At 41.9% G+C, this 63,530-nt stretch overlaps 1 protein-coding gene across 3 annotated transcripts; it reads right to left on the bottom strand.

Annotated features, from left to right (window-relative positions):
• Nucleotides 1-2,788: 2,788 nt before the first annotated feature.
• Nucleotides 2,789-45,643, bottom strand: PTPN1 (protein tyrosine phosphatase non-receptor type 1). Of its 3 annotated transcripts, none has more exons than XM_054173474.1 (10): nt 45,466-45,575; nt 32,174-32,269; nt 17,997-18,087; nt 16,174-16,274; nt 13,445-13,543; nt 9,516-9,653; nt 7,646-7,855; nt 6,805-6,966; nt 5,896-6,131; nt 2,789-3,279 (listed from the first exon to the last, which is right to left on the bottom strand). In XM_054173474.1, the coding sequence occupies exons 4-10, from the start codon at nt 16,207-16,209 to the stop codon at nt 3,072-3,074; spliced, it is 1,089 nt and encodes a 362-aa protein (XP_054029449.1). In that variant the 5' UTR covers nt 16,210-16,274; nt 17,997-18,087; nt 32,174-32,269; nt 45,466-45,575; the 3' UTR covers nt 2,789-3,071. The 3 variants fall into 3 exon arrangements, with proteins under 3 accessions (XP_054029449.1, XP_054029448.1, XP_054029446.1); XM_054173473.1 differs by having other exon boundaries at nt 32,174-32,273; nt 45,466-45,562; XM_054173471.1 differs by lacking the exon at nt 32,174-32,269 and having other exon boundaries at nt 45,466-45,643.
• Nucleotides 45,644-63,530: the final 17,887 nt, after the last annotated feature.

The following is a 63,530-nucleotide window of genomic DNA, read 5'->3' as shown; positions in this document are numbered from 1 at the left end:
AGGCAGGAAGGAGATGTTCAACCTCTTAGCTGCAGAAACTTTCTCTTCTTAAAAGAGTGGACAAGTGACCTGTTCTAGATTTGAAGGAAGGACTCCCTGCTTTCCTCTCAAGCCTAAAATTTAAACTATTCCACCTTGGGAACAGCATGGAGAGGGTTTTGTTTCTTTGTTTTCAGTGGGGCACTGCTTCAGGAGCCTGTACCTGCACAGATCAAAGCACACTGCTGAGATCCTGCAAAAGAGGCTTTCTCTCCTCTCCCTCCTCCAGTGCAGCTTTGAAGGCAGCACAGCAAGCCATACCCTGAAATCATGGAGCTATTGCTTTGCCTCGAGTGATCAGAGGTGAGGTGTGAATATGGCTTACCAAACTCTCTGGAATGTCTGTACTATACTTACTCAGCTGAAATGAACCATGCTAACAATCGGGTTACACCGAGTACGCAGCAACTCGAGAGGAAGTCATGCCAAGTGTATTAGGCGAGTACATGTCATCTGCTAAACACCACAGCAGTCTACTGCTGAACGAAGATACTTCCAGCAACACCCTTTGAACCACAGCCACTTAATGATCAGTTCATGCAAATATAATCTGGGCACATCAGTAAGCAGAAATATTAAGTTCTTTCACCTTTCAAGCACATGGTGTTTCATCAGGACACCAGGAGACTTCACATGCATTTTAATACAAAGGGGCTACAACTGTTGCCTCAGAACAATATTCTACCAGCTGATGGAGAGAATAGTGGGGGGGACAAAGCAATCACATACTGTATCTTAAATACACAGATGAGCCATTATATATTACCATTTTTCTATACTCATTTGTTTCCACGTTTCCAATAATATAACTAAATAGTGACTGATTACAACATTCCTCCTTTCAAGTACTGGTCTGACCAACAGTCTCACAGGTACAGTATTGATTCCCAGTACTACCTGAGGATTTATTATTGTACTTTTGAAAAGCCCTTGATGCAAGCTTAACAAAACACAAAATAGAAATAACTCCCCTCCTGGCCCCACCCCCCCACCCAGTTCACCAAGTTTTATTCACTGAAGGAAAAGAGCTACACCTACAGACAGCTCTGCAAAAATAAATATGGAGTGGAGAGAGACTTAAGTAAGATACTCCATAGCCTTGTGTGCACTGAGAAGGGTGGTTAAGTGCTATCAATCTAGAAAGCCTTTAAATCATCATTTTCAGGAACGCTGTTTTACATCAGCTGTCATGGTTCGGTTTCAATCATTACAGCTTCCAGGAGTGAGTTCGCTCCTATCCTCCACGCCATGACAGAAGCAAAGAGAGCTTTGCTATTATTGTCTGAACTCTTTGATTTGGTACTAACAAGAGGAACAGCACTGACTAAAGCTACTTATAGTGCAACGCTGACTTCCAGTCACAGTTCTACCAATGCACCCAAACCCTTATTTACAAGCACTTGACGTTACTCAGGTCCCAGGCGAGGGGAGCAGAGTCGACAGCGTGGCACAGACAGAGACGCCCCTCGTGCTCAGCTCGGTGTGGGGTAGCAGCCACCCTGTCTGCAGAGGTGCAGGGCCTGCCTTCTCGCCCCGCTAGGTCCAACAGCCTCTGAAGGGCTTCAGGCCAAACTAAAGCCAAGATTGTTAAAACCTTTGCTTTAAAACAAAAGCAGAACACACAAACGCTTGCATCGTAAAGCCAGCTGCCGCGTCCCCCGAGCAACGCGTCCGCCGGGGAACGCTTTGCGTCTTAAGGAAGCTGCTGCAGCATTAATTGCTGTGGGTTTATTGAAATGCTCTCCCGGAGGCGCTGCAGGCAGCCAGCACGCACGGCACCGCTCGGCCCTGGCAGGAAGCACGCAGGTGTAGAGTGAAACTGCATTTTACATTCCAAATGATGAGGTTTAAGAACTGGTCCTTCTGAATGCCAACGGCACAGCTGCAAAATGCTGGTGGACAAGTTTTGGTTGAACTTCCCTTCCTGCTTCTCTCTCTCTCCCTTCCCGCTTCTCTCCCTTCCCCATCACCTCTCCTAACCCAGAATATAAAAGGAAAACCAGCTTTACCGAGGATGGTGCAATGTAAATAGGCATATGTGCAAGTAGAGTGCAACAAAAGTCAGTGAGGAGATACACTCATTAAAAATAATTAAAGGAATTAAAAAAAAATGAAGAAAAAAACCCAAAACCCCAAAGAGCTTGACATGTTGGGATACCCTGAGCAAATGCAGAAGCCTGTTTCTATACACACATGTAAAACAATAAGCTCTTTAAGAACAGTTATGCCAAGATTAAATATATCAATACCACAGGCACTGCCCACAACTCAGCCTTTAATGATGAAGCAAACTAAAAAACAACCCCATAAAACGAAGCCAAACCCAACCAAAAAAACAAAAAAAAAAAAAGGGGGAAGAAAAAAAAAGGCCAAAAGAGAAATGACCACCAAAAAAAAAAAGCCTCAACCAACCACAAACCCTTCTCTGCAACACCCTCCCCTTCCAAAAGAGTCTACATTCGTCAGGTGTGTGAGTTTCTGCCTCTGTGTTTTGGGAACTCGTCAACGTTCAGTCGTGGTGTTGGTTACAACACTTGGAGAGTACAAGCAAGTTTCACTTGTGCCTGGTGTTGTTCTGAAACCCAAACAGAAATAGAACTGGCTTTTGTTTGTTTGTTTTTAAAAAAGGCTAAAAACAACAATGTGTTGTAATTCTTCTAGATTGTAAAAAAAAAATATATATATATATTTAAAAAACAAACCAAAAAAAAAAAAAGGAAAAAAAAAAGGGGGAAAAAAATAAAACCAAAGAAGGAAAAAGAGACTATTTGGCATTTTCTCTGCTTACTCCTGAATATTTTAAGGCCCTGAGATTAGAATATTATGTTCTTGGGACCACAGGGCTAGATAAAACCCTAGTGCATCATCAATTCTCTCTATAAGCCCTTACCAAAGTTCTGGCCTTTCAACCTAAGATCTACTCCACTGAGCCGAGGCTCTTGTGCCTCCATTGGCTTTCTTTCAGAGAAGCTTATTACAAACCGATCAGATCGTTGGTGTTTTCTGCAGGGTCGATCTTGCTGGCACGTCCATCAGTGAAAACACACCCTGTAACAGAGATAGGCTCCTGCTGTGAGGAAAGTGAACATGCAAATATTCACTAGAAATGGCTTCCAAGTCGTCACCACGTTCTCATCCTCCTCTTCTGAGCTTTCTGACTTCACCGACTCCTCTTTGTGGGGCGGGAGACGTAGACTTTCCCCAACAGTTCTCCTCCGAATTTCAGTGTCCTGACTAGTGCTTAAAGAGAAAGGAAGAGATGCTCAGTACTGGGTTCTCCAGCTAGGGAAGAGGCCATGTGGACTCTCTCAAAAGCATGGCCTCACCCACTGAACACCAGAGGCAAAACTGGACATCTCTCACTAGCAGGAGCTGCAGCAGACAACAAACTACTGTCACTAGCTATTACAGTCGTGGCTACTGAAGTACAGGTTTAGAATCATAGATTGTTAGGGGTTGGAAGTAACCTCTAGAGATCACCTAGTCCAACCCCCCTGCCAAAGCAGGATCACCTAGGCCAGGTTTAGAACAGTGCTTGTCATCAGAGCCATGCTTAGAAATAACGTGTGCCCCCTACAGAATCAGCTGCCTTAGTTTTAAGCACTGCCTGCTTCCACTGCTCATCACCTGCACTGAGACAGGCCCAGTCAAACCTACAACCAGGTCAGAACATTAAGGTTCTAAAAATCAAGAACCCACCCAAAATGTCAGAAAATGATGCAAATGTGGTTCCCTGTGCAGCTGTAACTTAGAAAGAGTTACTGCAGTTGACTTCAATGATGGAACTGAAGATCTCCTCCTCTTTAATATTCTCTGAACATGGTTTTGTTTCCAGGCTCCATCCCGGTGGCAGTATACTGACACCCAAAGATAATTAACCAAGTAGCAATTTTTATATCTACAACTTCTTCCAGCTGAATTTAGGGAGCAGAGCATCTCCATGCTGTGAGAAGCAGAAGAGTGGTAACCAGAGGGAGATGCTTTGCAGGGGGATTTCCTAGACATCTGCTGACAGCTTAAATATAGAAGAACTCAGGAATCTTCCATCCCAGACACTGGAATATCTGGGCAGGAAAATAGATGTGCTTAAGACTTCTGCTGCTTCCCTCATCTCTGCCAGCACAGCATCCATTTCCTATCCCTCCATTTCCTCCAGCCTGACACCTTGTCCCACAACTTTTCATGTCAGAATCATTCTCTGCTTTCTATTCCTTCCTGCTCCTGCCCAGCAAGTTTCACTTTCTCCCCTTCTACACTCACTGTCCCAGCCCCGAGGACAAGAGTGATTGATCACAACGGAGTTCTGATCCTGCAGCAACAGTACTGGTATGGAATGAGGGAACTCCAAATCCTGGCCTTCCCTAGTCCACCTGAACCATGGCATAAGGTAGGACTTAACCTCAGCATGGTAGAAAGCTGATAGCTAGTCAGCTTCTACAATCAATGAAGACAGGCAGTTCCAGAGGATGACTCAACTCCAGCCTCAGACAAGGCACTATAATAAATAGAATTAACTGAGCCTCTGAGCTCTTTCAAGCTGGACATGTCTTATGTTCATTTAAACCACACTGTGTAAACTATTTCCAGGAAATCATTTATTTGCTGAGAAATTCAGATTTATGTGGCTAATGAGGAGACACAGGACACCAGTTTAAATCCATCAGGCATGGAAAGCATTAGCTGGCACCTCACATGCTGGGTAAATACTCTGGTAACAGAACTATACTGTCATGGAAGGAAGAAAGAGGAAGGTGATACCATTCCAACATTCCCTTCTTTGGTAGCTAAGCCTCCATTTCTGTCTGCTCCTATTTCCAAGATTTCCTTTCTACTTAGTAAAGATGTTTGGAATTGGTGTATTTCATTTCCAAAAATCTCCTTGAAAAATCCTGATCAAAGCACTGTTCCATGCTGAGCAGGGAAACACTTCTGCTTTATCTGCTTGACCTCCAGCAGAATTTGCAAGGAGTTAACAGGGTCTCAGCCCCTCTGCCATGTAAAACTAAGAAGAGGTTTATTCTACAGAAAGATTATTGGAAACACACCTCCCTACTCTCCATTTCCCAGATTAGGTCTATCAAGCCTGCCAGCTGCATCTGTAGGAGAGGCTCTGGAGTCCTCTGGACAATACTAACATTTGGTATTTTATTCCAGTATTCCTATGGGAAGCTGAAGATGGCTCATTAGGAGACCATCCAGTAGGGGAGCTTCAAGCTTCCCCTCGTGTGTCTTGGGGCTTTTTCCGGTTTGTTCTGCGTGGCATTCCTGTGGTAGATCTCGGTAAAATCGGTTCACCCGCAGGACGCCAGCAAGAGCAGGGCCTGCGGGTACCAGCCAGCCCCACGGCACAGCAGGAGTGACACCTAGTGGCCTCTGCTCCTCTGCCTCCTGCACCCAGCCTTGGTGCCGTCTTTAACGTCGTGACAGTGACAGGTAGAAAAGCTCTCTGGAATGAGCACCCTCTACTCCTTTCATCAAAAGCTGCTTTGCCTGCAATTAATTTCACATTCTAAGTGTGGCCCAGTTTTCAGCCACATGACAAAGACCACCCCCTTAGTGGAAGAGCTCCTCTGTAACAGCACATCGCAGGTAAACCAAGGCTAAGCCAAATCATTGTGCTGTCACTTCTTTTACTCTAGCAGGATCCCCTAAGAGACCCCAGCTTGTTGGGGGGGCAACATTACACGAACATGAGACCTTTCCTGAAAAGACTGAGTTGGAACTGCTATTACCCTGACTCCACCAAGGTCTGTTCAAGCACATCTGTGTGAAATGCCATTTGTGAGCTAATGTCCTACAGTCTTTCAACACCACAAGCCAAGCAGAGAGTCAAGAATAGGAAACCACATGAATTACCTGTCTGTGATCAGTGACACAGATGAACAAGCTCTGCCATCTGGAACCATCTCTTCCACAGTCCTGACGGAGCAGCTGATCTCTTCCTCTACTGCTTGATGCTTAGGGAAGAACTCTGCGTGTTCGTGCATCCTTCCATTGTGCATCTCGGAGGTTCGCTTTGGTGGTCTGGGGGGCGGTGGGGTATGTTCAGGTGGTGGGTCCAGGTCCTCATTGGAGAGTTCTTTCCACTGTTCCTTCAGAGAAGGAAAAGCCCCAGTAAGCTTTTCTCCATTTCTTTGCTGTAAGCTACTAGAACTTTAAACTTTAGTATAGCAGGGTCTTTGTACTCTACCTGTTCTTTCATTCTTAGAGTGGCTGTTCATTTGCATTGAAAAAAGGGGAAGAGAGAGACAAGAACTCCAGATCTAAGCTACATGCAGTACACAGAAGACATCTGCTATAAATGCAGCACATTTTAATCTGCTTCTGGAAAATTTCAGTAGCACAAAATAGAATCTGTGTTGCTAGAATCCTGCATACCATAAACAAAGGATTTATACAATCATAGGATTGTTTCGGTTGGAGAACATCTCTAAGATCATTAAGACCTAACACCACCATGGCCATTAACCATTACACTTCAACTTCTGGCATATTAGAACATTCTGATTATCTGAAATGGAAGACAAGGCTGATGCAGCACATTTACACTCCAATTCCAGGGCTGAAAAGTAACCCCCTCTTATACTGCAGGGACTGTTTTGAAGATTTTTGTATACAGTTTATGTTGTGAAGCACTGAATTTAAGAACCCCATAACATACACATTTATTGAAGCTAAAGTTTCTTGCTATTCCCTTCATCTAAGGTATCTGCCACAGTTAAAGCAGAGCTGCAGACATCAGGCTGTGCAGTCACCAATACTCACTTGGACTGAAGCATCTCCCATAATGAATTTTGCCCCCTCAATAACAGCCAGGTAGGAGAAGCGGAGCTGATCGGCTGTCTGTATGAGCCCCATCCTGTACTTCCTCATCTCCAGCAGAACCTGCTTCACATCCACAGAAGAAGGATCTTTCCGTTTGTCCATCTGAAGACAAAAAAATTGAAACATGCTTGATGCTCTGAAGAGATTCAAGAGACACTGACTCACTTTGTAGTAGAGCCTGCAGACTAGCCTCCGTGTTCCAGAATTAATGAACTAGCCATTTATCTCTGTGAAGGCAGAGCGGGGGAAACACCCTGGGCCTCCAAATGTTTCCTCTTTGCCCTTTTTTTGTTTTTCTTGTTTTGAAAATAGAATCAGGATTTCAAAAGGGCATTTTAACCTAGGCCTGACTTCTGTGCATGAGCTGCTCTCACACAGTCACAGAATAGAGCCAAGTGAACCCCAGTTTTGTCTTAAAGCCAGGACAATTTCTCCTACCTACAGGCAAAGCTGACTGTAAAAGGAAATGTTAGGTACATTTTGTGTTGTTTCAGGATAGTTCACCCTATTACTTAGCAGAGAGCCAGTGGTGTTTATTTTGACCCTTCAACCATAAGGGTAAAGCTTATCTTTAAAAATCACTGTAAAAACTACTGCTTTTCTTCCCCAGACTCAGTTAAGAGCGAGACCTACCTTGGAATACACTCCCAAACCAGACTATGGGAAATAGCATGAAACCACCCTGCCCAGAATACAGCACAGCCCCTCGTAAGCCTACAACAAACTGTTCCTCAGAACCCCATTGCAGCAGGCGCTTGGCACCGGAGGAGGCAGCTCTTACCAGCAGCAGACACGTATCCACCAAGCAGAATGTTCCTGATCTCCCGATGCCTGCGCTGCAGTGCACCACCACAGGCCCATGCTCAGGGTTCAGGGAGCCAGACTCCCTCACTTTGAACAGGAAATTGAGGAATGAAGCTGGTGACTCTGGGACGCCAAAGTCAGGCCACGTAGTATAATGAAAGTGCAGAATCTCTCTAGTTTCCTGTGTCTGCAAAAACAGTGTTTAGGAAGCCTTTTAGCTCGGAGTCATGACTCAGAAGTATTCAAAGCACAGTTTAGTTGCCTACGGCAATGTTCTAACCAGTGAGCAATTCCATGTCCATTTTGCTAGCACCCACTTATGTATTTAGAAGGACAGCTTTAGATACTGGACATTTGTACCTTTAAGTCTATTTCAAATTTGTGCCTTTGGAAAAATTTCAGCTACTTCCTTTGAAAATCAATCTTGTCTCCCAGAGAATGGAGGTGTGTGCCCGCTCACACCACGCTGCGTCTTCGCAACAGCTGACTTAAACCCAAATGACAAAGTCCCGGTCTGAGGGAGCTTTTACAAGAAACTAACAACAAACAATCCCCTCTTGTGAAGGTCTCCAAGCTGAGCAAAGAATATTTGGTAAGTAAATTACTTATTATAATAAACATGGTTTAGTTTTTCCTGTACAGTTCAAATGTTTCTATCACCACAAGACGGCAGGCGCTATGGCCCTCCAGGTTTTAATGACAGAGTATCACTTGGAGAATGAAGCAGCTCAAGTTATAGAAGCCCTCTGCACTTCTGCAAGCAAAACCCTTACACTATGACAGCTGCTTAGCCACAGGTTTGTTCCCAGCCTGAAAACCTTCTTCCAAGACTACCACAGCACTGGTACTCACATCCTCCTCGAATATTGAGCTGCAACCATCAAACAAGTCTATGGCAGACATCACAGCTCATACACACCACAAACTACATCAATTAAATTCTTACTCAGGCATAATTCAATCAAATTCGTATCTGCTCTCTCACATTTCCTGGCAGGATGAAGCATGCAAGATGCTAACATACAAACAAAGGAATAACTGTGTCTTCCAGTAGCCAGCAGAACAGAACTCAGCTAGCACATCACACACACACCTAGACCAGCACCAGCATGGGCCTCAGACACTATCTTGAATGACCTGCATGCAGTGCAAGTTAATGGTGTCCTTCCTTAGCCAGGCTCCCCAAGGAGCTTTAGATTAGCTCTCACTACTAATCTAAATACGGGGCAGTGGTGAAGAGGAGAGGGAAGTAGGAAATGGCATGCCTACTTTTATTTTGGTACTGTGTAAAAGGAAAAATAAAAGAGGAAACAAAAAAATAAAAAAAGAGAAGAGTTATTTCCCTTAAAGCTTAAAACTAAGCTAAAGTGGCCTGATCCTTGTACTGAGCTCCACACAGCTCACTGCAGGGCCAGGGCGAAAACAGCTCCTGGACTAAACCAAGGCAAAACCCGAAGACTTACACCAAAACCTAAAAACAGACCTTAGAAGAAGACATGGGCCAACAGGCAGCTTAAGTGACAGGAAGAGCAATCACTTCAGCTCTAAGACAAAAGCACTGGAACACCTGGAGCACCTGCTAAGCGATTTCCTGAAGGGTTCTCTGGAAGGCAGTGACAAAGCTTCTCACTCAGTTAATGCCCAAGATACGAAAACGACTGTCACTTCCCCAGATATTTCAGGGTTTCATTTCCAACAGACACAAGCCAGAGGCTGAAGAACAAGCTCAGGAACAACCACCAATTCCAGAACAAAGCCTGCTGTAATTCCTGAGCATGTTTTTTTCAAGACCTTGTTGATGAGGAGAGAGAGTGAAGAATCTGCCCAGGCCTGGTTTCTGCACTTACTGTTAGGTTTTCCAGCTCTAGCTGTCGTACTGTGTAATAGGATTTTATATCTTCAGATATCAATGTTAGCTTCAAGTTTGTGTCTTCAAAAAACATTTCTTTCTCCTCCTTCCGTGGCCAGTACTGTGCACACTTCACCTAAAAGCAAACAGGACACATATCACATGTCAATTATAGAATAGAATAGAATAAATAGAACAGACCAGGTTGGAAGAGACCTTCAAGATCTTCGCGTCCAACCTATCAACTAATCCAACACACCTAATCAATTAAACCATGGCACCAAGCACCCCATCAAGTCTCCTCCTGAACACCTCCAATGATGGTGACTCCACCACCTCCTCAGGCAGCCCATTCCAATGGGCAATCACTCTCTCTGTATAGAACTTCTTCCTCACCTCCAGCCTGAACTTCCACTGGCACAGCTTGAGACTGTGTCCTCTTGGTCTGGTGCAGGCTGCCTGGGAGAAGAGACCAACCTCTGCCTGTCTACAACCTCCCTTCAGGTAGTTGTAGACAGCAATAAGGTCACCCCTGAGTCTCCTCTTCTCCAGGCTAAGCAACCCCAGCTCCCTCAGCCTCTCCTCACAGGGCTTGTGTTCCAAACCCCTCCCCAGCTTTGTTGCCCTTCTCTGGACACGTTCAAACAAGTCAACCTCCTTCCTAAATGAGGGGCCCAGAAATGGACATAGTACTGAAGGTGTGGCCTAACCAGTGCAGTGTACAGGGGCAGAATGACCTCCCTGCTCCCGCTGGCCACACTGTTCCTGATGCAGGCCAGGATGCCATTGGCCCTCTCGGCTGCCTGGGCACACTGCAGGCTATGAAAGGCAAAGAATAAACAACCTTAAACGCAACATTTTCTAACAAGAATTTCTCCATCTGCTTTTATGGTGAGGACCAATTCTTGTGTAAAGAGTATCAGCCTTACTTGGTGGTGCAGAACCACATCACCAGTGAATCTTCTGTATGAATCAAATTATTTTGACCTGGGCTGAACTCATGAAAAGACCCAAGGCTGGAGGATAGGTTTGATCAGGTATAGCTCTCTCTCTGTTTTCTCCATGCAAGCTAGAAGCGATGACATCTAATCTAATCTAGCCGGTACTTATTTTAGCTCGTGTCAGAACAAACCAACCAAAAAAAATCCAGCAACTGTCCAAGTATAAAGCTCTCCAAACACTGCCAAACCCATGAAATTCAGCCTACTCTGCATTTTATTTTTCTCCTGTGAAAAAAAAAATAAATAGATAAATTGTACTTCAAAAGAAGAGCTGTTAACGAGAGCAGAACACACTGTGAGCAGCGTTCGGAGCTCCATGAATAAGCTACACAGAGAACTGCAACATTGCTAACTTCCAATTGTAACACCAAATGACATTTTGGGTCACTCACCACAAAATTAAAACTAGGAATGAGATCATTTTGATTTCATGTGGCAGAAGTGCCAAGCAAAAAACCCTGCATTCAGCAGACATTCCCATTACCTGCTTCTGATTGAATTTCAATTTTCTCAGGAAGCTTTCCCAGGGAGCTTAGTTTTGCAAAGACTGTTGACATGCTAGGACCTCATCTGAGTCAGCCAAATGGAAAAGCAGCACATTTTCAGTGTGCAGGGAAAAACTGGAACTCAGCAGCAGCACAAATAGGCAAGTCTGCAACTACATTTCTGGTTAGGCTGGGAGAAGGCCTGCTACTTCTACTGCAAAGCACAGCTCCTCCGGAACGGGACTGTGACCACCATTTGCCTGTGCCTGAATGTGCACTAAGAACTGGATACTGGACATGGCCAATGCCTCTTTTATTAAGCAGCAAATATGATTTCAAAGTTGAAGAACTATGAAAAAAGAACAGCATTCTTAAGACTAAGATGATTCCTGAGAGCATTCAATAAACAAGAAAACCCTTCAATATTCAATTCACAGGTAGACTGACACTAGTTTTGCTCAGACTAATCCTAGTTTTTACTCAAAGCACACCCTCTAATTTATAAGAGTGTAGAATGCACTTAGAATCCTCTGCACTTTTCTTTTGGTATTAATTTTTAAGAGACAGGAACTGGCTTTGTGTCTAATTTCTCCACCAAATGTGTCTGCAAACAGTATTTTGTCGTGCTCTGCTGTAGGTCCCCAACTGCTGTTTGCTGAGAAGTGTGAGCAGCCTGCCCTAAGGGATCCCACTAATTCACTTTGTTCTGAGCTATTGGCAATGCAGAGGATGAGCAGGAACAGCTGGAAAGCAAGAAACTACTGAAAAATATGGTTACTGCATCTCTCTTAAAGATCAGAATTCACTTGTACTACAAAAAAAAGCACCAAGCACTCAAAACTTAACACTGAAATTTATTCAAACACAAGAATTCTCCTGATTATTGGGAATTGTTTCCTGATTATGCAAAACAGTTATCAACCAGTGAATATCCAACCTACTCACTAGCCCTCCTTCAAAGCCTCTTTATATTCACAGCACTGTAACATTCAGTCTTAAAAATCACTTTTGCCTCAAATTTCCACAGTTGTCCAGTTTAAGACTGGTACCTGTGGAATTGGTCTACAGGCAGAACTCTGACCCATGGGTGAAAACCATGCCTGTGATGGTTCCTGTTGTCTCCATCATCAGAAAGGCTGAGACATTTCCTCTCAAGGCAGCAGCTACTTCACATGCCAGGGGAATCAAAATTTTCAATCTGTCTGAAGGTGAATTATTTAAAATAACCCTATTGTTGTTCCCCTTCATCTTCTGCCTGTCTTGTCTAATGTAAACTTCCTAAAAGGTCTGGACAGAGCTTAGCCCACTGCACTTATCCTAGCAAGTAAAGCATTGGCTTAGCAGCTGGCCACACCACCCAGAACATCATTGCTGAGGACACATACCAGGTGAAGCACTTCAATTGTACCTCCATTCTCCTTGGACCTCTCATGAATTTTGTGAAACAATGACACTGGTGGAGAATCAATGTTCCTTGGTGGCAAATTTAATTATTAGAGCTCTTACTGCTTGAAGGAGACCTGGAGTCAAAGTGCTTCTCTGACTACTCCAGCACCGTTTTGTAATGCTTGTGAATGAATACTTGGTGTCAATGACCTTTGAGAGCTGCAATCTGCATACACTGAGGACTACCTCCAGACACCCAGGTTAGCAGTAGAGACCAAATCCTCATTTGTATGGAGAGTCACATTGTCTTCATGTCATCTTTCAGCCAAATTCAGAAGAAATTAGGACTTAGCATTACAAACTGCACTAAGACCAGTTCACTGGGGATTCAACTGTAGGCATAATTAGAATAGAATCATAGAATCAATAAGGTTGGAAAAGACCTCAAAGATCATCCAGTCCAACCTGTCACCCAAGACTTCATGACTACTAAACCATGGCACCAAGTGCCACAACCAATCCCCTCTTGAACATCTTCAGGGCTGGTGACCCCTTCACCTCCCTGGGCAGCACATTCCAATGGCCAACAACTCTGTCTGTGAAGAACTTTCTCCTCACCTTCAGCCTAAACTTCCCCTGGCACAGCTTGAGACTGTGTCCTCTTGTTCTGGTGCTGATTGCCTGGGAGAAGAGACCAACCCCCTCCTGGCTACAACCACCCTTCAGGTAGTTGTAGAGAGCAATGAGGTCACCCCTGAGCCTCCTCTTCTCCAGGCTAAACAATCCCAGCTCCCTCAGCCTCTCCTTGTAGGGCTTGTGCTGAAGACCTCTCCCCAGCCTCGTTGCCCTTCTCTGGACACATTCAAGAATCTCAATGTCCTTCTTGCTTAGGTAAAATTACTTGTGGTTATCTCCTTCCCATTGTTGGCGGGGTTGGTTTGTTTGCTTGTTTTTGTCTGTGTTGTTATTTGTGTGGGTGTATTTTTTAGCGCCTTTGTTTTAAAGGCAAGCCCTAAACAAGCAATGACCAGAGCTAAAACTGGCTAAGTACTTACGGATCCCTTTTCCATCACTCTGTTCAACATGACAACACCACGGCATTTCTGTTCCCAAACCATCTCCCAGAAGTGACCACAAGTATTTGGCAAAGGTCCCTGCAGAGACAGAATCACCAGAAATTAGCATTATTTTCTGTTAATGCCAGTGCAATGTTCCCCAGTAAAAGTTACTGCACTAGGCAATACATTTAGACAAGTAACTTCTCATTTCAAACTGTACAAAAATGCAGTGATACAGCTGTAAGTTCCATTTCCCCACAATGAACTTACTCATGAAAGCACAGTTAATCTTCTCCACACCCCACACCCCCCCCAGAACAAGAACAGAGAAGTAGTCTCATTTGCAAGAAGAGAACTGGGAGTGAAAATGCTGAGAGAATTTTCTTAGGAAAGTTACACAAAAATAATGGAGAAATAAAACTTCATTGACTGACTAAAAGCAGAATTAATGACCATATTAAACTCCTGTGCAATGCATTTTTATTCATAATACTTGAAAATTACTAGACTGAGAGGACAAATGTTCCACAGACTGAAACAATGCCTGAGCAGTAACAAATGACGTGGTTTTCCAGAATCTTCGTGGATCTGCTTTGCACTTTGGCCACAGCAACCCCATGCAGAGCTACAGGCTGGGGTCAGAGTGGCTGGAGAGCTCCCAAACAGAGAGGGACCTGGGGGTGCTGATTGACAGCCGCCTAAACACAAGCCTGCAGCGTGCATCCTGGCCTGCATTAGGAATAGTGTGGCCAGCAGGAGCAGGGAAGTCATTGTGCCCTGTACTCTGCATTGGTTAGGCCACACCTTGAGTCCTGTGTCCAGTTCTGGGCCCCTCAGTTTAAGAAGGACATCGAGACACTTGAATGTGTCCAGAGAAGGGCAATGAGGCCTTGAGAGGCCTCAAGCACAAGCCCTGTGAGGAGAGGCTGAGGGAGCTGGGATTGTTTAGCCTGGAGAAGAGGAGGCTCAGGGGTGACCTCATTGCTCTCTACAACTACCTGAAGGGTGGTTGTAGACAGGAAGGGGTTGGTCTCTTCTCCCAGGCAACCAGCACCAGAACAAGGGGACACAGTCTCAAGCTGTACCAGGGGAAGTTTAGGCTGGAGGTGAGGAGAAAGTTCTTCACCCAGCGAGTTATTAACCATTGGAATGTGCTGCCCAGGGAGGTGGTGGAGTCACCATCCCTGGAGATGTTCAAGAGGGGACTGGACGTGGCACTTGGTGCCATGAGGTCTGTGGTGACAGGTTGGACTGGATGATCTTTGAGGTCTCTTCCAACCTTAAGTGATACTGTGAACAAAATGATGACTTCTTTTAAAGGCTATCAGTAGATTTCTGCATAATGCTCTGTCTGTGCTGTGCTCCTTTGCCTTTTTTCTGCTTTAAAACCATTGCTCTGAATTTTGGGCAACGTAAACCAGCAACGTTGTGCTTCTCGTGTTCGCTGCTCCTCACTTTGCTCAAACACAAGGGCAGGACAGGGCACCCAGAAAGCATGACTGGATTTAAATAAAGCCATCTGATCCCATGAAACTCTGTGTCAGAACCAGTAACTGGGACCAGTCAGCTGTGCATCTGCCTATTGCACATAGCAGTTGAACCCTCTGATCAATCTCCCCTGTAACACAAGAGCTGTGTGCACAGAATTGCTTTTATATTGAACACTGTACTGCACACTTCTTCCTTAGAAGATTTATCTTTATTCTCTAGAAAGAGGAAGGAAGAGCTGCTGCTTTAAAATATTAATTCCAGTCTACCTTTATCTGAAGTGAGGGAGGAAGAGGTGAAAAAAAAAAAAAGGGAGGGGGGGGGGGGGGGGGGAGAAAAAAAGTGAAGATTAGAGATCAGGACAGTTTCCAAGGAATCAAACAAGGATTCTGGAACAGCTGCTATCAGAATAAAACAGATGTGATATACAGATAGGTGTGGAATTCACAGATTCAGTGAAAAACAGCCACTTTCCTCCTGCTCCCCAAACTCCCCATCACTAAAGTCTCTGCTCCTGTCTCACATAAAAGGTAGAAGCAACAGCACTGCCCAACTTACACCCTTTGGAAGCTGTGTTATTAGGGGACACATTACTTGCACATACAGCAGCACCACTTGCAGAAGGACATTTAACACAAAGTACATGGTGGAACACATTGCTTATTTCAAACAGAAGTTCAGGTGCAAGAAATTCCCCAAGACATTTTAGTTACCTTCTGCCCTGCTCAACATAACACACAAACCCCCATTATATTTCAAAGATGTTATTTCAAATAGGTTTTGAACATCTTGAAGTTCATACAAATAGTTCTGCACCTGTGAAGCCCTCCTGTTACATGAGGTTCACCTCTGTTCAGGGAGTTCATCAGGCAACTTAAGACTAGTGGTCTAAAGCCTTTATGCTGACCTTCCATGTAAAGTGTGACTGATCTCCATCACATTTAAATGTTTCATAATATAATCTAACAAGCAAATTTCTGCAAGGACATCAGCTTCTAGCCTAGATGGGTCTGAAGTCAAATATACAAAGTGGCCGAAATATTCCACAAGAAGTCAGTCAGTGCTGACAGGAAGTTGAAAGCAATAGGTAACATGGCTGTAAAATATTTATATATGCACAGATGTTTCTATACACTTAACTAGCTTCACATAAAGAAAGCAAACAGAATAAGGCTAAAGAGAACTCAAGAAAAAGAACTCCAACCATATGATTTTTATTATGCTCTGCCAACAATTACCTGGGTAAGGATGTAGCTCCTTTGGGCCTCTTCCATTTTTATCAAACTAGCATTGATATAGTCATTGTCACCTTGGTTTAGCTTAATTCGACTGTGATCAACTGCAGCATAATTAGAAAACAGTGGTTAATGACTATGCAACACAGCAAAATGCATGAACAACCTCATCAGATGTTGGGATCAAAAAAGCTGAGCTGTCCTGAGGAACTGAAAGAGCCTAATGCCTGGTAGTGCAAAAGTGTTCCCTGGGCTTGTTAGCTCTGGAAATACAGTAAGGGTACTACTAGAGCAGCACTGCATCAAGGGCAGTGAACAGAAGCTGCACTCTGGTCTTCCAAGAATACACAGCAAGAATGGAAGTAGTTGCATCTGAAGGAATCACAACAGCAATCTGCAAACTAGATCACACTGACCTATTTGGACAGCTATTGAGTCACTGGTTTTAACTAAATCTAATTACACAGCTGTTTATCTTTTGCAGCTCAAGCCTTCAAACCCAGCTTGTTCGAGGCTGTTCAAGGTTTGCCTGAACATACACCCGATGAGCAGAACACAGACTTGCTGCTCTTCTTCAAGACATTTAGCTACTATTCCAAACCCAACCACACCTAAAGGTTCAGAAAGGAGGATCCAAATTCAAGAATGACAGTGGATGTAATTTCCTTGCTTGTCAGCCTCAGCTTGCTCCACTTGGGATTGAAAAAAACCCAAACCACTGTCAGAAAAACCACACACACGAGTTCCCACATTTTGCAAGAAAGCCCAAAAGACTGGGACTAGAATTACTTCAAGGCAAAAAAGAACCATTTGTTACTCACAACCCCAAGTATTAGAACTGCTTAGGAAAGCAAACTGCCACATTACTGCTCCTAGCTGATTGCCCCAAAGACTTCAGTAACTTTTAACCACTAAGTATAAAAGTTTTCTGATATACAATAATGTTCTTGTCTTGGAACAGAAGACAAACATCTGCCCAGTGACAGAGACTGCAGAAACTCTGCATTTAAAGCAGGCAGCAGTGCTGTAGCACCCTTCAAGAGCTAAAGAAGTCCCAGAACAGTCACTGTCATTTAGTGCACAGAAGGCAGCTTAGCCACTCAGCTGTGAGCTTTCTTCAGTGTCTGGTACATTGTTCTCTGCTGACCATTCACCTACAGTCCTCTACTTCTCTGCACTCTGCTGCTGTAGTTTCTCTTGCATCCCAAGAGCAGAGTGTGCCAGGCACAGGCAAGTCTGAATGTTACTGCCTTTTTAAGTGGGATCAGGGAAGGAAAGACAGGCTGCAACACTGGACCGACGTGTGCCTTCCATCAGAATGTGTAACAATAATAATTTCAGAGACACAGGTCTTACATCTTTGCAGATGTCCCTCTGCTTTGTTCCAGTTAGCTCAGATTTACTCCTAGTAGTTGTATGTTTTACTTTAGACTCTTCCCAATCTCCAATAGAGGCACTTACCCTCTCTTGACTAGAAGGATGCTCCAATTGAGTATGACAAGAGAAAGGCTACCTGCAATCTTATTAATGCCACTTCAGTTACCATTCTTCTGCAGTATAAGAATTCAAAGGCAAAAGCAAGTTCCTTCCTTCAGATTTCTGCCCTCAAATAGAGAACCTACTACATGCTGCTCTAGTGTAATCCTCTGGATATAATAATGTCCTGTGACATCTGTCTTAGAAATAAATATATTAACAACAGGAATTGTCTTGGGTGCAAATCTATCCAACAGGAATCTTATTCTTACAAAGACCATCCAGCTGTTAGCAGAAGTCATTAGAGGTCAAGAGTCTGTTACAAACAATAGAAAAGAAAGCATACTTACAGGGGCTGACATCTCTGTACCTATTCCTATTTTTGTTTCTGGGATGTTTGGCCACTTTACATGGAAAATCACTGGCTTCATGCCTGATGTCCTGCAACAAAACAAAACAAAACACAACTTTCAAGGCTTAGATATGAATCCATCCAATACCATCACACCATTAGCTATTTTAAGACAAATACCTTTCTGATTTCACATCTTCACACGTGACAGTTCTGGACAGAAAGCACTTTGGGCTTCAAATTATGAACTGAGTTTGAACTTATTAGAATACAACATTAACATTATTATCAAGATAATCACATTTTAACAGACAAATAAAGCAGCAGAACTTATCCTAGATGTTCTGCCTTAAGGGCCCCCATGGAACAGGGTCCTTGCCCCAAAGCACTTTCATATGAACTACTTTAAGCAATGCTTTGCACTATCAGTAAACTATCAGTTGTAATTCTGACTCAGCAGCAATTAAGAAAGTTTGTTGTGAGAGAAAAAGCACCTGTCCACCCTCCCTGACATCACACACACAGGGAGGGGCCACTTGTCTAAGATCAATTACAGCTTTATTTGGAGTTATCAGCAGTATGTCACTATCAGGGTGTCTTTCAGATGCATAGATTAGCTCAGCCATCTGGGACAATTTCAAAACAGTTCCACCAATATAAAGAATTCTGCTGTCACACAGAATTACAGAATCACCAAGCTTGGAAGAGACCTCAAAGATCGAGTCCAACCTGTCACCACAAACCTCATGACTAGAGCATGGCACCAAGTGCCACGTCCAATCCCCTCTTGAACACCTCCAGGGATGATGACTCCACCACCTCCCTGGGCAGCCCATTCCAATGGCTAAGCTGGGACATTAGTCCAAGTGTGTAGAAATAGAACTTCACACTGTAAATAAATAGTGCTAAAAATGCCATACTTCAATAAAAATTAAAGCACTGGGAGTTTCAGGGTGAAGCTGTTAGATTTAACTGAAATTAATGAAAACTGGAGGAATGGATTTACTGAGAAATTGGTATTTTGACAGCAAAATTCAGTTTAAGAAATCCTCAGATAGATCACTGTGCACATATGTGCAGTGGACAAATGGACCTGGCCCAGAGGCCACTAAAATCATAAGTAAAAATAAGTTATCAAGCTGAATTAATCTCCTTTCATTGGATTAAATTAACATTGCTAATTATAGTCAGCCAAATTAAGCAGACTGTTATTAACTATCTGTCCAGATGCAGACACATTTGAGCATTGTGCTGATCCACACCGAGTGTGACCAGAGAACAGGTTTCTGTACACACAGAATGAGTGCCTTTGGAAGCTGCTGGTGATACACAGATAACTTGCACAGACAGCCTGAGCACTCCTCTATTAACAGTTTTGAACTGAAACTCAGGCTCTGGTTCAAATTGTGCTAACTTTCCAACATCAGAACAGGAGGATTTTACACCAGCAAATCTAATCCCCAACATGCAGGCCAAACCAAGCTGGTTTTTGGTTCCTCTCAGTTTTGCATGAGGAATCACACATACAATGCTGAAGATTTTCTCTTCTTAAGGGGGCTACCTGCTGCAGCTTATTGCTTTTTTCCCTTCTCCTACCCTGTTATTCAGTTATGCATCATCTTACACCCCAGGCTCCACGTCATGGGAAGATGTCTAGTTTACATATACCTGCTCAGAATTAGTGCAGTGTTCTGAAATGGCTCCTCACTGAAATAAGCCTTACATCAGCTGCTCTCTTTTTATAACTGAACACTTGGCCGCCAGTATTTCTGCTGACGAAGAATGCAGTCTGGAGAATATGATCTTGACCGCCACAGGCTACTATCTCCAACATGAGGTGGCTAAAAGGGTGTTTTCATGAATTTGTCACTGACATGAGGTTGGTGACTTTGCAGGGCTCTGGTTTTTTTTTGTTTTTTTTCCTCTCTGCTGTCTGCAGAGGATTAACAAGAGAGAAAACCAGGCAACCAGGAAAAACGATTTTCTACGTCTCTGACCATGTTTCCCATAAGCCTTACCTAAGTTAAGTGTTAAAATACATCATGAAAATCACCAGGACCAACCCATCACTTAGGATTCATGCCAAAAAAACCACCTACAACCAACCCAACAGTAAAATGCAAACCCAAACAAGACTGTTGGGGGCATTTTTGCTCTAAATATTGGGTTAAATTTGCAGCAGCACTAACCTACTTTTCTTTTCACAGCCTAAACAAATGTGAAAAGCACTGTCTCACCTTTTAAAACAACACATGGATTAAATACTTCCTTACAGAAGTGGAATGATGCAAAGGCCTTCTAATATACAAATATTATCCTTCAGTGCACAGGTGGATGTGCCCATACACACTGCTCCCAGCCTCACAAAGTTCCACAGATTCACATACCAACATCACATATCTAAGCATCTGAACCTGGTAATTTACTGCTCAGGGAATACCAAGTTGGCTATGATTACCTTGCTACCAAATAGTAGATATTTTTAGAGATGCTACAATGCCTAAAGGAACTGAAGGAATGAGGGAGTTCTAGGAGATGCCTATAGGCATAGAGGGAATGGAAAGAAGGTACCCAGGTACCTTCCAGAAACCATTTAAAAGCATAATGTATTTCTGAAGCACATTTCAACAAGCAGAAAAAAATATAACAGGGTGGGAGCAAAATGAAGAACCTAGATATGGCAACAGGCAAGCTGCTGCCTCCTGTGAGAATCCAGCTAGCACACAGTACTTCATTCCTGAATGTAAGGAACACCAATCAAATAGAAAATCCTAGAGGACATTAATGCCTGGGCCTCAGTGGTCAAATCCAGGGCCGAAAAGATGGGGCACAGTCTTCTCAGCAACACAGGACAAAAGTGGTTTGGGGGTTCCGGCTGAGGGTTTTTGGTTTGGGAGTGGGTTTTGTGTTACAGTAGTTGCTAGAACATTGGAAGTCACAAGAAATCTACAATCTCTTCTAGGATATGAAGCTAGCTTTAGCAGAAACCAGATGGCCTTCAGAGAAAACTATTGGAGACAAACAATCTAGTGACAAGTTATGTAAAGTGGCCATGTTAGAGGCTTTCTTGTGCATTCCTCAGAAACTTCTGTTACTGGTTACTGCTGGAATCACACAACTACTGATGTGCACTGGTGTTAGGGTGCCCAACAAACAGTACTACAGGATCTCCACGTTGGAGACTGCAGATTCATTCGAAGCATGGAATTGTTTTGCTATGAGGAACTTGAAGTCAGTGATGTCACGAGAACTGACTTCAGTGGAGGAACACAGGGACTGATGAAGTTATGAAACACCTTCTTGGATCACACTCAGAGTCACACTGCAGAGATCCTGTCATTTCAAAAGGAAGCTCGACATTTCATTTAAAAGGTCGTGCAATATAAAACTTAAAAGAGGAAGGGCTAGACCTGAAGTCGGTTTTCCAAAGTCAAATGCTTCTGGTTTTGAACATGAGTCATTCCATGCCACTCATATCCTGGTTTTAAGTCCTGAACCCTGTGCAACCCCCAAAAACTCAAGAGGTGGAAAGAGGAAGTCTGCTGAAGCACTGTTCTTCAAGTGGGAAGTTCTAACTGTTAATTCACAGTAGTGACTGGAATAAGTTTTTTAGTGCTTTACAGAAGAAAGCTGCTCTCAGTTGCATGAATGGATTCCACCTGCTCTGACAGCACCACATTCCCTGCCACAAAGGACAGACAGAGAATGCAAAGGCAGATGGCTGTTTGCTCAGCCCCATAAACACAGTCTTTTACTTTCCAGAGTCCTACAGATGTTCATCAGGATGAAGTGCTCATGGTAGCTTCTAGTCCCTTTTCCCAAAGCCTCCTGCACCAAGACACTCAACTCATCCTCCCTTCCCCCTACTAGAAACCTAACATTAGTGAGTCACCCTGTAGACCACAGCCCTTTCTTTACGTTCCTCCCAGCCTTCAAAACCTTACCCTCCAGTCAGCCTCCTAACCAGCTAACCTCGCTGAAGTCATAGGGCTATCAATTCCCTCTTTACTCAGTAAGTATTTTCTGCAATCTTTCCTACTAGTCCTGGCTACTGACATTCTGCACTACGCTACAGCTGCCACACAGACTCTTTGCACAACAGCAGGATGTTAAGGGTTGGAAGGGACGTCTGGGGATCTTCCAGTCCAGCAGCACATTTGACTATACTTTTGTCATCTTGTTCAGACACTGCCAGGAGATTAAGAAGAGAAGATACACCCCAAAATCTTCAAGGAACTGAGGGATAAGATCACATAAGAGGTGTGCATGACAGCAGCCATTCAAGCAGACACACCAAAGCTTTGTTTTTCTTTGGAAGAGAAACCAAATGTCCAACCTAAAGGCCTTCAGATTTGACAGAGAGGCTCCTGAGGAACTCTGCAGCAGGCCTTGATTTCCTCACACTGTTTTATTACACCATAGCCTCTGGAGTAGCTCAGACTAAGAGATAATGATATACTGGCATTTTAACAGTTCTGTTCCTACGGGAAGCAGCAATTGCCAAGATCTTATCACAGGATAGATTACTGTGCACTTCTCTATCTACTGAGGCAGTAACACTACAGAAAGCAATTTGCAGTAAGCATGCAAAGACTTAAATTTAAAAAAAAAAGTAATTGTAGCTTAAGAGCTTAACAAAAAATAAAACCCAGATTTCCTCTTAAAGCTAGCACTGAAAAAGAAGTGGAAAATAAAAGAGAGTTACATTAATGTCCAGTGAAAGCTGCTGTTTTCTGAGCTGCCATTTCAGGCTGATTTCAGAATGGAAATACCCCTATGATTATGTGAGGTGGGTAAGACCCATGCAGAAGATGACAAGAAAAATGGTGAGCACAAAGGCATCTCCAATAAATAGCTACTTTACAGAAAAGGGAAAAGATCTTCAGATTCAGTGTGTAAGGGAGCAAACTGAGTCATTGAGCAGCAGTGAACCGACTCCTCAACAGAAGAATCTCTCCAAGATATAAAGCATACATAGATCAACTGTTCACTCAACCCACTTTGACAAGCAAGACTGGATTTCTCATCCTATGTTAAACTTTGCATCAGGGTATTTGGAGGACAAGAAATGAGGAATGTAACTTGTAGGTAACAGTAAGTTAATCTAAAGATCAGATAAACAGACAGCCAATGGGATCCCATAACATTAATTCTTAACAAGCTGCAGAGTTTTAGCCAGATAAATCAAATAAACATAGACTTCAATGCTTTTTAAAAACCTTGTCTCTCAGTTTTGCTTTCAAGTAAAAACTGGTAGTATTGACTTGCTTATTAATATCCCTCAAAAAAAAAAAGGCGGCTGGCATGCCAAGCTTCTTCCTGAGGTCAAATAGCACAGAGAGAGAAAGAACAGGATAGGCTTGTGTAAAGATCAACAACGCTCTGACGTGAGTTTAAAAATAAAGAAACAAATAGGAATCACACACTTGCAACATGGTTTTCCTAGAAAGCCCCTTGCTAATTCAGCACTGCATGGGCTATCTGGAACAGGTTGCAGCAAGGCATCATAAGCAGGACTTCTGACACCAGTCAGCTGGTTGTAGGCACGGAAAGAACTCCCCAGGAGAATGTAAACTGGGCATGACAACGTTCCTAAATCATATCAGCACGTGGCAATGTGAGACATTTCATCTGGGCCCTTATTTATTGCAGCTAGCAGATATTACAGACTGTTACTCACCACTGACTGGTTTCAATGTGCCTACCTGTAGAAATGTAGGAATTATGAAAGCCAATCTGCAGTATTTTATTGTACCCACTTAATCAGCTGCACTCTATAAATGGTCAATTAAACAGTTGCACCTGAATGGTTCTTACAGCTTGGGCATGTACTTCCAGAAGGGAGAAAGCCACATACTTGTGTCATTTCCACATTTTAACAGTACATTTATTTTGCATGCTGTCAAAAGGAAGACATTGCAGAGCTAAGCTGTTCAGATTCTTGTTTTGCTTCAAAGTTGTTATCTGCAGTAAGTAAAAACTGGTTTTGAAGGCTGCAGGAGAGCCAGAGCAATCAGAGATCTAAACTCCAGTATTAGGTTAAAGCATTACATGAGACTTCTCAAATTTCAGTAAGTTCAAAATACAGTTTGTCCTTGAAATTTATGACCCATAACAGAAGAAGTTCAGAGTAGCTGGCAGGAACATTTTACTTCTGCTGTTTCGTAGCCATGTACTCACTGCCAAACAGGAAATAACTGAATGGAGGGTCAGTACAAGAAAACAACTGAAGTTCCCTTCTTCACATCCACTTCTATTTTTCCACCCAGATACTCAATCTGCTCCAGAAATGCATCTCAGAAATTATTGAAAGGACAGAGACTTTTGAGAAGATGAAATGGTTGCTTCTTGACAGCTGTTGTGCAGACTAAGAGCTTTGCTATCTGTATCATCAAACAAATTCAGTGCCAGGAAACAAACCACAGTCTCATTAAAGCATCAAGAGGTTCTAACTTGGTTACTTTTCTCCTCTAAGAAAAATAATCACAGAGATGAGATCCAGGTCTTGATTCACTCAAACATTAGAGGTCTCCAGATAGAGTTGTGGGTTAACCTCATCTCAAATAGACTGGTGCATCTGACAGCCCAGATGTCCACGTAACTCCTAAAGGAATTTAGTCTGCAGTCTGTTGTTCAAGCTTAAAAATTAGTTAATTTCTGTCCTGCAGGGTATTCCAAGCTTCGTAAGTGGACATAAACAGCCATTCTTTCCCAGTTACCTAATGTTTTCATTCTGACATCTCAAAAGCTACCTTGTAGCTTTGACAGAGCTATGACCACAAAAAAACCCCCAACCAAACAAAAAATAAACAAACCAACCCAACAAAACCCCCAAACAAAAAACACCCAGGAGGTAAAGACCACATGGCTTTGGAGAGGGAAGGAAAAAGACATGTTATTACCAGAAGGTAAGGGATGGATGAGAGAAGCTTCCTCTCACACCTGTACACAGCAAAACCAGATCATTGTGCTGCGTAAGTAAGGTATTTCCCTAAACTTGACACAAACTGCCACTTAGAAACGAAAGGAGAAGAGATGGCCCCAGATGCACTGCAGATGATTTACAATTTCTGAAGGGGAGCTCTGACTTCATGAAATAGGAACCATGGAGTGGTTTTTTTTCCTCTTATACTCACTCAGAATCATCTACTATCTTTCAAAGCTACCACATACAGTGTTAATAACCTCAGCTCGTGTTAAGAAAGCAAGGCTGCACTATTGTCCCAAATTCCCTGCATGATCCATTATCACCACTTAAAATGAAGACAAATGAGCTCATGTGATTAATAAATTAATCAAATGTAACGCTCTCTTGCTTCTGAGTGCCCCCTTTTCAGCTGTATTACAAAGTCAAAATGAGTTACAAGCTATCTGCACCAACATCACTTCTTGCTCACAGCTTCATCATTTGTTCACTGTCATGGTCATTAGTGATCACCAATATTTGCAAGTTTTTACTGCCTTTTTTTGGTTGAGGTTTGGTTGTGTTTTTTTAAGCCATCAGGCAGCTATGTATTCCTCCCGCCCTCCAATTCCCTTGAAATTATGCAAATATTTTCAGACACATGCTAGACTTTCAAGTGTTTAAATTTGCTCACATGGGTCTCAGAAAGCAGCTCAGGTTAATATACCAATGTATTAACACCCATTAACATACAACTGACCACTGAAGTGCAGCACAAGAAGCTCAATGTATACATCCAGAAAGCCTAAATCACTTAAGTAGTTCAGTGTTCTGCATGGGAAAAACCCTACAAACTAAACCAAACCAAATCCAGCCTTTGTAAAAGGTCTGAGATACTCTTTGGTTTAAACAGTTTTGAGGATTGTGCTGTAACAAGGACAGAAGGCTTCAGAGGAAAGCCAGTTAAGCCTGGTTTGCAGAATTAATCCAGCTGGCATTCATGTTTGAATTAAAAATTAAAATACCTGCTTACAGAAAGAATTTATTTTGTAGAACTCCACCAAAAAAATGGAGATAAAAATCTTCCTAATAGCTGTCTAACAGCAGCCAGCTGAGACTGTTTCTCTCAGTAACCAGAGTCCTATTTACTAAAAGATAGTAAAAGGTAATGCCATGTTGACATAGTTCAATCTGTAACAGCTTTATCCAAAACCCCTTTGGTAGAAGTATAAGCTATTTCTTACATTCCAGGCATTTGATCAAGATATGGGAACTCACTTCATCTGTAGCTACAACAAGCAAACTAAACCCTAGATTTTGCTGTCTTTACCAGGTAATTTGATGGATGAAATCCCCAAGTCTTAACAGAAAAGAATCAGACACAGAAGGATGAAACTGAAGTATTATCCTTTAAGTTTTTCACTCTGTTTCAGGGCCTATCATGACTGTACCTGTCATGACTGACATATGGATAGCCTAGTTAGAGACTGGAAGCTTGGTGCCATGGTTTAGTTGATTAGATAGTGTTGGGTGATAGGTTGGACTCAATGATCTCGAAGGTCTTTACCAACCTGGTTAATTCTATTCTATTCTTAGAGCCCTGAAAACAGTTCTTTCCACCAGGCAGTGGCTAATTTCTCTTCACAAGATCAATACAGGTGGGAAAACAGTGAGAATTCTTGTTCTAGATAAGCTCAAACCAGCTGTAAATGCCATCACCATTACAGGAATCTTATTCAGATATCTCACCTTTAAAAAACCCCACCTAAACCCTTCAAGAGTTAAAAAAAAGGAAGGAAAAAAAAAAACGGGGGGGGGGGGGAAAGCTTAGCTGTATTATTTTCAATCAAGGAATATTCAAAAGATAAGCCAACCAACCAACCCCACAACAACACCCCCCCCAGTCACTCATGCTTTGTTAATATCACAAGTTTCACTTTGGGCAGGAATCAATAGGCAGAAAGTCAAGCCTGACTTCCTGTAAATGGATCCCAGCACACTGAAACAAGCACATTCATAAACTTGAAGCAGAAGAACACAGGCACATAGTTCCATTTAACAATTTATCCCCCTCTCCCTTCCCACAGAAGGCCTGTGTGATTTGATCTGTACAGGTATAGGCCATCAGAGTGTTTCCTCTGGGGCAGAGATGCTAGTAATTATACTCCTTTCCCATCAGCTGCATGACAACAGTATGCAAGCAATGCAAATCACAACCAGACCATGACCAAAGTTGTCTTCTACCCCATTCTCCAGTTATCCCCTCTGACAAACTGTCTCCTTAATTTTGATAACTGTCACCTGTGGGGTTTAAGATGTAGGTTTGTTTGCTGGGCTAAGTTGAGTGTTTTAAAGGGATCTCTTACATGCCTTCTTTTAACTGAATTATGATTTCAGAATTTAAACTTGGCCTGGTAACTGAACTGACAACAATGAGATATTTGGATCCAACTGGCATTCTGCAATCAGACCCACTTGCAGCACTCCCCCCTGAGTGCCCTCATCAGGCAACAGAGTCAGGCTTGTATCCCTTTAAAGCTGAACAGATCTTTATGGCTTCTTTTTCCTTCTCTCCCATCTTTGACACCAGTGTAAATGTCTGCTTCAAGAGTTCTGGTTCTGAACACGTTCTGCTCTTCTATTTAACTTGGGCATGCTGGCATGCTGCTCAGTAAAAACAATACAAACATTCAGAATACCTGGCATTTTTATTACTCCTGTCAATAAGGAATTTGACAGGCTGCTAGAATATATTGTGCCAGTATAGAAAGACAGTATCATCTTCTGCCTGAAGATAGACTCCAGACAGTTGTTTAGTACTGGATCTACTGTTGCTGTTTAAGGCCCTCCTCCAGTTTTGGAGACTACTAACACACTCATGAAGTGAACTACAACAGAACTCCTGCAGGGCCAAAGGACCCAGAGCACCCAGATGCAGACCAAGTTCTCGATGAGTAACATCACACCTGCCAAGTCTGAAAGCAAGCAGCCCTGCACATTTGAAGAGCTTAACTCTCAGTCTTCCTACCGAGACCTGATTAAGTCTTTTTTTAAAGAGGGCTTCATTTTAGATGAAAACACACACTTCACATGCACTGAACTGCAAACGAAACTTGTCTGTGGTATTTGTGTCCTTTCACCTTTTCCTGGAAAGTATGTTGACTAAAAGCCAAACAAACAGCACAGCACTTTAGCTGCTTGATAGACAAACACGGCTGTATTTCACTCAGGACAAGTATTTTAAAGGAACAAAAGAACATTAATTTGGGTTTTGTTTGTTTGTTTGTTCATTTGTGCATTTGTCTGACCAGCAGTTTAAACTTGCACAACTGCAGAATTACCATGGATGACATGAGTTAAACAGCTACATTACTAACTGGTATCTTGAAAATACTGGTCACACTAACAGAAGATTAGTCAAGTCCAGCATTCCCTCATCAGTAACATGCAGGAATTCTCAAAATAACAGAACTGCCAGAGAGAAAAGGACAGGCTGCAATTCCCAAGGGATCTTAATTTTGTCACAGTCACTTTTAAATGAAGATACCACGTGCGAGGTAGAAATCTAGTTGTCTAACACACAACTAGAAGCTACCCAGCACTACAACACTTTAGCAAACCACTGCTCTAAGTAGAAAAGATGAATTTCCACCACAAGGTATATTTCCATAACATGGGCCAGAGAAGAAGCTTGCAGTCACCTTCCCAATGTATTTATGAAAGCATCCACGAAAGTGTAACACAAATCTGAGCTCCTAAACAAAGGGCAATTCCCCAGACATTCCAATTGGTATGACCATGTTCCTTCCTCCAAGGGAAGGCCTTTTTGCCATGAAGCCAGAGCACAGAAGTTGACAGCACAGAATATGAGCCCTTAAACCAGAGGCCTGTCCTGGGAAAGCATCTCACGGAAAATGACAAGGTGTTTATACAGCAGTTCCAAAACACCAACCACTAATAAGCTGTGAACACAACCGCACCAACGAGTTAAGCTTTCCCTTTCCTCCCTAATTGAAACCAATTAGGCGGCATCCATGAAGCATCAGGGATTTTAGCTAGGAATAACCATGAAGTAGCCCTAAGGGACAGGTAAAGTAACTACAAAATACACAAGACCTTAGCAACAGTTGTGATGTGGATAAAATAGTGATCTACTACAAAGCCACCATCTCTCCTAAATCCATCATTTTGCCTACCCAGCAAAGATTTAAAGAAACCTGTCAGGCTCTGGGATGTTTTATAGCTCTAATCTTCAAGGCAATTCTAACAACTCAGAGAAAGAGAAGTTGTTTCCTTAAAACAGTCTCCTAATGGTACAGTGGGGTTCTTGGTTGGCTGGTTTGTTTATTTTTCCCCCCAGAGAGTTTGATTTTACACCCACAATTTACACCATCACAATTCCAGGGAAGGTATGCGATGCTCTGAGTGAGATCACAAGGGGTTTTAACCCTGGATTTGGCCAGCAGGAACATGCTTTTTACTGTTTTCAGCTTGTTCTGCAGCACTTTGTTGCAAGTGGATGATGAGGCTCAAAGAAAAAAAAATACATACATCTCTTGGATCATGCCAGATCTACACTGAAGTGGTGGTCATTACTAGTAACTGGATGACCAAAGACAGTTTACAAATACTGCTTGAAAACAGGAAATAAGGTGACCTTGGAAGTTTTGGTGCATGCTCAAACTGGGTAGTAAAAAACAAGTAGAATGCCCATTGGAATGGGCTGCCCAGGGAGGTGGTGGGGTCACTGGAGGTGTTTAGGAAGAGACTGGATGGGGTGCTTGGTACCATGGTATAGTTGATTAGATAGTGTTGGATGATAGGTTGGACTCAATGACCTCAAAGGTCTCTTCCAACCTGGTTAATTCTATTCTACGAGAGATGGCTAAACAGAGACACTTATATCAAAATGCAAGGAACTGTGTCAGAGTGGTCTTACAGTACTAGGTGTGCCTGAAAACAAAATCCAAGCTTTTAAAGAGCTCTCTTATTAACTTATCAAGCTCTTTATAAATTCAACAACTTGACTTGGCACTTTACAATACCTTCTAAAAACCACAGTCCATGCCATGAGTAATAGGGCAAACAGGTGACTTTGTACACTTAAGATTTATCATCATTTTTGTTATGCTGTTAACACATCAGGATTACATGCAAAGGGAAAAGGCAGGTTGTATGTAAGAATATGCTCATACATCATCCTTTGCAAGATCATTAGAGACTTATAGCTACAAAAATATCCTTCTAGGATTTACAAAGGAAAATATCATTCATTTTTTCAGATCTCTGCTATTGTCCTTGGGCTGCCCTAACATCAAATTTGCTGTTGCTGGCATTACATTCCAAAATCAACACTTATGTTACACTGGTAATTTTCATCTACCTAATCTCTTCTGAATAGCCAGTTGTGTCTTCCCTCAAGAGTAGTGCAAATGCACCAGCTAAAGAACACACCTACTGAAGACAGAAGCCACCTCTCAGTTGCTATTATGGATGCTACTTGTGTTCTCCAAGCAGATTAGTTTTCATCTGCAACGCTCCAACTCATTAGGTTTCTAACTTAGGAGTCAATGTTTCTCACTACCATTTTAGGAATCCAACCACTTCACTGTAACACTCTTGGGTTGACAGCTGTGTTGGAACAACTATATATTCCTCCTTTCAGAAGGGACGTTACTTCTCTGAGCAGTTTGGTTAGGCTCTTGTAGGAATGCTTTTGTCTTCCATGGTCTCTAGAGGCAATGCAATTAAGTTTTAGATTAGCTGCCCTACCCCATTATTAACACCATAGGAAAAAAAAAGAATTGTCATTGGACACAGACATCATTTGGAGCCAGGGGAGCCAGGCCTGGAAATCATACATTTCCTGTATGTTTCTGGTGGAAAGACTTTCTAAATGCAAAAGCACTTCTGGATTAATTGTTAATGGCCTATTTTCTGTGACACCACAAAACCAGAAACAAAGAGATTATTCCTTAGGTGTCAGAACTCCTGGAATTTGCCTACTTTTTATTTTCTTGAGTTGGTTTGAAAGTCTCTTACCATCATGAAAACCAGAAGTGAAAACAGGATTAGTCTGCAAGCATCATTTTCTGCCTCCAGCACTAACTAGAACTAAGCTCAGCTCTTATCTGCCTCAGAGGATAAAGTAAGCTCGCTCATGGGGTTAACAGAAGCAAGCAGGAATTAAAATAGTTCTTCTGTTCTAACTAATACTTAATTCTTACTCAAGTTCAACTAGCTTTATATATATGCCTTTAGAAAGTACAGTCAGTTAAAGCAGTCTTAGACACCAGCTTGCCATCTGTTATGTTAAAATTAGACCGACTTTTTTTCCTTTTTAAGCGACACATTTATGCATGAAGTACATCTACACAGTACATGCAGATTTTGAGGAATACTTTTGCTCACCCAGTCACCTCTGCAGAGTGTACCAAAGAAAGCTTATTAGAAAAAAAGAAATTACTTCAAGAACATATTGCTGAAGTTAATCTTGATAGCATCTCATAGGAGTGTAAAGACTTCACACAGAATAAGCTCCACCAGCACTCTTTTCCAAATTTTTATTAGTGCAGTTACTACGTGGTCTGCAGAAGCACAGTTAACTGCAAACATTTTTTCAGCTTTCAGGATGGAATTTACAGCCGTTTTTACAGGACCTGCACATTTTCACATCTCAGGGATCAACGCAGAAGCGTTCTGAATGCAAACAACAGCATGCGAGAAGTTTTTGTGTAACGGAGGAGGCCAACATTCTTGGGAGAGCAAAAAAGGGGGAATATGTATGTTAGACTCCATGTAAACAGCTTACAAAAAAGTATAAGTACTTCATTCCAGGACTCATGCCTCTTCCTCTGAGGAAGCTTCCAGTTTTGAGTTCATACAAATCATACACCTAATTTTAGTGTAACTCAGCCCACAGGCCACCTGAAGAGCTCTGTTGTATATTCCCACTGTTTGCTCCATTAAAAAAAGTAGCAGACTGACTGCACCAAAACCATTGATTGTAACATCATTTTTAGAGGTAGTAACATGGGTACCAATGAGACCTAGAGACATTATAAAGTGGCTAAATATAGTAATTTGAATCCCTAGCTTAGTCAGCTTGGCAGAAACAGCTGTGTTCAGTGTACCCTCTAATTAGTTTGCATATTACAAGAGTTCCAAAGGTTATTTCCCTCTCAGAAACCTACTAAATTAGCCTCCACAGCACAATACTGTTACTATATCAAATGCAACAGCAACAGATTATTCAGACTTTAGAGACTTACCACTATTTTTTCTGTAATGTTTCATTTATAAAGGCATATATTCTTATTTGATAAGGTAAAGGCAATCTCCTCTCTATCTGGAGCATTCAGAAGAGCCTGTCTTGAAAGGAAAAGAAAAGGTCTGGTTCATAGCTGCTTGCTTATGAACATGTGCTCCTTGTTTAAAGAGCTCTGAACTCTAGTTTCAGTAATCAATGCACAAAAGCATTCATGTAGCTCCTGCACCTATGTAGCAGCAAAAGCATGAAACAGAGAAACTTCTCAAACACACCACACCAGAACTGCCATGAAGGTTTTTTGCCGAGACCTCTGTGCTTTGGAAATAGCAACCTGGAGGTTGGTATTTTGGAGCAATCTTTGTTCTGATGATGGAAGAAATGCATTAGAAATCAAAGGTGTTGGTTTCTTTTACCCAAACTGAATGTTTAATTCTATATTGCAGAAACTTGGGCTGCATGGCCAAGATAATCTTCTGAATACACATTATGTAAGCGAGACTTTCAAAATGCAGACTGCCCCACCAACAGTCAAAATGTGATTAAATTTACATGGCAGAACTAGTGGCAAGCCAATGTTAAACATGCTTGAATATGAATTAACAGTCAGACTTTAAAATTAAAGCATAAGTGGCTCTAGATGTACCAGATTCTTACTCTGCAGGCACAGCTATATCAGTGATGAAGAATGGAAGCTGAGGAGCAACATGCATTAGCACACTGCATTTACAATTGGCTTTCACAACACAAGTCGTATTTAAGCCATCACTTTTTGGTTTATATGTCTTATGCCAGTTATTTTATTAGTATTTTTAGAAACAGGAAAGGTAAGATAATTTCTTGAAATATATGTCTACTGGTAAAAGCATGGGTTTGGATTCACTTTTTTCTAGAGACAACGAAGACAAAGTACCATAACATAAAATCCCATGTTAAACCTTTAGAAGAAGCAGCAAAGCAATACCACTAAATGTTTAGTAGGGTCAAGAAAAGCCTCGGTTTTAATGCAAGTAAAGATAAGAAAGGCCTCAGTTGTAACACAAGTAAGGTGTGCATTACTTTGAAACACTGTGCAGTGAGTGTTCACAGCAGTATTTTTTTTCTCATGGCTCAGGAGTGTCACTCTGTACACATCATTTCATTCATGTTGGGTACTCCAACGATCCAAAAGCTAAGAGAACTTTCTAACGTATTTGCAGATGCTAAGGTAATAAAGTCACATCATGACTATGATGTGACATATCCAAACCACACTGGTATTATTTCTGTGTTTAGAATACTGTGGGACAGGCACAGCCATTATTGCCAACTCACTACTAATCCCATCAAAATTCTCCAAGCTATGAGCCCCTGTATAGAGGAAGTACTAAAACACACAAGAAAGGAAGTGGCAGGAATTATTAAATAGGAAGTTGTGAACTCTGCTTTACCTGTTTTAAAGATCTCTACATCGTATTTAGTGGTAAGCTTCATTTCCTTTAGGATGTTTTACTGGCTTCCTTGAGATGCCATTAAGTTAAATGTGTGAGGGGATTATAAAACTTATTTAGTGTCCAGAAACCCTGTTCATTCAGAATGATGGGCATGTGTTAGAACAGCTACCAGCTCCATGATGTAAGTGGGTTTCCCTCCTCCATGCTGTTTCTTCCCTGCAATTTCAGCTATAATATAAAATCCTAACAAGTTCTAATGGATGGCATAAGAAAGCTTCACTCTGTTGGCTGTTACTAATAACAGGAGCAGTGGAACTCAAGATTCATTCTGCCAAAGCATACTCATTACATTCTTACCAAAAGCTTTTCACCATTTCTAACACAATGAGATTCAAGTTGAAAGAGAATGTACAATTAACAGGATTGCACAAACCACGTTCATGCCTCTGCATGCAGGGAAAGGCCAAACAAGAGCGCTGCTCTTACAATAGAACCAGCACACAGTCATGTTTTTGGTAGTTGTGTTTCCCAGCATACCGCCCAAATCTGCATTTGGGAGCTTTAAGTAGCTGCAACTGCTTAACCACCACTCCCAGAAAGAAGTTACAATATCCTTTCTTAAACTCATTTCAAGAAAGGCTTCTGGGCTGAAACCTGAAGAAACACACAGGATTACTGATTTGCAGGGACAGCTTGCTTCGATTTAACATGGCTGGTGCTTCCACAATCACAGATGCGCATTTCACTGTACTTATAATATTCAAATTTGGGAAGGAAAATCTTAGTGCTGATTGAAAGTACACTGAATTCATTGAATGGTGCAACCTACAGGTTGCCAGGCTACTGCAGTGCACACAAAAACCTGCCGAGAACAAACAGTACTGCTGCAAACAGATGTTAGATAAAGCAGAATTCGGATACTCCTGTTCCCTCACATGACTGTCTAATATGTGTTTAGGAAACCAACCTCAGCTAAGCTGGTTTAATATTAAAACTTACAGCTTTCTAAAATGGAGACAATCAGCTCACCATCTATGGGTCACATACAGTTGTGGGGTTAAGGGAAATGGCATCAAACACAAGCCACATCTGTTTACCTGCCCATAGGACTGTCAGGTCATGTAGGGGCTGATGAGGCCATGTGACAAAGGCACAAGCATGCTGGTTGATGATGGGGCAGAACAGACTGCCCAGCCTTCACATGGCTCAATGACAGAAGGCTTGGCCACCTTTGCTCTACACCAAGGTTTAAGGTAACAAGTTGAACTTAAAGGTGAATGTTTATGCAGCTACTTCCAGAGTAGTAAACTGTTCTAAGAAAAAAACCCAAAAAACCAATACTTTTTTTGAAAGAGAAATGTAACCCTTAAACACTGTCATCAGAGATGTGATGCTTACTGAACTGACACAGAAGTTAAGCTGCTCAGATCTGAGGTAGGTTTCTGAGCTCTTTGCTTTACTGGCTGCCCTTCACAGACAAATAACAATGCACATTAAGTTTTCAGGCACAGTGCATACCCATTGCACTTATCTTAAGCCTAGTTTCTAGTGTGTGTTAGCATTTAGATCTCGCAGCAAAAATAAACAAAACTATGTCTTCAGAAAAGACATCTAAGAAAAATCTACCTATGGCCAACAAGCCCAAGAACTTCCTGTGTAAAGATATAACCCCTCCCTTAACCCCAAAGCAGCCATACCTTAAATGCTATCATTAATTCTGCATTTTGTTATTTCTCTAAGCTGCAAAACAATACTTTAAGACACTGACAACAACCAGCCCTCTGTTACTAGAGACTGTTTAACTGTCACTGCAGTGAGAGAGCTTTCACCTCCAGTTGTGCAGGTCATCTTCCCCCCATCTGATAGCAACTGAGTTTAAAAAACAAATGTCAGTGTTAAAACAGACACATCACATAACCAAGATAAGCTTTTGCAGACATCCTAATGCAGGACAGGTTAGTGCTCTGCACTCCAGTACATGGAAAAGACTGCAAAACTTGACAAGCTGGGCCTTCAAAGGACTATTTGATCTTCCCCGTGATAATGAAAGAGATTTGTAAGTGAAAGTAAGTTGCACGGATCAGATAAGATGAAACAGCTTTGCAATTGATTTAGCAAACTATCATAACTTCTGCCTCTCTAAGGACAACAGCATCCTCTCTGGAAGTGTACAACTCCTATTACTTCCTATGCTTCTCTTGCACAGGCCAGACAGTGCTGCACCCAACACACCACACCCCATCACTCCACTAGACTCTTGCTCATCATGTTCCATTTCCTGTCAGCCAGAGCCAGTTATCAGTCTTGACTAAACATGCTTTGTAATTTGGTGGCTATCTCAAAGCCTCATTTGCAGTCTTTGAGCATATCTGGAGTGCAAAAGTAGAAAGTGTAGTAAACATCTCTAAAAAAACCTTCCAAACATCTCTGAAAAACTCTTCACCCCTATCACATCCCTTTCCCACTCTCTTGTCCCTCTGAAGACTGCTACACTGAGGACTTCTGAGCACTAATCCACAAACAGAGGTTATCAGCTACCAGAACCACACAAAGTGCCTCTTCCTATATAAATAGGGCTGAGAGCAAAGCACTTCTACAAGATGATAAGATTCTTTTTCTCTAAGTATTCCAAGACAGAATTTTGTGTGCAGACAGTTTTACATGGAGAACACAAACCCCCTAAAGACACAGATGTTATTACAGGAAAACAATAAGTGTTTGAGCGCTTCCTCCTACCTAGGTAGCAATATCAACTTTTTTATCTGCTCTTTAAAAGATAATAAGCACATATTCTCATCACCCTATGTTTAGCCTGTATCTGGGACTAAACTACAGCAGCTGCTCTATCACCCAAGAAAGGGATTTAGGAAAAGCAGACCCATGGGTTGAAATGAAAACAGATCTAATGAAACAGCAAAACTAACACCAGTATAAGATCTACAAAATTATACTCAGCCCAGCAAACGTACAGCAGACATGATGAAAGGATGAAAGGGAAGAAGAGCAGGGTCAAGAGGAACCTGAGTAAGTAACCCCCTCATCCTCAGCAAACTTCTCCCTTCATACCGAGTGCGATATGTCTGGGATACACCTGTAGCCAACTCAGGACAGGTGCCCAGGCTGACTCCAAACTGCTAACAGCCTGCAGACCATGTCTGGCCTAGGATTCTGTCCCAGAAAAACCAGGACACACCCAAAATCCCTACTTTGTGTGGTAAAGAACTTAAAGAGATACAACAGCAAACAAGGAATTTCCTGCTGTCAGTCAGTCCCAGAGAAGCAGCCTGTAGACTGGATTGTATCACGCAATCCAGTAAAGCCTGGTGTAACAGACCGGCTCCTAATGGAGTTCCTGAACACTAAGCTTTCCACCATTATAAACAAGAAATCAATGGCAAATAAGGCCTAGGTCAGTAGTTTCCATTAAGTCTCACTTCTCTGCTGCTTCTTGACAAGCTTTAAAAAGACTTGTAAGATTAGACCTCTCCACTAATGCTCTCATGTCGGCTAATAAATCCAGTAACTTAGCAGCTGTAAAGATTTTACATATTTTCAACCTCCTGTTCCAGTCTTTCACTTCTACTGAAAACAAGACAAGTCTGACAGATTCACAGAACAAACAAGCTCCAGGACTCAGTCCTATTCCTGAGCCTGCCTCCAGAGAGAGGACAGCTGACCCCCTTGGAGTTTCGAACCTCAGACTGCTTTAGATTGTCCCTTTCCTCAAGCCAAAACTTCCTATGCTCACCACCCACCTCTGCCTCTTCTTGTCTCTACCAACCAGAGAGACACTGCCACACTCTCTTTCACAGTTCAGCTGACTGTTAATAGATGTCAGTTATCAGAGTAATGATCGTGGAAGAACTAAAAGCAATTTCTATCTAAAGGGAAATTATTAACAAGCCATCTATGTAACACTGCCCACAGGGAAGTAAGAAAAAACCCAACCCCCTCAACTCAATATTGCTTTGTTCTGTTCTGTGCATCACCAATTCAACCCCAGCTAATGTTGTAATATGCAAGGATAAAAAGGATGGGTTTGTTGGTTCAACACGTTGTCCTTCCTGTATTTACCATACTGGTTTTGAAAGAGTAGAAAGGCAGATCTGCTTTGGTCTTGAAACACTTCAAGACAACTCTGAGAAAATATCAGTACCAGAAATGAAAACATTGTAAAAGTTGAAACAAGATTCTTGTTCATGTCATCCCACAGGCTCTGCTAGGCACTGTGCAGCTCCAGGTAGCAGCTGTGATTCAGTGTGAAAATTCTCCATTGTCAGAAGTTTAAGAAACAAGTGACAATATTGCTTTCCAATGTGAACTGCAAAAGGAATAAACAAAAACGTTTTCTAGAGCTGGGCAGCTGTCCACTCCCTCATGTTCTGCTGGTTAAAGCTCTCTCCCTTTTTCTTCCATTTCTGGAAATATTCAGAAAATTTCTACAATGTGTGCATATGTATTTTGCTGTTTAATAAGCTGTGCAGTGTTTTTCCAGTTCTGACTCCAATAACCTACCCTCTCCTTCTTTCCAAAAGAAGTTCCTCTTACTAAAGCCTCTTGCTCAGAGCTCCTGTTTTCCAGCAGCCTCCATCATTAGCCATTCCAATGCAGAACAAGAACGTACACAGGGATGGCTCTTTTATTCCTGCTTCAAGCAACTGCAATGGCTGCACAGAGTGGAAAAAATGGGTCCTGCACAGTATAATGGAATCAAGATCCTCTGAACTAGTATGGGTTATTTTTCTTGTCAGAAAGAGGAAGTATACTCTTCCTTAGTCAAAATGCATTTTTAAAATAGATTTCACATTTTACTTCCTGTGATCATATTAAAAGGTCACACTGTTTATGCTACTGTAACCTGTTGCTGTGGGATTAGAAACGATGCAAACAAGCAAGCCTCTTTCTGTGCGGGCCATTTGTTCTTGTTCCAAATAAACATAAAGAATCTGAGAAACAGAGTCTCTTTTGTAGAATGGCTCACTGCATCAAGTACTCAATGAATCAAGCACTTCAGAGAACCAGCTTAAAACTCTGGGAACCTGAGACATAAGAAAAAGCACCTGAAAGCTCACAAATAGAACAGCTACTTTAAGTTCAAAAATACTAATATTTCTTATTACTTTAGTACAAAAACCCCAGTGCATTTTCTGCCCAGAGGGGACAATTTCCACTCTGCCTGCATGATCTGCACAGCTCCACTCACCACTGGTACAGCATGGAAGTTTTCCTATAACTGCACACACTAGCAGAACACAAAACTTACTTTGTTGTTGCTCTGTTTCCTATTTCTACTGATGCTGGAACAGTTTTAACCTCCTATGTGCAGGAAAAAGACTGCACCACATGAATTGGACCAAACAATCTCTTAACGGCTGGTGAGTCAAGGAAGTCTTCCTCATCATTGATCTCTTCATCCTCACTGCTGAAGGTGACTTTTTGCCCCTTAAACCATGTGTTTCCAGAGCATCCACAACAACCAAGAGCTGAGACAACCATGGAGCTACTTAAAGGTCTGGATCCTAACACAGCAACTAAATAAGGTACATGTTCAGTACCAGTGATAAAAAAAACAACCACAAAAAAACCAAACAACCCTGCTTGAAAGTATAATTAGTTTATCATGCAAACAAACATAGGTAGGAGACAGCAAAGAGAGTATATGTCAAAACCAAACACCACCAGAAAAAAAACCCAGCAGACAACATGGGAAAAATTGCATCTGACTTGGTTTTCATAAATACTGAGCTGAAAAATATAAAGGCTCTAGTTACAATGGTTAAGACCACTGACCTCTCAAGTAAGATGGTTGTATTTATGTTCCTTCCACAAGTAGCTGCCCTTTACCAACTGGTTACTCCACCACTCACAAATGCAACTAACTTATGGAAATAATGCCCATGATAAAGCTTTGTGCAAGGTGAAAGCATATTTCTAATTCTGTAGGAAAAAAGACAAATCAAAAACATTTCCAGAAGTTTCATATTCTGTTAGCTCATCTTCTTTCCCAACAAGGATATCAGATTTTTCACTGCTGTTCTAAGAACCCTTTTTCTTAGATGTAGAAAGCACAAGCCCAATTTGAAAGTAGATCAGCTATCACTATTAGCAGAATCACATGAGTTTCCAAGAATCACTTTTATCACTTCTTCAGTATAATATGACAGGCAAGCTGTTGAATCTTAGCTGTGTTTTGTGTGGGTGAGAGAAAAGGCACATCCAAATTCACAGGGTTCAGTAGAAAATGAATTGGCATTTGTACTACATGATACACAAAGTGAACACACAAAGGCATTTTGATGCTGTATCATAGTGCCTCTCCCAGCCAAACCAGCAAGGGCATGTCTACTGGCACCAGAAAGATAAACACACCAAAAAAGTGTTTCTTGTGCAAATCAACATGAAACAAGTTGACCAATGACTAAAAAAAAAATCCTGTATCTCAATGGTGAGATCAAGTTTATTGCATTAATTATGAAAATTGCAATGAATTTGTTTCTACATTTTCATAAACTTATTTCTTTTAGGAAAAAGAAAGCACATACTGCTTTTCATGAGGGCAGCCACCCCCTGAGTGATGCTGTACACACTTTTACAGAGTCTCTCAGCTAAACAGAACCCTTGGATAAAGTCCATTTGCAAAGCAAGTATTACTAGAAAGGATTCATTTTAATGCTTATTTAACTATAGGGTGAACTGTTAATTCAAACCTACTCAGAACATTTAGAAAATTGAGTTTCAAAAATACTTGGTCTACTACTATCACATTTTATTCTTCACTTACATGGGCTATTTCTATTTGAATTTAACATCACGTGGCCTGTGGCCAACAATGCATTCTCCTTAAATGTCCCTTTCCTTCCATATGTGTACCCTTATGGCAGACAAAGAAAGAAAGAGGTCTAAACAGCATGTGAAAGAGCACACTAAAGCCTCAAAAACCTTCCTAAAGTGCTCAGAAGCAGAGGTAGTAATATCTGCATATTGTGTGATTTCTATATGTTTAGCAAATTACATCCCCTTAACAGTAAGCCATAAGAGACTCTATTTTTCAATGTTCTATTTACAGCAGTGCCATCACAGAAGATTTAAATTCAAGTACTTAGAGTTTTCAACTCCAGAATCTGAAAAGAAGCAAAACTAAGTGGATCAGTAGCTCCATATAATGGGATCTGCACAATCTCACATTTGCCATTAGCAGACACAATTGGCCTTGGTAGGAAAAAAGCTAAGCTACTAAGTGTAGCTAACTAAAGCAGCAGAGTGTCCTGAACCATTCTCCATAGCACAAAACTTACTATCATTTGCAACTGAAAGTAAACTCCTTTTTTCATAGGCGGCATTAATGTTGCCAGCCACGCAGACTTAGCAACTTCATTTCTTTTATCAGGATTTGGTGGGAGCAGAGCACTGGTAAACATGGAGTATCTTGAGTTGTACTGAAGGAAAAAAAGAGACTCCCTGCAACTATCACTTCTAAACTAGCTTTCCATAACCAGAGCCAATTAAGCTAAGCCTTGAATGAATCAACATAGCATGAATTAAGAAGTGGCAAGGCATGCATGCAGGGACCTGCATTTTTAAGTAGCAAGAACTGGCAGAATGAAGCACAAAGATGCATTTATAATAAGTCATGCTCATGCCACAATTTACCTGCTGCAAAGAAGTTTAAAATTTCTTAGCATGAGAGCAAAGAGTAACTCAAATGCTTACAGACTACAGCAGCACAAACTCTGAACTCTCACTGCATCTTATAAACTGAAAACACTGCTAGAACTTCCTGTTCATTTACTTTAAATACACAACACAACCACACTAATATAAGACTACAGGGTCAAGCATTTCACAGTTTACTTCAACATTAAAAATCTATCTACATATTCCACAAATATTTTTCCAGAGACAGTGAATACATAAAAAACTTCCCAGGCTTTTCCTCTCTTGATAGAGAGACAAATAACTCAAAATGTCCATGGTAACTTTCTATCTTCCTCCCACAATCTGGGTAAAGCTCATTAAGTTTCATAATTAATAGTATTTTAGTTTAGCTTAGAGGGTTGCAAGAAAAATTGAAATAATAATAATCATCCCACATAATTATTAGGTTCAAATACTCTCAAAAATGAATGAAGAAACTGAGAACCGTTGTGAGTGTCTCACAGGCCTCCAATCAAACTGTAACTAAACTTCAGCTTTCCAGAGCACACACAGCAGCACTGTCAGTGCTGATATACTCAATTCCAAACACATTTGTACATCTCAATTACCACCAGTTCTTCTTTATTTTATATTCTACTGACTATAAAAATCAGAAAAGTGTGAATTTGCATTTAATTTTGCTACCTTCACATGGAAAGCTCTGCACAAGCTGCACCCATAGAGGTTTCTGGAAAACCAAGCTTCAGCTCTGCCTCCATCTGCACTGTATAGGATCCGTAGTTAAGTGGTGGATCAGTAAGTAATTCAGAGCTATTTTTTCTGTTACTGATAAGCACATCAAAGTTCCTACTAACTTTGATTACTTGATACCATTAGCCAACATACTAAAGTCAACATGTCTAGTTTATGTAAACACAAGAAGCAACTCTACCTGTATTGGAGGGTTGTGTTTTTAAGATAGTATCTCATTCTTTCACCATGTATAAGAAGTTAGAAGTTAAAACACCTCCTAAAATTCTGAGAGACCTCTGTATATGAAATTACTGTGAAAACCTGGTATTACCCTTCCTGTGAGCAACTGAAAATTTACTGTTCCTTTGATACTCTGAACAATTATCTGCCTTTTTCTTCCCTGCTCTAACAGCAAGCACAAACTGTGCTTTCCTTAGCTTTGGGCTACTGCTTTTTTGTTATTGTTGTGACACCTCCAGAGTAAATGCTTTTCATTCCTATTGATACTTCTAATGATATTTATGCAGAGTGCATGCCATTCACTCACCTGTAAGCATTTGGTTTCTGTTGCATATCTTTACCACGGCTATCATGCTGCAAAGCTCTCAGTTAATCTGCTGTCCATTCTCCTTTAACTTCTTACTTTATGGAAGAGGAGTTTAATTTGAAGGGGCATTTTGTTATGCTTAGATCAGGTCTCATTTAATTAGTTATCTTCTAAGCATGTTTCTCTACAACACAAGCAATAGCCAGAACCAGAGTGATCCTTTTTATCTGTTGGGGCCCTGAACAGCCTTTACAGTGTCTCATGGCAAGTAAAATCTAGATAAAAGTAAGGGACAGTACTTGGTATTTTAAAAACTAAACAAGCTCCAAGAAAAAAACAATAAAACATGGAGAACCACCAGTGCTCACCATGTTTTGACCAGCTGTAGCACAGTTCTACCACAAATGCAGGACCCAACACATGATTGTCACAGAATCACCTACACAAGGGCTTAATTTTGAAATGTTGTTTTGTTTCCATCTTGTGATTATTTACATTAAAAAAAAAAAATTGAAAATCTGTATTTTCTTCTTTCACAACTGCACTATTATCACAGCTGAACATAGCTTCCCCTTGTCTAAAAAAAAGAAGCTTGAACAATTTCAACCCTTCAAAGTCACGTGGCACCCAGACAACTCTCCCTGAAGCTATCATTCCAGTTAGCTGTACCTCCCCATGGTTATTACTCCCTAGATGCTGTCCAGTTCTATACCTCTAGGTAATAGATTTAGCCAAGAAACAAGAGAAAGTGACTACATCAATTTCATTATGCTTCACTTGGAATACTGGTGAGCAGCTGGATTTTAGCAGCTACAATTATAGGACCTAGAAAACAAAAACCTGTGATACAATTAACTTCTTTTTGCACCAGTAACATATATTATTCCATTTACTCCATTCTTCACACAAAGACTGTTTTTTTGCTGGAAAACTGCATTGTTAATATCCCAGCCCAGACAGCAAAAGCACAGATTACAGTGAAGTACATTGTTCTTCCAGATGTTCATGATCTGCCAAGATGTTATTTTCAACAGCTGATATTTAAAAGCACAATATAGTTGAGAAACTGAGTTACAGGACATGGATGCACACAGTCACTGATCAGTCTTAAGGGGAAAAAAAAACCCATAACAAACCACCACACCCCCCTTCTTTTGTGCTTGTCAATAGTTGTATGCAAATCAACGAATCACTTCAGTCCTTCAGTCGTTTTGGTTTTATTTCAGTTGAATTTTAGTCTTCAGCCAAACCTTGCACTGTGCCACACTGAGCAGGCTATTGAGTCACAATACTTCAAAGAAAGTAGGACAAGAATATCACTGAAAATATGCTACAGTCCCTCATTCTCCTTATACATTTCACTTCTGTAATTAAACTGTACCCATAGGAATACACCACCTCCACTACAGAGCTATATTACTCAAAATAATTTCCTGAGCACTAATCCTGCAACATACCAAATCATCAAGAACAGTTTAGCAAAAACATAATGTCACGTATATACAAGATTTTCAAGTGATACTTAGCAAGCACTGAAACTCTGCAGGAAACTAAACACTCTAACAAAAAGGGGAAAAAAAAGAGCCTTCTGAAAAGCATGTTCAAAATGTCATGCTTATTCTCCAAGTGGCAAACTGGAGATGTTCATCCTACAAGCTACTGCTTTTAAAACTTGCCTGCTGTGATTCTGAAACTAGAGTTCATTTGTTTCACTTTTATAAAACTCTACTTCTTGTAAATGCCTCTTGCCAGAGAAATTCATAGTGAAAGGGATGCAAAGCCCAACTTCTATGTTGAAATATGAACTTAAAACTCATTAGTTTATGCAATACACCAGTTTAAACATTCAAATGGCTTTTACAGTTGTGTTGCCTGATCTGACTGAACACATCCGCCCAACCACCGCTGTGCTTCATCTTCCATGAAGCCGTGTTTTGGATAAATGAGCAAAGAATGTTTTAAAGAGAAAAGCCCTTATTTCTGATGCTTGTACGTGTGAAACTGGATCCAGGCATTCACGTTTGCCAAACATTTTTTTTTTTCAAATTGTCACCAAAAAACCCCCCACCCAACCAACCAAAAAAGCCCCAAAAATAACCCACCGCAAAATAATCTAAATACCTTAAGCGAAATCATAAAAAATGGTACAAGAGGTACTAACAAGCTGCTCTCCAGCTCCATTCTATTGTTACAGCGACTGAAAAGCTAGGTACATGCAATGCTGCCCATCAAAGCTCTTCGGTTTGAAAAAAAACAACCGGCAAATAGGATACCTAGATTTATTTTATTGCCTCACGGTAGGAAAGGGGGAGTTTACAGGGTTGCTGAGAATTTACGTCCGTGCTTAGCTCCAGGGGGAACGCGGAGCGAGAACAGCGTGGCTGAGGGACCCCGCGGAGAAAGCTCTCCCAGGCTCGCTGCCCCGCTGTCGCCGGTGGCAGCCCCGCAGACACGGGAGCGCAGCGGGAGGCCCCAGCCCCGCAGCGGAGCGGGGTCCCCGCGGCACAGCCGTGCAGGGGTGGCGGCGGCCGGCTCTCCCCGCCCACGCGAGCCCCCGAGGAAAAGGAGACGAGAGCGGCTTCGCTCCGCGGAGGAGAGGCGCTGCCTCGGCAGAGCAGAGCGCGGCCTCCCTCTGCCCCCTCAGCACCGAGTGAAAGGGGAAGGAGGGCACAACCGAGCGGCGGGCCACCCCGCAGCGTGCTGCCGGAGGGAAGCGGAGAAGGGGGAAGGGAAAACTCCGATCTAGGGAGAGAAGAGGCGGAGGAAAGCGCTTGCCCCGCAGGGCCCTCGCAGCTGGGGCACATACACGCAGCGGCGGGGGTGGGGGGATGCAGAACCAGGCGGCAGCAAAGAGAGGGTGAGGGAAGGGGAGCTCCCAGCTCAGCGCCGGGGCTGGGGACAGAGCCGGGCCGGACATCTGCCCCTCACCTGGTAGATGGCGGGCCAGCTGGCGGCCTGGTCGAGCCGGTGGAACTCCTTCTCGATCTCCATGGTGGGGGCGCCGCGCCCAGCCTGGCCCCCCAGCGCCGCTCCCGCCTGCCGCTCCGGCAGCTCCGGCTCCAGCTGCTCCCGAGGCCGCGGCTGCCTGCTCTGCATGTCACCCCTCCCTTCTCCCCGCCGGAACTACGCAGCCCGCCCCGGCGACGCGACGTCCGGGGCGGCCCTCAGCCGCGGGGCCTGCGGGCGAAGGGAGCGGGCGGACGCGGTACCAGCCGCCTGTAACGGTAGCTGTGCCGGGTTCCCTCCGGGTGCGGGATGCTGCGGACCCGCCGAGCCGGCAGCTCAGCAGAGTGCTGGCGGTGGCTGGCCGGGCGTGTTGGGGTGCCTACCATCCTTCAGCACCGGCACCCCACCGTTTGCCCCTCGGTCCGCACGGACAGGTAGGGCGATCCCAGCAGGGCTGAGGGACCGCAGATTGGAGGTGGCAGCGGAATCCCGTCTTGTGCCCGACAGGGGCATCTGGCTGGGAAAACAGCGGACGGAGCTACCGGTTGTAGCTCTTCGGGTCCCAGGCTGGTGTCTTCTGGTTGCTGAGCCGTAAAAAAGGGCCTAAAGCGTGTTTTCAAGCGCTGCGTCTCTGGTAGTAGGGTCAGAAACTTTAAAAAGTTCTCATGCTGCCATTTGATTGCAGGGGAGGGGCTCTGAGGAAAAGGGTGGGCTGGCAGGAGCTTCCTGATCCGGTAGTGCCGCGTACCTGGATGTGCTCTCTTCAGAGATGGGGAAGACATTGTCCCTCGCTGTAATCTGTCGTCCCACACCCTTTGATTTAAAGGAATGTGCGATGTGACAAGCTCCAAATGGAGTTTGATCATCTGTTCTCGACTCTTGGATTCCCGCTTTGAAATGGCCATTGCTATCAAGGTGCCCTTTCCCCACCTTTTCCATAAAGCCATTAATTTCCAAATGAAGTAATAACCTACAATCTGTAGAGACCCAGCATCTTTCTTCCTGAGTTTCAAGACTCTAATGCTGGAGCATGCTTTGTTTCCAGAGTAAGGAATTTTACTCCTCATGTCAGCCAGGTTTTGTTTGCTAGGTTACTGTTTCCCAGCAGGCTGTTACTGAGGGTTAGTGAAGGCTTGACATACCCAGCGTCTCTGCAGCATGAATGGTGACTCCAAATAAGGTGGTGAAAAATGGAGTTGCAGGATCGTCATTTTTCGTGAGTGAATTTGATTATAAGTACCCTAAGTACAGAATAGAAGGATAGAAGATGGTGCAAGTGGTAGAGTTCTCAGTAGATGAGATGTATCAGCGTTGATGTTGAAGACAGGAGTAGTTCATAGCTTAGTTGCAGCCCTTGCAACACTCAGCTGTTCCTGATAGCAGAAGCTTTTCCATTGCTTTTCCTAACCATTCTGCTGTGCAGCCTTTGGGAAGAGCTGCCTTTCAGCGTTCAGCCCCAGAATGCCACCACTTGTTAGGCTACTTCAGTGCAAGTGGATGTTCTCTGTGGAGAGAAGACTAGTCAGAGATGTGAGCTGAGCAGCTTAGAATTTTGGGTGAGGGTTAATAGTAACATCCACAGCAAAGGCAAGCTGTAGAAATTGTCTTATTAGGATAAATGACTCGGCGTAGGTAAACAATGCAACATTATTCTCTAGTCAGCTGCTGCATGTACCATAGATGCATTAGCAGATGGCATTAAAAAGATTTTTTGCCTTTCTTACTGCATGGCCTTTCTCTTGACCTGATTTTTGGAGCTAGACAGCTGCAGTGTTAGTCCCATGAATGAAGCGGGTTCACCTATTGAGACCTGCTTCTATATTAATAAAAGCAGCAGATGGGGAACTGCATCTTCTCTCCCAGTCTGGCTGCTCTGAAGCAGTGTCCTTATCTTGAGTCCAGGTGGTGAATTTTTAACCTACTGGAGCTGGGACCATAACAAATCTGGCAGCTTTGTGGCTTTCCCCCTTCTCTGTTATTTCAGGGTCACAAATTTTGAATGTATGTGGGGAGTGTTGTGGTTTAGTAATCACATATCAAGAGATGAGTCTTTATAATGTCACCAAAGAGCAGTTCCTGTGGATTCCCATTTTTCATGCGCACACAAAGCTGATCCTACCTAGAGTAGGTCATAGCTTATGACAGTACAGCTAAATGTGAGCTAAATTGCTGCAGTATATAGCATTTTGTAAAAGAAGACAGCATGCAATCTTTTATGCTTATGTCACTTGAATTGACTTAATAAAATCAGTACAAGTTCTTCAGTCCATGATTCATCAGCAATGAATTCTGCTAAGTGTGTACTGTTGTCACAGAAATAGTTGCCTTGAAGGACAAAACCCCTCATACAGGGCAATGTCTGAGCAAATTGATGCTCAGCTGAAGATTTCAGAGTGACAGAGAAAATGAGGGATTATAAAACTCAACCCGTGTACCTTGCATTTCTTCATTGCCCTATCACAGTTGCAATACATGTGACCAGTAACATTTTTAAATGTCAGTCTGGTTCAATGCATGGTTTTATTAAATAACTGGAAATGTTGGATAGATTATGTATTAAATATTTACTTTTACCTATCTATGTCTGTGTAGAAGAAGTAAGAAACCCTTTCTCAGCTGCAGCAATACACATTGAGATTTCTGTTTCAGAAAAACACAGCTCATTGCTGCATGTGCCTCTGGAATCTTTGGCTTTCCTTTTCAGATACTGTTTCAGCAATAGTATCTGCAATGGCATTCATAACTAAAAATTCAAGACCCTTACAATATGTGCTTAGATACTAGTTTATGTCAAATAATAGGCTTCATAACTGGCACCTTCTGGTGCTACAGCAATGTAAAGGGCACGTAGGTCACTTCATGGAACCATCAAGTGCATTTTAAAGGTGGGAGAATTCTGGAATTCTTCCTGCTGAGTAGGGAAGTGTACCCCATCCACTTTTTTGTTTGTAACAGTTGTAGACATTTTTATTTGTCCTGTAATACACACTAAACTCTTGGCCTTGTCTTTAAAAAGGGGCATTAGCAGAAAAATGCGACCAACTCTATTATTCTTAATTAGTTTAAAACCTGCCAAATGGCTTAGTGTAATCCTGTTGAAGTCTTCAGTTTGCCTTTCTGCCAACAACATTCAGCGTTTTGAGATGACAAAGTTTAAACCAGCCAATATCTTAAATCTTCATTAAAGTATCTGCAGCTACGATACATGTTGTTCCCTCACTGTTTGATAGCTGAATGCAATGTCTTAGTTACATTAAGCTAGTTGTAGCAGGCTGCATCTCCGCTGTACAACTGGGAAATTTGTCACCCACATTCAACACACAATACTATTGCACAGCACATATTGTATATTTAGCAGAAATAAAATCCCATGAGACAGAGCTCAGCTTTGGATCCTCTTGTATGTTCTTTGGGTGTTACATCTCAGCCATTCATTATTCTGATTTTTGTTGTATCTGAGTGTTCAAGATGTACTGTGAAAAGTTCAGTTCTGTCTTGCTTTTCCTCTCACTAATATTATTACAGCATCACACAAGGCTCTAACATCTCATGTTACACATTGGTTACTTTGAAGTACCTGTTCATGAGCACAATCCAGTGCAATTGGATATGGTCATATGGTGTGAATAAACTGTTTTGCTTCTGATTTTGTCCTTGTGGTAGCATCAGTTTTAACATGATAAGATTATTCTTGATTTATAATACTGTATATGAGACCAGGATAAAGCCTGGTATATTCTAACTGTGGTGAAAACATACATTAGCTTGTAATTTGTTAATAGTAAGGCCATACACACAAATTGTCAGACTAACCTGAGGTAAGAGGTTAAGAATAGAACTTAAGAAAGGTAGCCTGCTCAGTGGAGACTCAGGTTGAGAGAGGCTTAGGCACCTAAGTCAAGGGTTCAGGAAAGGGTGCATTTCCAAATTCACCAATCTGAGCCACCTTCAGTTGTGATATGCACAAGCCAGATAGAAAGAAAATGTAATGAGTGTGGGTTAAGGACAAAATTCCTGCAGTCCAAGTTTTGGGCAGCTCATCGGAAAGGATAGTCAGGTAACGGTCCTGCTGGTGGTGAATGTCTGTGCAAAACAGTATCACATATGTAAGAGAAGCTAAAAGATTTCCATACCAGACTCCAGGACCTCAGAGTAAGGGCACTGCTGAGATGTGAAACTTTCCCTCATGCAGAGGCAGGAGATGAACACAGGTCTGCCGCATCCCAGTGTAGTAAGAGACCTAACTGCTGCAGTATTAGTTGAAAGGTGATTCTCATGCACAGCTCCCTTTTCAGAACACAGACTACTGGTGCTTTGAGTATGTCTTCAGGATGAGATTTCTCATTGTATCTTGCGTTACAGTGCAAGTGCAGAGAACCTATTTGTGAACTGAGGCAGCTTAGACTGCCGAGAAAAGCTACAGAACCACTGAAGTTCTGCTTCAATGAAGCACCTTCAGCAACAGATGCAGCACCATAGAAAACAAACTCTTCAGTGGAATGAGAAGAATGGCACATGGGGTCACAGGCTTCAGATACCCAGTCTGACAGAATGCAGCTTCATGGATGGCTGGGGAAGCCAGCATGGAAGGCAGTCTGGTTTGCTAGACTCTTCATTGCCTAAACAACTAGGGCGAGGTAGCAGCCATCAGGAGCTGTTTTTGCTTTAGCTGGTGTGTAGAGGTGGCCTCCTGGGGAGCTTTACAGGAACAGGACGGTTTGATGCCGTGGTTGGGGACAACCTGGTATCAGAGTTCAGCTGCATCGGCAGCAACAGAAGCTGCAGAGTGGTAAATGACGATGGATAATAGTGGCGAAAAGGAAGTGCAAACACAAAAATAATAAAAAAAACGCCAACAAAACCCAAAACAACCCAGCCATTTCTGATGGGACATTACAGATCAAAAGCATTCAGAAGGGACACAGCTCCTGGCGAGCCACGGCACCGAGCTCCTGGCGAGCCACGGCACCGAGCTCCTGGCGAGCCACGGCACCGAGCTCCTGGCGAGCCACGGCACCGAGCTCCTGGCGAGCCACGGCACCGAGCTCCTGGCGAGCCACGGCACCGAGCTCCTGGCGAGCCACGGCACCGAGCTCCTGGCGAGCCACGGCACCGAGCTCCTGGCGAGCCACGGCACCGAGCTCCTGGCGAGCCACGGCACCGAGCTCCTGGCGAGCCACGGCACCGAGCTCCTGGCGAGCCACGGCACCGAGCTCCTGGCGAGCCACGGCACCGAGCTCCTGGCGAGCCACGGCACCGAGCTCCCGCCTCACAACACCCGGAAGTGACGTCACGCCGGCAGCGCCGTTCAGATGGCGCCATCTAGCGGCTGAAGGCGCTACTTGCGGCAGCTGTGCTGCCAGAGCCGGGGAGGGCGCGCACTGGTGCCTCACACGGAACAGGGGAGTCCTTGGCGATGCTGCCTTTGCCTTGGCAACGGCTGCACATGGTACCTAGCCTTGCGTGGAGCTTCAACAGGTCATTGTGGGCCTCTTACCTCAGCCTAACGCCCTCCATGACGCTGAGCTCTTCTCAAACCTTCGTAACACATCTGGGCCCCAAAACGATCACTGATAGGAGGCTCCTGACAGAATTACCTGTAGCAGTCAGACATGCCTGCACCACTGAAAGTGACCACTCGGTGTCACTCTTTCCCGCCGCTAGTACCGTACCAAGCTAACGAACTGCTCCAAGTATGTCTCCCCTTGGAAGAGCTTGTGTAGTCAGCTGGGTAGGAGCAGAGCTGCCCGTGCAATGAAACACCTTTGCAAAGCTGCAACATGCAGAGAGACCTGGGGGTACTGGTTGACAGTCGACTGAATATGAGTCAACAGTGTGCCCAGCTGGCCAGGAAAGCCAATGGCATCCTAGCTTGCATTAGAAACGCTGTGGCCAGCAGAAACAGGTAGGTGATCATTCCCCTGTACCCAGCACTGGTGATGCCACGTCTCGAGTAGTGTGTTCAGGTCTGGGCCTCTCACTATAGGAAGGCTACTGAAGTGCTGGAGCATGTCCAGGGAAAGGGCAGCAAGGCTGGTGAAGGGCCTGGAGCCCATGGTCTACGAGGCATGTCTGAGGGAGCTGGGGGTATTCAGTCTGGAGGAGAGGAAGCTGAAGGGAGACCTCACTGCTCTCTACAGCTGCTTTTTCTGCCTGGTGTCGAGCAACAGGCCTAGTGGAAATGGTTGCAAGGTGCACCAGGGGAGGTTTAAGCTGGGTATTAGGAAATGTTTCTTCACTGAAAGGGTTACCAAATATTGGGATGGTCTGCCCAGGGCTGTGGTGGAGTTGCCATCCCTGGGGGTGTTTAAGCAGCACTGAGGCCTGGCACTTAGGGACATGGTTTAGTGTTGACCCCTTAGTGCTTGGCTGAAGGTTGGACTGGATGATTTTGAAGGTTTCTTCCAACCAAATCTATTCTGTGATCATGTGATCTCTGAAATGAACTGGGTTTTGTAATGATAACCATAGCAATATCCTGTATTGCTCTTTGCAGTGCCTCTGATTCTCCAAGGACGAGGCTGAATTTAGAACCTGAGCAGATGTGGCATCTAAACTGTGGGCAAACCTACCTGCAGAAGGCTGCAGCACTGCTGCATGTCTTAACTGCCCAACTCTTGGCTCCAACACAAGTGCTAGAGCAGCTGCTGTATTCTGTTTGGAAGCTATGAAGGTCATTTTTCATTTTATGAAAATTATTAAATTTAGCACTAAATTATTGTTCCAGCAACGCTGCAGGGGCTCATGTGTGGATGGTTTTGTGTAGAGACTGCCCCTTTCCAAATTAGGCTCTGCATGAAAGCAGAATGAAAAGACTGTCTCTGACCCATTTAATCAACTAATAAAGTTGTGTTTTCTTTTCCTTCACTACAGGGTCTTAAAACTGTCATTATTTTTGAAAACTTAGCCCTCAGTGTCAATGGAGGGTTTTTAAGAGTTGAGCCATTTAAGTTTTTTTATACAGTTCCTTTCCATTCCTCATTGGGAAGATGCAATTTTCCCCTGGCAAAACGTTTCAGTCTAAAATGCTTTTGCAAGAAAAGTTGGCCCTTGCATAGCTTGGGGTTTTTCTTTTTTTTAAAGATTTGTTTTTTTTTCAGTGACTCCTGAAGTTTTTCCATCCTGACAGGGAGCAGTACAAATTAAAAGAAAAGAAAAAAAAAACCCAACAAAAAAAGAACCTTAACAAAATTAAATAACATAGCCTGTTGATGATTGGGATAGAATAGAATAAGAATGTCTGGTTTGGTATTTTTATGAGATCTGTTTTCATGACATTTTTAGTCTTGGCTTGCAATGCAAAGAGGTTGAATTAATCTCTGGGTTTATAACTAATCTCTGGGTTTATAATTTCATTTGAAGACAAAAGGAGCAATACCTGTTTTCCCTAATGCTGAATTGAGCTCCAGAGCCTCCATGCTTTTGGATGCCTGTCCCAGGGGAATCAAAGGTCTTAAATTCCAGACAAGAAGATGGGATGAAAAGGGCCACTTGAATCACAGAGACCTGTGCTCTATTTAGTCCTCAAATTGCAGTCTCCACACAAATCCAGAGCAGAGAAACGTTTCTTAACAACCTATATGAAATTTATGATCTACCTTACAAAATTCTAAAAGTTGCAAAATCTGCAAAGCATTGCAAGAAAAAAAAGCACAGAAGAGATTAAAAGCATTACTGGTGACTTAGATCCTTGTAATAATGGAGGATTAGGTAATAGAAAATGGTTTGTGATCTCAGTACACAGCCCTTCTTGCACTTCATTGAGGAAGGCTATCCCTCCCCAAAATAATTCCAGCCTGTGTAACTTGAGGCACATTGCTTTTCATCCCAGTATACTCTGATTCAGGGGTTTTAGTGGGTAAATTGTCTATTAGAACCCGGCACTTGAAAAGATAATGAGAATCCAAAAGAAAGGGTTGGATCTTGTTCCTTATTCCACTCTATAGAAAAGGCAGGTGCTTGTCCAAACTCAAGCATACATTTTATATCCTCTCCTCATTCTCCATAGTTCAAAGCAACGTGAAGAAAATTATTAAGACACAAAATCTGTTCTGTGGAGTGTCAAAGATGTGTAGCTTTTCATGGCAGAGTTGCTCTGTCAGCTGTCAGGCTTGGATAATGAGAGTGCTGTTAGCAGTACCAGGATACCAAACTCCCTGCTACTCCCTCTGTTAAAACACAGTAAGATTTTTTTTTTTCCCCTCCAAAACATCAGTTTACACTAAAATAATTTATCAGCATTCTGTGTGAGAAGCAAATAAGGCATATCTACCTCTTACCTGTACATAGATGCTTCAGCCTTCAGTGATGGTGTGGCACTCAGAATGCATGAGCACATTTTGCTGCTTCTGGTAGTTTTCAGCCTTCATGGGTTTTGCAGGATGTGTTTAAGGTTAACATCATGCTGTGGCAGAAGGAGCTAGAGGTAGAAATTTTAAGACCCAGCTGCCTGAAGACCATTTACCATTGGATGGCACTCTAGTCCTTACTGCTCATAGTACTCACAGCCCTGAATAATTCTCCTCTTCATAAGAATCTTAGGTCAAGCAGCAACTAGTGTAGAAACAGTTACTGGAACGACTTTTTAATGTGATGCTGATAAAATAAAATGACACTTGCAGAGTGGGTATTAGATTTTAGGAAGTCTGTGTTGAAATCTTGCCAGATTGCTTAGTTTTCTAATTAAAGATTTCAAAATGCAGTTGATTCTGTCATACGAGACTCAGGTGCTGTGTGCTCTCTTCTGTCATAGAAGATATTATGTGCATGTTTTGTGATTATAGAATATTTTACACCAGGGCTGTCTCTGTTTTATGCTTTATACAATATTTTATACTAATGGGAGAATGTTTTCAGCAACCCTTTTCTTTAAATAATCCTTTTCTCTTAGAATACATATGGGATATCTGATTTTGGGATTGCCCTGTCCCAGGTTGCAGAATGGGTGAGTGCTTACATCTGCAGAGCTACAGTCTTGCAAGCACCTATATATTTCACATTAAGTTGAAGACACAAGCATTCAAGAGAACATTGGCAGTTCATTCCAAGTTGTGGCTGCTGATTTTACATATGCAAGGGAACATTAGCTTAAATTTGAGTTATTGATACACCATTAGTTTAATATTGAAACAGTGATGCCATTGGCCTGACTGTGGCCATAGCATTGCATTCAGTGCCAGCAAGCCAATTGCAAATTTGCCTGAGTTTCCTGCAGTCTGTTCTGAGTTCCTTGCTGCCACTACACTTAGTTTGAAGCTAAGTGAATTATATACTTTAATTGCTGACTAGACTTGGGGCTGTGTATCCAAAGGCAAAGTGTTTGGCAGCAATATTGACCTAACCTTACCTCCTTTGCCACCTGCTGCTGGTTTCTGTGGTATACCACCCCGTCAGTTGTGCCAGCCCAACTATTTATGCAGCTGCACTTGGGAATGGAGCTACTAAAAAACCCCAAACCAAACAGTTAAGTTTTCTTCTGGGTTAGTTTTAAGCAAGATCAGGTCTCCAGTGTAGTGAACAACATGAGTACGTAAATAGTTTTCCTAGAACATCAGAACACATGGATGCTGGGGCAGGGAGATTACAGAAAGCACATAGCAATACCATAAGCCAGCATTACCACTAATGACTTCATCTTGAGACACCACAACTGAATCTCTGATTTAAATGATTCACAATAAACTATGTTTTAAGTTAAGATAAGGTCATACTTTAAATTATTCTATTTGGAGCAACTTCCATTTGCCATCTCCTGGTAGCATACAGACTTAGTATGGGCCCTGACAAGCATAGATAAAAGAGTTCTAAGCAAAGCTCAATGTTGAAGTTAGTATTTATGTCAAAAAAATCCCCAAACCATAAGTAATATCACTGTAATGACAGAAAATGTCTTATATGGAAAGAGTGTCTTGAAATTTCTTTTACCTAGGAGTAGAGTGAGAGCCTTTTTAATTCAGGTAAGCCTTTAAGTGGAAAAAAAAATAGTAATAGGAAATAGTAATACTATGTCCACTCAAATCAGTATTTCATTGAAACAGCTGTGATTATTTTCATACTGTTTCCTAAAGACCAGCTATTTCTGGAAGCATATAATTTCTTTTGTAGTATGTGAGTTTTATCACTCCTAATTTATTTCCCATAATGGGAGAGGAACTCATCAGATCAACTCCCTTTTGCTTAGTCTGAGAAGGGCTCAATAAATCTGCTTGAGAAGCTGACACCACGCTTGTGATGACAGTAGGTAGATTTACACATTGTATTTCTCCAGCACTGTATATAAACAAGTATCTTTCAAGTGAAACATTTTTCCCAAGTCAGATACAGTAAAATTTACAAATCTGGCTTAGTTTGATAAGCAGATGAGCCAGAAACATTCTGCTGCAGGGGAAAGAAGCTTCAGTGTGTGGTTGGCCTTGATGACTACCTGCCAGGAGAAAAGAGACCTATGAAACTTTCTTCTAACTTATTATCTGAGTCTTATCTGCTCAAACACTTCAGAGTTCAGGAAGATCAGCCAAAGTCAATTTTTGCTTAGAGTGTTTAAACCCAAAAATAAACAGAAAGGAGAAGTTGTGCGTGTGCAGGAGGAGGTGTTGGGGTGGAGAATGCACAGAGTGGTGGGATTGGGGGGGGAATGGTTTAGCTTGCATTGACTCTTCCAAAATCCTCTTGGAAGTATACGCTGTTTTCTCAAATGACAATGACATTGCACAGTACACAACTGTGGTGGTGAGAGCTGCTAGCTTGTACCCAGGGGCCAGTACTCTATCTGACCCAAACAGGTACATGAGACAATAGTATCAATTAGAGAGCAGCTGTCATTATTGTATGCTAATTATCTGATTCTACAAAGCCTGAAAAATGCCTTCTGAAGGGTCTAAACAAGAAACTGGATTTTCAGTTCTTTGCTGTTGGTATTTTCAAATACAGGACTATTTGAGCTTGTATTTGTGTTCATGTTTTTTAAAAATCAACTACTTTGTGGCACCAGGCAGCAAGCTTACATATATGAATAATTTTTGAATGCTTTAGCTGAAGGATTAAGTCACAAGCTCTCCTTATTCATGAAGAAAGCCCTTCTGGCAGGGATAAATCTCCCTTTTGTAATGGATAAAATAGGGGGAAATTTAACCAAACCAATTTATTCTGGTTCCTACAAAAAACATTGTCTGTGAAAACATAAAAGTACTTAGAAAATGTCAATGCTTCCCTCCTATCTGCATGTAGATCAATATGAATGGGTCACAGTGACCTCTCAGAGAGCAGGTCTGTATGACAACCAAAACTAATATGTATCTAAGGTTCTTTAAAACCCACAAACCACCTTTGTCCATGGAATATCTGCTCCCAACAGGATAGTTTATATCAGATGGGTCTGAATCATCTTGTACTAAGGTGGCTTCTTTAAACTTTGCATTGTAGCAGAAAGAAAACCTTCAGCAATACAGGCAGATATATTTAATCTAGAAATACATATTCTGCATTTCTTCTTGTTTCACTTTCCTTCTTTGTCAAGTGACTAGCTTACTATGATACCTTTCAACATTTTTAACCAGTACAAACAGAGGGAAAAGTTCCCAGATGAAATGCAATTGTCACCACTGAAGGCACTGAGTTGTGTACATCTCTAGCTTGGAATGATCTTTTCAAAAGCTATTGACTAAGACATTTAAAAGGCACATCTGTGCCATGTGCTACTATGAATGAAGGAGATGCCAGACTGACACAGAGGCATGGTGCAGCACACTTCTGCAGGTATTATGTTTGGCAGCTTTAAATAATAGAACTTAGGTGTAGCAAAACTTCAGTAAGCCCTGCCCCATTTCTGATTGCATCACAACTCTGCCATGATTCAGCTATACCATTTCTGGTTAAGGTGTGTGTCCCTTTTGTGTGTATGTGAACATATCAGAGATTTGTTTGGAAATTAAAGATTCAGGCTCCTAAGTATTAATGTTTTGGAAAGTCACAGGGTAACTCTGTAGAATGTCTTTGCAGATCTTGTGTGGTGTACTGAAAATATGAATCCAGCTGGAAACTAAATGATAAAACAAGTAAAAAGACCTTAAAGTATTATCCAATCTTGATGTCTTTGAAAGAATTCTTATTACCTAAATGCATATTCCAGTAATACCCTGTGATTTATGGTTAGCACCCTTCCAGTTTAATCAGGAGTCAGAAAAAGATTGATGTACTGAAGAGAGCTTTAAATTTAAATTTAAATTTAGTTTAAAACCTGAAGTTAAATAGCAAACTCAGAAAAGAATGTGGCTATTTGGGATCTAAATTTAGCTCCTTCTCATTGGCATGTTACTAGAAAACTTAAATATGAAGAAGTCAAATATATAAAGTACACTGCAAAGACTTGGGGTTTCTGGTTTTAAGTTGTTTCCTTCTCAAAGCTTTTTGTTTGCTACTAATTTCAATTTCGTATTCAAGACCAGATTCAGCAAAATGTTTGACAGGGTGGTATCTACTCAGGCTTAATAACGTGTCTAGCAGGTTTGCAAAATGAGGCAAAATTCTGAAAAGGAAATTGTCTGTTTAAAATGGAATCTGGGCTATATCCCCTCATTTTCTCTTCATTTTCCTTGTTCATCTATTACATGTTAAGATACTGTACAGTACTGTTCATCACAGCTAAACACAGTGTTCAATAAATAAGAAGCAAGATGGAAAGTTTCATCCATTCTCCTCCATCCTGAAGACCCAGCAGTTAAAATTACCATCAGATTCCTCTGAGTCTGACCTTGTACTGCTGATGAACAGTGGCTCAGTGAGACCCAGAAATACATGGGACAAAAAACATCTGGCACAAATATCTATAAACCTGCATAGTTGTAAACAGCTCTTGTATTTCTTAGCCAACAGGCCTCAAATTCCTAAACTTTTGATAATGGATGTTTCTCACAGCTCTCTGTAGCATCTTTTTTTTAGTCTGAGTGCTATGAAGGCACAAAGTATGTCCCAGTTCAGGTGTAGCCACCTCACCCAGGGTAGCCAAGAATTACCATGTTGCATAAACGGCTGGCTGTGTGCTGAGCTGTAGTCACTGCTCACAACGTTTCTTAGTCCGTGCCAGTTCTGAGATGTGTCCTGTGCTGAGCTAGAATCAAGAAATCATGCATTGGTGGTGGCTGTTCATCTTAGATCTTACTTAAAGACTTCAATGCTATGCAGCAATGCTGTATATTCCTTACTAACAGCTGTAATGTTGTGATTTACAACAATACTGGTTAAAATCTGACAGGACAGGAGAAAAAAGGGTTTGTAGCTCATTTTTCTCACTGGGATTTTACACTTATATAACTGAATCAACTCCAGCAGTGTTGCTTCTGATCTAAGTATGTGATAAAAACTGGGTTATTAAGGAATAATAGCAAGAAAACAAAAGTCTTATTTTCCCAGAAAGACCATGAAAGGGGGAAGAAGGAAACAATACTTGATTAGGTCCACTGAAATGTGTACTTTGCTACAGAAATTTCAGCTCATGTGGATTGCATTAAGCAAACAAGCTGCCCACAGGAGGAAACCAAGTGACACTGCTGTTAGCCAGCCAATTGCTGACCAAAATAAAACATCCTTAGACAGCTATGAGTGTTTGATTGACATAGTGCTTGTGTCCAGGTGTGGTGCAAAGAATTAGTTTCTTGACAAGTTGAAAATCAGATGCAGAGATAGTGCAGAAATGTTGCTATCTGTAAACCATGTTTTGATGGGTTTGTAGAACTTCATCAACACAGATGTAAACCTGGTGAGGATTTGGCTGACACTTCTGGTATATATGCTTGCATGTAAAATCTTTCAAATATATTAGTGTCTTCCAGCATAATAAAAAATGTATGAATGTCAAGAACAACTCCTGAAATAGAAGCCATGGTATGCACAGTGAAAAACTGTTTCTGGTATACAACTATTCAGTATAAACTCTCTATTGATGCTTTTGTTCACATTATGCTTCATAAATATTCTTGCTTTTTTGACTACAGAGAGGGTTTTAGTACTTAACCAATAAAGGCAGGTTGCTTATTTTTTTCTTCTTTTATTTTTCTTAATCAGTATGTGCTTTTACCTGATGAAATTGAATGGCATTCCTATTGTCAGGCACATCTTACAGCCTAAATAGGTACACAGCTTTTAACTGCCTCTACAGTTAATTAAAAAAAGATGGTGATTTGGAGCTAGGTGCATTGGATTGTGTTCCAAGGATACTGTCACTTTGTGTTGGCAGTGGTTTGAGTAAGGACAGCTAACTTCCATTTAGCTCCCTGCTCGATTGAGCACATCAGTAGTCTGACTTTCCACCTCTATTCTTAATAATAAAGTCAAAATTAGTGATTCTTTGCCCCCCACAAAGCACTCCCATTTGTGGCAGTTTTGATGAATGCAAACCCGAGCTCTTATTGCAGGTTAGGAGACTTTGACAATTATTTCCTTACAGCAGTAATTCATTTGTTCTAATAAAAACCTGCCAAGAACTCCAGAAGGGAAGAAAACAAACAAAATTCCTTTTAAATTGTCTTTTTATGACTGTGCATGGCTTTCAGAGTCAGCAAAATCAGATCAAATGCTCATTTTAAAAAGAAATTGTAGTGTAACTATTTTACAGCTGGTTTCAGGGTGTTGTTTTTTTTTTTTTTTCACAAAGAACTTTAAGATGGAGCAAGGGAATTAATTTTTTGCTACAGCAGAACAATTTCAAATATTAGAACATGTTGTTTTATGAGGTGAAAAATCTCTGCTGCCAGAGCATAGTTCTAAGCCCTGGAAAAAGCAGTGTCTTCACGAAAAATGGGACTCTTTTTGAGTGAATGTATTTCATGTAGATCTGTGAAATACTTTCCACCCTTCAATATTTCAGTGAATCACAAAGTTCTGTGGGTCAAAGTTTTATTTTCCTCATCTGAAGTAGACATATGCTGCGAAGCTTGCAAGAGGAGGGATTTGGTACTCGCTGAAAATGTTCTCTGTGTGAAAACACTGCTTTGTTAGAAGAGAAAACTTTTGTGGATTTGTTGTACTTTTTACAAAAACTGAGATCCAGAATGGAATTTCTAGTAAAAACATGGCAATGTGAGATACTCCCAGTATGGCAAATCAGGAGGTCCAATGATTAGTGCTGTCACCTCACATCAGGACCTTCGACTTTTGTCTCCTATGCCTCAGAGAAATGGCTGTTTGAAATTTGGCTGCCTGTACATAGGTTATGTGCTCATATTGTCCTCTTGGAGAAATGTGGAAGGTCTTAAATTTGTTCCAGTCTGGGGTGCAGCTAAATGTTGATACTTCATGATTTTTCTTTACTTTTCCCTGTCCAGCCATAAGTAGTTTAAACAGAATGGCTTCTAGCCTTTGTGTAATCTTACCATGTGTCTTGGTTTCACTCTTCCTTCCTTGAGATATACACATAGGATGTTTGTCTTACATCTGTTACCCAGATGAAAAATGCCAAGGGATGTGTGACCCACCTTAATGACTTGAAATTCTGGCACTGTGTCATTGGTCACAATAGGTGGGGCTGTGTACACCCAACCCCAAAAATGTGTGCTTGGACAATAAGATGTTTTGGGCTTGTTCATATTTAGGTTTGCACGTTCTGCACATAAGCCATTGATCCCAAGTAAATAACAAAGGAGAGAAAAAGCCATTAAATTAGTTACTCAAAATATCATAGAACTTGTCAAATTAATAATTTCACAAGTGGCATCCAACCAATTGTTTTTGCAGCAGAGCAGTTTTTTCAGGGACTGGAGAAGATCCAGACTGTCCTCAGGCAAAGTCCAGCTGAGGTGAGGTCAGAATTTTGCATTATAGCTTGGAAGTTTAGGGGATTGTGGAAAGTGTAGAATTTGCTAACTTTTGTGAATTATGAATTTTATTTTTTTTCCACTCCTGTGAAGCAAGTTGTCTCAATGTAAAGCCAAGCATGGAAGAGTTTATGTGACGCTGGAGACAGTTACTAGTGGCCAAACTGTGGTGAATACTCAGTAATGAAACTTCAGTCAAATTTAAGTGGCTTAACAGGGTGTGAAGCTAGTAGAATATCTATTGCAAATGAAGAGATGAGTCTGTGGCTACTTTGAAAATACAGTCTTTATTGCTCAAAGTAAGAGCAATCAGTAAGTAGAACTTACAAAGGGCATGGAAAAAAAATGTCAGGCTTATGGTTAAAGTGTTATGAGGTTAGGAAATTTGTGTTTTACCACTCTCTGTAATTTTGTCTTTATGAAATAATGTACAACTGATAGGAAGTACTTTTTTTTCTAGGCAATGTGAACAGCTCATTGGTAACTAAAGGGAGAACACCAAAAGTCCTAAGCACTCTGATGCCTAACAGTTGAGCAACTGGAAGAGTTAACCTGTTGGGTGATGCACAGTGTGGTTATCTGTTTGCCAGTGCTCAGGGAAGGTGCAGAGAGAGAACATCAGATCTAGGGCAGTCTAACACAGAGTGAAACTTAGGCACAGAAAGAGGGCCCAGGTGGGTTTGTGGGTTCAAACTAACATTTCTGAAGCCAGAATATTTTTTCAGTCATAATATGACTTGAGAAAATTGCACTTTAATGAATACATTCACAGATGTGGCTGCATGTAGCTTATAGCTCACATTATGGAGACTAGACAGAATGTTATTTTAGCAGTACTAATTTTTTATTAGTTGGCATAGTTAATTATACTGCTAATTACCAGGTTGCAGAGATAATGATAAAACCAAGCTTTGTGAGAAATTTAATGGGCACTGGCACCTCAGATGAAACTCTCCCTGGAACAGTTATCTGTACTTTGGGCAGGCTGTTTTTCCATGCAGAGTGGGTATGCTATTGTCCATATTTGCCTAATTTGAGCCTAAGTAGTTCCAGATTTCAACAAAACATGATGTTTGTGAACTTTTTCCACTTCATATGTCTCTAATGACTGGATATATTCAGCTGAACAGGGATTTGAACACTCCACTTACTAATGCTGTGTCTCTGATGGTCATGACCTAGGCCAAAAGAAACTGGTGAAATTGGCTTCTGGAATGTACATGCAATGTACTGTGCATGATTCTAGTTTAGTTTCAAACTGCTGAAGGATGTACCTAGCTCATTTCCCAGTATGTCCTGCTTTGAACTGAACATTGAAGAGGCACTGAAGTACAGAGGGCTGTCTGGCTGAGCAGTCTCAAATTCCAACCTGATGGACATCTTCAGGAGAAGGGTTTCTTGAGGAATAAATTTGAAATAGCTGCCAAACAAAACTTTTCTTTTCCAAAATTAATTCCATGTTAGACTACTATAATATTTAGGGATAGTTCAGGAAATTTCTCCTATAACCTTCTAGAAGTGAGTGGCTGGAAAGATACAACTTTGGGTATCAGTGACTGGAATTCTCAGATGAATGGAGGAGATAAGCCTTTGGTGCTATTAAAATTCTCAAGATGGTCCTCGTTCCACATTATCAGTCTTTGGGACTGCTCAGCTGATTATCCATTCCATATAATTCTATGGAAGATTCTGGAACACTCATTTAAAATCAACAACCATTTCCTTTTTTTTCCTAAGGTGCTTTTTTGGAATTTCAGAATGACTTTCAGAATCAGCACTTAATTGCACAAGCCTGCACTGTATTCTTTATGTCCTCAAAGTTCTCCAGGTACAGGGCACTGGGTTGACCCAAAAATCTAATTTAGTGTACTAGATATGAGTTCCAGGCTGGATTCCAAAAACTATGCACTGGGTGCCATATGCAATAATTGAATGCTTGGATACTGAGTCCAAGAACTTCTGACTATCAAAGTTTTGGGCTGAAAGCAATACCAGTATTCTGAAGAATGGTAGAGCTAGTAAGAATATTCCAGTGGGTGCTATAAATACTGAGTACATTTATTAAAACAAGCAGACTACATCAGACAAACTTCACAGATTTAGGTCCTGTTCCTAAATGTTCTCTCATCCGACAGTGGATCTGATGAATCAGAGGCCTGCTTTTGAACTGCACAAATATTCAGCACAAAGCCCTCTAAAGACACGTTTTAAACCGGTTGCTTGATAAATTTAAAAACACTT

Source organism: Dryobates pubescens, chromosome 26 (genome assembly GCF_014839835.1).
Source record: "Dryobates pubescens isolate bDryPub1 chromosome 26, bDryPub1.pri, whole genome shotgun sequence".
Classification (NCBI taxonomy): Eukaryota; Metazoa; Chordata; class Aves; order Piciformes; family Picidae; genus Dryobates; species Dryobates pubescens.
Note: the sequence above shows the minus strand (reverse complement) of the source record. Positions and strands in the feature narration are given on the sequence as shown.

Excerpts from the sequence above, each read along its gene's own strand:
- PTPN1 (XM_054173471.1), bottom strand. The coding sequence starts at position 45,633 with ATGCAGAGCAGGCAGCCGCGGCCTCGGGAGCAGCTGGAGCCGGAGCTG. Across the intron at positions 16,275-17,996 it reads GTACAGAGATGTCAGCCCCT|TTGATCACAGTCGAATTAAG; the intron begins GTAAGTATGCTT and ends ATTATGCTGCAG. Across the intron at positions 13,544-16,173 it reads GGAGCTACATCCTTACCCAG|GGACCTTTGCCAAATACTTG; the intron begins GTAATTGTTGGC and ends CTGTCTCTGCAG.